This window comes from Helianthus annuus, chromosome 11 (assembly GCF_002127325.2).
Source record: "Helianthus annuus cultivar XRQ/B chromosome 11, HanXRQr2.0-SUNRISE, whole genome shotgun sequence".
Lineage (NCBI taxonomy): Eukaryota > Viridiplantae > Streptophyta > Magnoliopsida > Asterales > Asteraceae > Helianthus > Helianthus annuus.
Window position 1 is genome coordinate 166349769 of NC_035443.2, and position 72089 is coordinate 166421857.

Below are 72089 nucleotides of genomic sequence, written 5' to 3' on the forward strand. Positions count from 1 at the left end.
AAAGGGAACCCTCTGATTCCCACTCTAACTAGTTCAAATGTCGAGTCAAACGTGCTTAGAAAAAGTCAACAGAAATGTCATTTTGCGATTTCTTGCATAATCTGTAATGTAGATGATATGTAACCTGTTTGAACACTCATAAAACATGATAATAAGTATATAAACTAGTCTAAGCTTGTTTGAACCGACCATTTTCTGTTTAGACCCGGTTCGGAGCCGAAAGTCGCAAAAGTTTGACTTTTGCATTGACTTCAGTTCTGACCCGTTAAAGTTTGATTTAGATATGCCTTAGGACTCTCTTTGGACCAGGTTACATGATGGTAAAACCCTCTGTGACCGGTTCGTTGTTTGTCCAAGTCTTTTACACATTTCCGTTAATTGCTTAAAAGTTGACCGTAACGCCCTTTTTAATTTAAAACGAGAATTTCGGACATGTGAAAGGATCATAACCTTGGTTACTGATTTCTAAGCATGTCCCTAAAATTTCACGTCAATCCGAGGTCCAGAATAGGAGTTATGCTAAATAGCGCAAATTACGAAACTTTAGTAATTAAATAGCGCAATTAGCATAACGCCTATCTAAACCCGGATTTCGACACCAAACCTTTTGCTCACTGATGTAAAATAATATTTTGGGATTTTTAAAGATTTGTATTATTTTTTAACCTGCTCATAACCTGCGGTTATGGCAACGGTTCGGTAAATACCGAATATGCCCTTTTTGGCCATAACTTGAGTTCTACAAGGTCTTTTGACCCGATTCCAGTTGCTACTGATTTTAAATAATAAATAAAGTATTTTAGACTTTATAAACTGTTCGGGAAACTCAGATTTCCTGTAGAACTCATAAACCTCTTTTATAATCTTTAAAAAGACCGAAATACCCCTACGGGGCATAATATGAACTTAAACTCGTTACGGGCATTATGGAAGGTATCCTAATGATACCACTACCTCTTTAAAGCATATTGACTTAGGAAACCGTGTAGGACTCTTTCGGTTACCCGTTGCGCCTTTTGCGCGCACGGTTCGGCTTATGTAACTAGTTTACATAAATTAGCCGATACGGGTCAAACCATATTGTTTTGACCCCAAAATACAGAGTGTGATTATTATACCCCTATAAAACAAGACTTCAAACTTGTTGGGTCAAAATCACATTCCATTCCCGGTTTTCACCTTTCACGCGATTAAACCGTAACTATCCTTTGAAACCGACCGGTCTAAGCTACGACAAATATAAAGACCCGTTAGGATTCTAATAGGTTATTTTAAACCTTCGTTCCAGAATAGGAGACCAGTAAAAGCTATCTGTGATTTATTCAATTAAGGATTATACTTGCAAAGGTAAATACTTTTAACTTATTTTCCGTTATACGGGCTTGGGTTACGGTATTTAAAATACCGCTTGGTCGGGCAATTGACCCCAACTCATTAGTAGTTGGGTATTATCAATGTGACCCGTTTAAAAACTTGTTTTGTTGGCTTTACGCCTTTGGGGGCTTAATGACCATGTCCCGGATATCCTTGGCAGCATTTACGAATGGCCACGACCTCGACATCCGGGTGTAGGCGTACACCCGGCATTATGTCCATGACTATGAAAGTGTAGCCGTTGGTTACCCGCCACGGTTTTATGCTATGTGGTGTGTCTATTAAACTTTAACCCGACACGACCCGGGCGACCGAACGCATAGTAACATGTAATTCTTTACAAGATTTGATTATAAATTATCCCAAGTTATAAAGAGTTTGTGCCTTGAGCATTTAAACCAATTTTATTAAACATTTTACAAAAGTGTCGGTTGAATGTATTTACCAGTGTAAACTGACGTATTTTCCTAAAAAGACTAAATGCAGGTACTATGCGAAATTGGCTGGGATTTCTCCTTAGCATCACTAGAAGTCTCGCAAGCTTAAGATGCCTGAAGTCTGTTGAACAATACTTTTGTTATTTATTATTTGATCCCCTGTGGATTTTATTTCAACATTGGTGATACTTCGATATTACACTTAACGTTGAAATATATTATCTTTATGCTTCCGCTGTGCATTCATATAATTGTGTGGTTTGACTATATTGTTGCCAATTACGTCACGGTAATCCCCCACCGGGCCCACCGGTGAGACACGTGGAAATCGGGGTGTGACAGGTTGGTATTAGAGCCAACACTGAGTGAATTAAACACTAACCTTTGTGTTTAATCTCAGTTACACAATTGCACATACTTGAGTCTAGACAAGAACATAGGACAAATTCGAATTGTTATTCCAGTTTGTCTTTTTATTGTTATTGTTATTTAAAGTTTTGAAAGCAGGAAATATGCCACCTGCAATCAGACGAGGAAGAGGAGGAAGAGGCAAAGGAACGATCATTACTCACAATGATCACGAAGCTGGACCTTTGAACATGCGAGCTCCTTCTAGTACAAGAAGTGAGGAACCACAGAGACGAAGGAGAAACCTTTTTGAACATGCGAGGCATTCTACCTCGCATAGCTCAACACCCTCATACCGCCATTCATTTGGACCAGATTCGGAAAATAATCCCAATAACCCTCTACCATCCTTCATACCTCTACAGCGATCTGCTTCGCACCGTTCTTACGACGATCCTTCACCTTTCTTCGTAGGACAGTTTAATCCGGCGGATTACGTCCAAGAGCCTATAGGGTATAACCCTTTAGGACCAGAGGATCACTTGAAGACAATGCAGTGGATATGGACGAGGATACAGACCCCGTCGAGCCTGCAAGGGGTACTCCCAATCATCCAATCGAGATCTCGGACGGGTCATCCTTTCATGGAACACCCTATCAAGGTCCCGACAGCTACCAAGCGAGGTTTGACCAATGTAATTGGTACTTTACACCTTCGCATCATTACTCGCCTCATGATCAACAGCAACAACAGGATCCTTCTGAGGATTCGCGGTTTGTGGCAGTTACGCCACCACCACCGCCACCGGTCCAACCAGTAATTCCAGATCTGCCAAGGCGTAGAAGATCGGGCGCACGGATGTCCATTCGAGGAGGGGAATTCCATTTCAGCACCCCTCGCCACTCGAGTGCCAGTCACTTCCCGTCAGTGCCTGAAGAAGAACCACAACTAGGGGAACCTTCTGGTCACCCTGCAGAGGTGAACTCTGCACCAGTTGCACCACCTCCGCCACCTTTCGGATATGACAATCCGATACCAGCGTACGGCGCTTCCACGGCTTACAATCCGTTTGAGCAACCGACTCACACGCACTACAACTATAACTATGATGCCGATCCATATGTGGTAGCGGCTAATTATAATGCCCTCCATGGAACCTCTTGGAGAGCAGATTACTCAGCTCATGGGTATCCTATACCTCCTAGACCTCCGGTTCAGCAACCGTCGCAACAGCCACGTTTTTCTCCACTGGAGCAAGAAGAAATACTCCACCGCTTAAACCGTGTGGAACGAGACTTCGAACAAGAACGCAAGAGTAATCGTGGATTTCTCAAAGGCTTAGCAAACCTGCTGAAAGGAAGGAAGAAACGAGACCATTAGTCTCCTTATGTAATGATGTATTTGCAATTTAGTCCCTACGTGGACATTTATCGTATTTCAGTCCCTACGTGGACTTATCTTTTTAGTCCCTGTGTGGACACCTATCTATGTATTTGGTCCCTGTGTGGACTTGTTTTATTATAAACCTCTGCGTAGGTAGTTATTTATTTAAAAGTCCCGCTTAGGGCAGCGTGTAATCGTATTTGAAGTTTATGGAATGTTATGTTATGAATTTCATTTTTGTTATTATATACGAAATAAATCAAAATCATTCCTTTTAAATTTAAATCTGCCTAAATAAAGAATCTTAAGAGTGAAACCTAGCCAGGTGTCTTTTAGACCCGGCCAAGATGGTAAGACCTGATTAAAAGATTCAGAATTCCAGTTAACCTCTGTAATCATGTTAACGTTCATGGCAGATGTGATTCGTTAAAATCACACGCGTCATTCTTATATAAGAATCCATTTAAGGATTCCAAAGCCCAAATTAACGATTTATAAATCATGGGTTAAATCATCAATAAAGATGATCATTTATTAAACATCCATTAGTGATGTAGTGCCTACGGGCCAAACTTATAAAACATCCGTTAGTGATGTAGTGCCTACGGGCCAAATTATTGTCTTATGAAGACAAAAGGCAGTGGTGGTCTATGACTCCCTGTCAGAGAAGGCAAAAGGACTATGGTTCAAACCTTCATGCCTTGATTCTCAGTAATCCCGGCTAATATTATAAAAACGTCCTCGTGACTAGCCTTTTATGCCATTAACATTATTGTTTGTAATTAGGATAAGTATGTTCAAATCCTAAATAAAAGTGAGTAACAAATTAACCAGATATGGTCTCTGTTTACCATGGTTAATGAATTGCCATAAAAGACAATTCCATAATAAACTCCTAAATAAAATTTTTCGTTATCTTCTGTAGCAGATACAAGTTACCATGGCTGATCCTAGTGGGGAGAATAGTCATACGAATGAAGACGAATACGATAACGCCCAAGTACATTTGACGAGCGCTCAATTAAAAGCTCTTGTCGACAACGCTGTTAAGGCAGCCCTAGATCGACAATACGAGGAATATACTGAATCTCGGAGCAGAACCATATCCAAACCACTCTCAAAGCCGAAAACCCACTCAAAGTCCCTCAGCAAACCACTGTCCAAGCCTAAAAAGGATGATGATAATCACTCGTCTAATGAAAACAGTGTCCGTAAAGAAAAAGTTTATACTGATGCATCTCGCGCCAGGGGCTACACCTACAAGTATTTTGTGTCTTGTAAACCCCGAGATTTCACTGGGGAGAAAGGCGCAGTTGATTGCATGACGTGGCTTGACGAGATGGACACCGTGGTGGACATCAGTGGATGTGCAGAGAAGGATATGGTAAAGTTTGTTTCACAATCGTTTAAGGGCGAGGCCCTGGCTTGGTGGAGGGCTTTGGTTCAGGCCTCGGGAAAGGCTGTGCTATACAGCATGACATGGGAGGAATTCATTTCTCTCATCAAGGAGAATTACTGCCCTCAACATGAGGTTGAAAAGATAGATACTGACTTCCTGTCATTGGTGATGATGAATCTTGACTGCCAAGCTTACCTAACAAGCTTCAACACGATGTCCCGGTTGGTTCCATATCTGGTAACCCCGGAGCCAAAACGGATCGCTCGTTTTATCGGTGGGTTAGCCCCCGAAATAAAGGCAAGCGTGAAGGCCTCTCTGCCAGCGACCTTTCGGTCTGTAGCCGACATATCTTTGTCCCTTACTCTGGATGCGGTCCGACAAAGATCGCTAAGGAACAAAGAAGCTGAAAAGAGAAAGCGTGAAGATGATACTTGATGAAGGTCGGGCAAGAAGCACCGTGGAAACGGTGATAACAAGAAAGGGTCGGAGTCAAGGAAGGATGGGCAACAGTCTGGTGAGAAGCCCAAGTGCAAGAATTGCAAGAGACATCACTTTGGAAAGTGTAGGCTCGAATCGAACTCGCAGACTCAGTCGAAGTCGTATGCTTGCGGGTTGTGCAAGTCCAAGGACCACAAGACCGTGGACTGCAAGAAGATAAAAGATGCAACCTGCTATAACTGCAGCGAGAAAGGGCACATTAAAAGCAACTGCCCTAAATATGCCAAGAAGCCTGAAGAGGCCAAGAAGAACAATGCTAGAGTCTTCAGGATGGAGGCGAAAGAAGCAGTGCTGGATGATAACGTGATCACAGGTACTTTTCTCGTAAATGATATCTTTGCAAGAGTACTTTTTGATTCTGGCGCTGATAAGTCTTTCGTAGATCATAAGTTTTGTAAATTGCTTAATATGCATGTCAAAACCTTAAACGTGAACTACGAGGTAGAGCTAGCAGATGGAACCATAGAAACCGTCTCCACTGTGTTAGATGGATGTGTGATATCCATTAAGAACCACTCTTTTCCTCTATCTCTACTTCCCTTTAAATTGGCCGGTTTTGACCTAGTATTGGGTATGGACTGGTTATCTCACAACCAGGCCCAGATCGTCTGCAACAGAAAGCAAGTGGTGATAAAGACTCCGTCTGGTGAATCGCTTACCATTCGAGGAGATACCCAGCACGGATTGCCTGAGCAAGTAACTATGCTCAAGGCTTCAAAATGTCTAAAGAAGGGTTGTGTCATTTACATGGCACAGGTGATTTTTGAAGAGCCTAAACCGAAGATAGAAGACATTCCCGTCATTTCGGAATATCCTGAAGTATTCCCTGAAGATCTACCTGGTTTGCCACCAGATAGGCAAGTGGAATTCAGGATCGATATCCTTCCTGGAGCAGCTCCTATTGCTAGAGCTCCTTACAGGCTAGCGCCAACCGAAATGAAGGAGTTGAGGACCCAGCTGGATGAACTACTAGCAAAAGGTTTCATCAAACCTAGTTCGTCTCCCTGGGGAGCACCTGTCCTGTTTGTAAAGAAGAAGGACGGATCGATGCGTCTGTGCATCGATTACCGCGAGCTTAATAAAGTCACGATAAAGAATAGATATCCCTTGCCGAGGATCGACGATTTGTTCGATCAGTTACAAGGGGCAAGTTATTTCTCGAAGATTGACTTGAGGTCAGGCTACCATCAACTGAAAGTCAGAGATGAAGACGTATATAAAACCGCATTTAGGACTCGTTACGGTCACTACGAGTTCCTAGTGATGCCTTTTGGGCTCACTAATGCACCGGCTGCGTTCATGGATCTCATGAATCGCGTCTGCAAGCCGTACTTAGATAAATTCGTCATCATTTTCATCGACGACATTCTTATCTACTCGAAGAACCAAGCTGACCATGAGAAACACCTTCGTTGTATTCTCAAACTCCTGCATAATGAGAAACTCTATGCCAAATTCTCCAAGTGCGAATTTTGGCTACGAGAAGTCCAATTTCTTGGACATGTTGTTAGCAAGCGTGGTATCCAGGTGGATCCCGCTAAAGTAGAGGCTGTCATGAATTGGCAAGAGCCAAAGACGCCTACAGAGATTCGTAGTTTCCTGGGGTTAGCAGGATACTACAGGCGATTCATTGAAACTTTTCAAGGATTGCTGCGCCCTTAACTTCCCTGACCAAGAAGAAGATAAAATTTGTTTGGGGCCCTAAGCAGCAAGAGTCCTTTGATATTCTAAAGCAAAAGCTGAGCAACGCTCCTGTGCTGACATTACCTGAAGGTACCGAGGAGTTCGTAGTTTACTGCGACGCATCACACACTGGCATGGGATGTGTGCTCATGCAGAAAGGCAAGGTTATTGCCTATGCTTCAAGACAGTTAAAGGTGCACGAGAAGAATTACACCACCCATGACTTGGAGCTGGGTGCCGTTGTGTTCGCACTAAAGCTGTGGAGGAATTATCTTTATGGTATCAAGTTTGTGATCTATTCTGATCACAAGAGCCTTCAACATCTGTTTAATCAGAAGGAGTTAAATATGAGGCAACGCCGTTGGATGGAGACTTTAAATGATTATGATTGTGAAATCAGATATCATCCCGGCAAGGCGAATGTAGTCGCTGATGCCTTAAGTAGAAAGGAAAGGGTGAAACCTATCCGAATCAATGCCAAGAGCATTGAAGTGAAGAATAATTTAATTGAAAGGGTGTTAGCTGCACAGAGAGAAGTTGTGTTGGAAGCTAACTATCCTAAAGAGAAGCTGGGAGTAACTGAGGAGCAGTTAACTCTTAGCAAAGACGGAATTTTACGATTGAATGGGCGAATATGGGTTCCTATCTAGGGAGGACTACGGGATGTTATCCTCTAGGAAGCCCATAGTTCTAAATATTCTGTCCATCCTGGAGCAGATAAAATGTATCAGGATCTAAAGGCAAATTATTGGTGGATAGGCTTGAAAAAGTCTGTAGCCGCTTATGTAGCCAAATGCTTAACTTGTGCGCAAGTCAAGGCTGAGCATCAGAAGCCGTCTGGCTTGCTACAACAGCCTGAACTTCCGGATTGGAAGTGGGAATGTGTAACTATGGATTTTATTACCAAGTTACCCAAGACGAGGAAAGGAAATGACACAATATGGGTTATAGTCGATAGACTGACTAAGTCAGCTCATTTCTTACCCATCAAGGAGACTTATAGCTCCGACATGTTAGCCCAGTTATATGTTGATAAAATTGTAGCCCTACATGGCATACCTGTGTCTATTTTCCGACAGAGATACTAGATACACGTCGCATTTCTGGAAAAGCTTCCAGCAATCTTTGGGCACACGTTTAAATTTTAGTACGGCTTACCATCCTCAGACAGACGGTCAGAGTGAGCGTACTATTCAAACGTTGGAAGACATGCTGCGTGCATGTGCTATCGATTTGGGTGGTAGTTGGGATAAGAACCTACCACTAATCGAATTCTCCTACAACAATAGCTACCATACCAGCATTAAGGCTACGCCTTTCGAGGCATTATACGGTAGAAAGTGTAGATCGCCTGTTTGTTGGGCGGAAGTTGGAGATGTCCAATTATCAGGACCAGAGATAATCTTCGAAACGACGGACAAGATTGTCCAGATTCGAGACCGTCTCAAGGCTGCCCGAGATAGGCAGAAGAGTTACGCGGATCTGAAGCGTAAAGATTTTCACTTCGAAGTAGGTGAAAAGGTGTTACTTAAAGTGTCACCTTGGAAGGGGGTGATGCGTTTCGGTAAGAAAGGCAAACTAAGCCCGAGATACATAGGACCTTTCGAGGTTATCGAACGGGTCGGGTCAGTTGCCTATAAGCTAAACTTGCCAGAAGAGCTCAATGGAATTCACAATGTGTTCCACATCTGCAATCTAAAGAAGTGCTTCGCTGATGAATCATTGGTGATACCTCATACAGATGTGCATATAGATGAGAGCTTGAAATTTGTGGAGAAACCTTTGTCAATTGAAGATCGACAGGTAAAGAAGCTTCGAAGGAAGCATGTACCTATTGTTAAGGTCAAATGGGATGCCCGAAGAGGTCCCGAATTCACGTGGGAGGTTGAAGCCACGATGAAAGAAAAATACCCTTATTTGTTTGATTAAATCTCGGGTCGAGATTTATTTTAAGGGGGTGAGGATGTAACACCTCGAAATTTTGTGTCCAATAATGTGTTAACACGTGTCATGGGTTTACACGTGGCATTAAATATTAAATAAAGGACTAAAGTTGACAAACCATGAAAGTATGTAAATTCGAGGGTTATAAATGTCAACGAAGGGTAAATATACTGTATAGTAACCCTAAACGATGCTCGTACCTTCAAACGAATAAATCATGGATCGTACGGAGCGAAACGCGAAAGAAAGTGAGAGATTACAAGCTACAGGGGTTAACTGTGTCAACATGTTTAATTATACCTCTGAGTGACCCTTTGACGAACCCGAGGCTTTGTAACAATAAAATACACTCACTAGAATATACTATATAAATTTCGCGAAGTTCCGTTTTAAAACGAGAAAGTTATGATCAAATTCGTATGCGAGGGGTTGAAAGCGTCAACAATAAAAGTTAAGGCTTTTCGGATAGTAATTAAACTAACCGGGGGCTTAACAGTGCGGGTAAAAGTCACGAGGCTCTTAATTGTAATTAACCGAGGGCCAAATCGCAAAGTTACCCCTTCGAACCCGAAAGGTCAGGTTAATGATTACGAAAGATTCGGATAATCATTACAAAAGATTTGAAAATCTTTGAAAACAGACCTAATGCGGGCCGCGTTAAAGATATAAGCAAGTTAATGCGGGCCGCGAGCCATCTGTAGATACGTTTCCTGACATGAAGATCCAGGCGGCCCGCGTGCAAGTAGCCTGAATCTAATGCGGGCCGCGTACAAGTCCCAGATGCAGAAACTTTGGACAGATTCAATGATTTAGCTTGTGAACGAACTTGTGAGCATTAATTGAAGCATGGGCGCCCTCTACTTGCCCCCTAGCACCCAGGGCCACCTGCTGAACATCCATGCTCCATTGTAGGTTGATGTGTAATGATCTTAGGTCCATTCTTTCACTATAAAAGGCCATGCATTGTGCATAAGTGAAACACACCTCAAAACCTGCCTTCTGATCATTCTTGGAGCTCTCAAGCATTCCTCTATCATTCTAAGTCATGCACCAAGCTTCTGTAAGTTGCCTAACCCTTTGTGGTTTCGTTTTTCCACAGTTTTAGCCTAAAAGCCAATCCGTCGTAATTAACGATTGACTTTGCGATAAATCACGAATGGTCCAGTGGTTTGTCGAATCAAAGATAGTTGTATGTTGGTAATCATGGGGGCTTTAAACCCCTGAAAGGGCACCCTCTGATTCCCACTCTAACTAGTTCAAATGTCGAGTCAAACGTGCTTAGAAAAAGTCAACAGAAATGTCATTTTGCGATTTCTTGCATAATCTGTAATGTAGATGATATGTAACCTGTTTGAACACTCATAAAACATGATAATAAGTATATAAACTAGTCTAAGCTTGTTTGAACCGACCATTTTCTGTTTAGACCCGGTTCGGAGCCGAAAGTCGCAAAAGTTTGACTTTTGCATTGACTTCAGTTCTGACCCGTTAAAGTTTGATTTAGATATGCCTTAGGACTCTCTTTGGACCAGGTTACATGATGGTAAAACCCTCTGTGACCGGTTCGTTGTTTGTCCAAGTCTTTTACACATTTCCGTTAATTGCTTAAAAGTTGACCGTAACGCCCTTTTTAATTTAAAACGAGAATTTCGGACATGTGAAAGGATCATAACCTTGGTTATTGATTTCTAAGCATGTCCCTAAAATTTCACGTCAATCCGAGGTCCAGAATAGGAGTTATGCTAAATAGCGCAAATTACGAAACTTTAGTAATTAAATAGCGCAATTAGCATAACGCCTATCTAAACCCGGATTTCGACACCAAACCTTTTGCTCACTGATGTAAAATAATATTTTGTGATTTTTAAAGATTTTTATTATTTTTTAACTTGCTCATAACCTGCGGTTATGGCAACGGTTCGGTAAATACCGAATATGCCCTTTTTGGCCATAACTTGAGTTCTACAAGGTCTTTTGACCCGATTCCAGTTGCTACTGATTTTAAATAATAAATAAAGTATTTTAGACTTTATAAACTATTCGGGAAACTCAGATTTCCTGTAGAACTCATAAACCTCTTTTATAATCTTTAAAAAGACCGAAATACCCCTACGGGGCATAATATGAACTTAAACTCGTTACGGGCATTATGGAAGGTATCCTACTGATACCACAACCTCTTTAAAGCATATTGACTTAGGAAAACCGTGTAGGACTCTTTCGGTTACCCGTTGCGCCTTTTGCGCGCACGGTTCGGCTTATGTATCTAGTTTACATAAATTAGCCGATACGGGTCAAACCATATTGTTTTGACCCCAAAATACAGAGTGTGATTATTATACCCCTATAAAACAAGACTTCAAACTTGTTGGGTCAAAATCACATTCCATTCCCGGTTTTCGCCTTTCACGCGATTAAACCGTAACTATCCTTTGAAACCGACCGGTCTAAGCTACGACAAATATAAAGACCCGTTAGGATTCTAATAGGTTATTTTAAACCTTCGTTCCAGAATAGGAGACCAGTAAAAGCTATCTGTGATTTATTCAATTAAGGATTATACTTGCAAAGGTAAATACTTTTAACTTATTTTCCGTTATACGGGCTTGGGTTACGGTATTTAAAATACCGCTTGGTCGGGCAATTGACCACAACTCATTAGTAGTTGGGTATTATCAATGTGACCCGTTTAAAAACTTGTTTTGTTGGCTTTACGCCTTTGGGGGCTTAATGACCATGTCCCGGATATCCTTGGCAGCATTTACGAATGGCCACGACCTCGACATCCGGGTGTAGGCGTACACCCGGCATTATGTCCATGACTATGAAAGTGTAGCCGTTGGTTACCCGCCACGGTTTTATGCTATGTGGTGTGTCTATTAAACTTTAACCCGGCACGACCCGGGTGACCGAACGCATAGTAACATGTAATTCTTTACAAGATTTGATTTTAAATTATCCCAAGTTATAAAGAGTTTGTGCCTTGAGCATTTAAACCAATTTTATTAAACATTTTACAAAAGTGTCGGTTGAATGTATTTACCAGTGTAAACTGACGTATTTTCCCAAAAAGACTAAATGCAGGTACTATGCTAAATTGGCTGGGATTTCTCCTTAGCATCACTAGAAGTCTCGCAAGCTTAAGATGTCTGAAGTCTGTTGAACAATACTTTTGTTATTTATTATTTGATCCCCTGTGGATTTTATTTCAACATTGGTGATACTTCGATATTACACTTAACGTTGAAATATATTATCTTTATGCTTCCGCTGTGCATTCATATAATTGTGTGGTTTGACTATATTGTTGCCAACTACGTCACGGTAATCCCCCACCGGGCCCACCGGTGAGACACGTGGAAATCGGGGTGTGACAACCAAGTAATGCACTTTGATCATCAACATCAACACTCAGGAAGTCTGCTAGACCGAGTATATCATTTGCAAGCTCAACCAGCACGCTTAGTTGAACTACATCCAGATCTCATTGCCTCGCCTTTGTGATGCTGACCACGTAACGCACTACGGACATTCAGCATCAGTACTCAGGATGTCAGATTGACCAAGTACATCGTTTGCAAACTCAACGAATTGAGTAACACCCAGATCCCCGTAAAATCCCAAAGAGACATCAAACCCAAAACCAAATCCTGCAGATTCCCCATCAACTATAACTTCTGATAGAGTTGGGATCCACACTTATCAGCCTTGAACTATCAGCTCTCATAAAGATTCCCTAGGTTTTCAGTGAACAGCGTTTTGAAACTACTATTGACTTTAGATACCTGTATGTTTCCGTGCAAAACCCTTCACACTGGTTGGAGAATTAATTAAAATTCTCAAATATATGTTTGTGTAAAACTTTCAACGCAGAACCTTTGGTATCACAAGAAAATCACAAACTCTACCACCTGTGATTGCGTTTGGAAATTTACCGAAGAAATTCCAAAACATATGAAAAATTTTATCCCCCCATTTCTTTGGTGAAATCTCTAAACCTTAACAAATTCCCTCCACTGAGCAGAACTGTCGTCAACTTCACTAAACAAATTCTCTCCACTGAGCATAATCTTTCAAATGTTCCCGGTTTTAAAGAAAAAATCACGAAAGTGATTTTCTTCTTTGCATATTATAGTTGATAAAGAAAGTCCCCTAACCCCGTAGGATCCGACTTGTATCCCCCCAAAGTTCTGCTAACACCTAATCCAAAAACTTCCATCATAGGCATAACTCTTCGACTTTGTGAACTCGTTAGGACCGGTCATGGCTCTCCAGGTTCCTTCAATCGTTACCAAATGCGAGAATATGACAATAAACAAATTGCTTTCGAGCATTTATGAACACCGATAACAAAACAAATCTTCACGTGCGGAAATATACCGTTTTTGGCCCATAATTGTCACGTCACCAATTTTGACATTTGCACTGGTAACCGTGACTACCCAACATTCTAAAAAAATCATTTGTTTTCATCATCCTTAAGTGATCCCGCGTGCTCCCGAACCCCTACGAATTTAACGTTGAAAAATAGAAGCTCGGTTTAGATAAACTTTGCGAACACCCGACCCCACTTTGCTTAATTTCAAAAGCACCTCATCAGCCTACCAGCAATCCAACAGAATTTTGTTCGACACGTTGCATTGGCCACCAATGTATATCAAATTAAATTAGCAGCACACATATATTTTTAATTATGTCACCAGCCCACCATTGGTTGTATAAGAAAACTCTACACACTACAAGACAAAATGCCATATTAATCCATCTCATACCTGTTTATTTGGTGGACCGAACATTCTTGTAGTAACAACCTTTGAATTTGGCCGAAATAAAAGTTATCATCATGCAATCACGGCCCATTTCATTAGAAGGCATCTAATAAAGCCCAAAGGTCAAACAACCCTAAAATTCTTCACCAGCCGCTAACATCATCTGCCTGACATCCTCTTCTTTCTCTTCGATACACAAACATCCAACCATTCACTGCAACCACCACCGATCGGATCTCTTCTGTTGTAACATCCCGAAAATATAAACTCTTAAATTTGCAATTTAATTTGCAAATAAATTAGTAAAATAAACTAACTAGAAATGGCATTAATCTAGTTAGATAATGATTTATGTGTGGTTAAAAGACACAAAAATAAACTAAAAGAAACTAGAGGGACTAAAAGTGTTAAACTTGAAACTTGACTTATTAAAAACAAATTTAAAATACACCAAACACAAAAGAGTGTGTGTCTGGTCGTTCAAGCACAGGGGGCGACACAAGGGTTCCCACAAACCCTAGCTCATCCAAAAATTCACCAAATTGACCGCTTAAATTCGTTCTAAATCAAGTCTCAAACATAAATACGCGATCTCCATCAAAAGGGGATTCATAAGGTATGTGAATTTGATGAGGAATCTCTAGTTGAATTTCTAGGTAAATCTATGAATCTGAATTTTTGAACTTGCATGCTTGTTTCATGGATGAATTAGGAACAATATAGTGTCTAGGGACAAACCCTAGATAAATACAAGTTGAAATCATGTGAAATATTAGTGAAATCCATGAACACACTTGTAGGTGATAAGTGGGTTTTGTGAAACTTGATAAACACTAGGATTATAGTGGTTGTTCTAGTGTAATCTATTGATTTGTTAGTAATTTCAGAATTTTAGAGGCTAAACTTTATGTTAGAAAATTTATTTATGGAAACTTGGGCTATATGACAAGCTAAGAACTTGTCATATAAAAGGTGTGAAAATTTTGCCCATAAAGTGTTTGTGAAAATGCCTCAAAGAAGACTTAAAAACTGAAATTTGAAGTTGAAACGCATAATTATGATGTTTCGGTGTATTATGTGATATATGGTTTAAAAAGAGTTCTAAACATGTTATGATTGAACTCTATAGGAAAGGACGCCGGAGCGTCAAGTGGGCAAACAAGTGGCGATTTGCGTTTGAAGGGCTTACTTTGAAGGTATGTAACTTGACTTGTTACATTAATTGAATTGTTATTAAATTCTGCGTAGACGCAATGTAGAATAGATGTTGTGATGATTTTCTTGACCATGATCGCTACTTCAATTTATAGGGTTAGAATTAATAAGGAACCGTTTGGTAGTCATCATATTGGAGGTTTTCCACAAGATGAGCCAACGGGTCGGATAATTGTGTAAAACGTAGCATTAGTGTTTTATTTAGATAACACTAGCGATATCAACCACTAAAGCATTGAACCATGGAAATTGGTAAGGAAATGCGAGTGGTACTAAGCCCCGAATGATGGGCATAAGGCACCATAAACTTATTAGTAAAATGGTAGAAAAATGGGTAAAGTTAGAATGGGTTGAATAAATGATAGTATAGTGACTTTTAGCCGTATGATCGGTGAGTCAAATGTTGGTATGATAGTCGTAATGAACATGTCCGTAATGAATTTACAGACATATAGGGAAGAAATAGCCTAAACGACATGTGGATTTGGGCGAAATCAACAAAATAGTCAAATAGCAAAGTTACAGAGTCCACCGTAGGTTACGGTCTCCACCGTAACTTACGGTGGAAAACAAAAACGTTACGGTGGTTCACTACTGTATTACGGCAGATCAGAATCACACAATGTCTACCGTAACATACGGTAGACACCGTAAGTTACGGTAGAGCCCAGAAAACTTTGTATTTTATTTTTCACATTTCGTGTAAGGTCCGCTTTTCAATAATATTAGATTACTCACAAAAGGATGATTTTTCGGACAATTAAAATACCAACTTAACACATAATGAAAACTTTTACAAAAATTGGGCATGACCCGTTCGTAAAACGGACCTCACCCCTGTTTTTGACATAATAGACAACGTTCACATAAGACCCTTTTTACACTAAACCATCCCAAACAAAACAACAAGTTTTCAAATCTAAAACTTTTAACAAAGTTTAACAAGTAACAAAAACGTGGACCCAAAAACATGCATGTAAACTTGCGGAAGCGCTTGGTTTAATGAGGCTTGAACATGTGCTCGCTCCATATCTCCAAATCGCCTATAGAGGTGCTTTACCTACATAAACATTCAAATTTAAAAGAAGTTAGTTATTACCATAGTATATCATAACCTTTCGTTATAGCTTTATCCATACAAAACATTCTTACTTTTACGCATTCAACAACCCAATAGTTGGGTTAGGCATAAACACTCTCATAGAGAGTTAAGCATACACATTCAACCCGTTTAATTGGGTTTTGCATAAACACTCTCGTAGAGAGTTAAGCATACACCTTCAACCCGTTTAATTGGGTTTTTGCATAAACACTCTCGTAGAGAGTTAAGCATACGCATCCGACCCATTTAATTGGGTTTATTGGCTTTCAACATTACACTTTCTTCTATCCGTAAAACGGATTATAACTTTCATCTTTATTATAGCATTCAAGCTATCCGTTGGAACGGATGGCGTTCATCTTTTACTTGACACGATTGAATTTCAATCGATCAAAATGCATAGCTTAACACCACTTTCGTTAACATGCCCAAATCCACAAGGGATTTGTCGCTTACTTACTACTTGTCGCATATGTTACACAAGGATAGTTTTACATCAAATTTTATATAAATAGAGAATATAACAATGACTCGTATGCAACGAAACATACCTCGATCTTGCGCTCCTTCCGTTTTCTTGGTGCTTGTACCTTCTTCTTTTACGCCTACATTAGAACATTCATTCTTTCATTTAGTCCATTGATTCATTCTACCATTTTCATACACATTTATCTTTTAGGCATTTCATCGAACACTTGGTAGGCATCACAATTAAGATACAAGGTACAAGTCTATTAAGCATATACTTACTAATTCATCATAACACAAGAATCACCTTCCTTTGAATTTACATAGATTTTCATCCTAAATCAGTTTACCTAGCATTCAAACATCACCAACAATTTCATATATCATCTAACACATGATCACAATCATTATGAGCTTCCTATTAGTAACATAATCTTTACAAAGTGGGTTTTCACTATACTTTTCATACAACCTAAAATCAAGCATAATTATTGCTCTAGAAGGCAATTAATAACTCAGATTTCCCTATTTTGATTCAAGAAACCGAGATTGGGATTAATCCCCTCATTCTACAAATCAAGATTTTCAGAAATTGAACTTACCACTTAAGAGATTAGGGTTAGCAATTCACAATTTAGGGGCCATGCACCGAATTAGCTTATGAATTTGGATTGAATTGCTTGATTTTCTTGAACTAGGGTTTCCCCTTCTCCTTTTTGCCTTGTTCGATCGCAGAGAACTCCCACACACGTACTGTGTGTGGGTTTTTTCTTAATTGTTATTTTTATTAATCAAATTTTTAGATAGTTACAACTTTGATCCCTCTATTTTCATCATAATTAAATTTAGGCATCATTTCTTTAATATTAGATTTAACTTATGTTTATCAATTATTTTTGGAGTTTTACAAGTCTACCCCCCTTAAAAGAGGTTTCGTCCCCGAAACCTGAACACATAACTATTTAAACATTGACGTACCGAAAAGGTGAGGGTAGTGTCTACGCATTTCGTCTTCTGATTCCCACGTAAGCTCCGACCCTTTTCGGTGAAGCCATTGGACTAACACTTGCTTAACAGCTTTGTTGCGGAGTTTCTTCACCTTGACGTCTTTAATGGCTATGGGTTTTTCGACATAATTCAACCCTTCGTCTAACTCGATATCATCGAGTGGTACTAGTGCTGTCTCATCCGCAAGACACTTTCTTAATTGCGACACGTGGAAGGTATTGTGAATCCCGTCTAGAGCAGGCGGTAATTCTAGTCGATACGCAACCCTTCCAACCCGAGCTAAGATTTTAAACGGCCCGATGTAACGAGGACCTAACTTTCCCCGTTTGCGAAAACGGATTATACCCTTCCATGGGGACACTTTTAGCAAGACAAAATCTCCGACTTGGAATTCGATAGGACGCCTTCTCTTGTCTGCATAAGCTTTTTGCCGATCTTGAGCTGCTTTCAACCTTGTTCTAACCATTCCGATCTTTTCATTCGTTACTGCTATTAAATCACTTGGTGCAAGTTCTCTTTGTCCTACTTCACCCCAACATACGGGAGTCCTACATTTCCTCCCGTATAGTAGCTCGTAAGGTGCCATTTGAATACCACTATGGTAACTGTTATTATAAGAAAATTCGACCAGTGGCAATTGGTCGTCCCAATTTCCCCCAAAGTCTAAGGCACACGCTCTCAGCATATCAACGAGTGTTTGAATGGTTCTCTCTGACTGGCCATCAGTTTGAGGGTGGTAGGCGGTACTTATGTGCAATTTCGTACCCACACTCTCATAAAACTTTTGCCAATAACAAGAAGTAAATCTAGTGTCCCGATCCGAGACAATCGACACGGGCACTCCGTGTCGGGATATGATCTCGTTCATATAAATTTCAGCCATCTTCTCGGAAGAGTAAGCTTCTTTGATGGGTAGAAAGTGAGCGCTTTTTGTAAGTCGGTCTACGATTACCCATATAGTATCGTGCCCTTTCTTTGTTTTAGGAAGCTTGGTTATCAAATCCATCGTTAGTTCTTCCCACTTCCACACCGGTATCTCCAAGGGTTGTAATTTCCCGTACGGCTTTTGATGTTCTGCTTTCACTTGGGAGCATGTCAAGCATTTCGCGACGTATTTAACTATGTCACGCTTCATACCCGGCCACCAATAATTGGCTTTCAAGTCCCGATACATCTTTGTAGCCCCGGGATGGACCGAATATCGAGACTTATGTGCCTCGTCGAGCAAGGCAGCCTTGACTTCACAGAATCGTGGAATCCAAATTCGGCCGAACCGCGTCTTAAGCCCGGTCGAATTCTCTTCTAGATTATCGATCACACCTTTTAATCGTTCCCTCTTCAGGTCTTCCGCTCCGAGCGATTTTATTTGGGATTCGCGTATTGCCTCGAGTAATCATGGCGTAACTATCATCTTCATGGATTTCACTCTTATGGGAGATGGATACCCTTTACGGCTTAACGCATCGGCTACTACATTTGCCTTCCCCGGGTGGTAGAGGATATCACAATCGTAATCTTTGATAAGTTCCAACCACCTCCGCTGCCTCATATTTAGGTCTTTCTGTTCAAAGAAATATTTAAGGCTTTTGTGGTCCGAGTAAATGGTGCATTTTGCCCCATATAGATAATGCCTCCAAATCTTTAATGCGAACACTACCGCCGCTAATTCTAAGTCGTGGGTGGGGTAGTTCACCTCATGTGGCTTCAATTGTCGTGAAGCATAAGCGATAACTTTCCCTCTTTGCATTAGAACGCAACCCAATCCCTGGTGTGAAGAGTCTGAATAGACCACCAGGTCTTCGGTTCCGTCTGGTAATGTTAAGATCGGGGGACTTGATAGTTTCTCTTTTAACATTTGAAAAGCCTCCTCCTGTTCTTTTCCCCATACAAACCTCTCTTTCTTTCTTGTCAATTTTGTTAAGGGTAAGGCTATCTTGGAAAAATCCTGTATGAACCTTCTGTAGTATCCAGCAAGACCCAGAAAACTTCTTATCTCTGTTGGGTTTTTCGGAGAAACCCACTTCACTACAGCTGTGACAACTCGAGTTTCCAAGACTTCCTAATCGCATTTATTGCACATTGACTGTTTAACTGCTTGATTATTTGACTTGTAACAGTACACCAAATTATAAGATGAAACGTTTGTTGATATGTTATCGTGTTACTACATTAAAGCATTGTTAGATTATAACGATGTGTGTGTTGCCTTTTTTTTTATTTATACAAGAAAATATAAGTATTACTCTTTATGTTAAGGCGTAACAAACATCACGTATGATGACTTTCAATACCCGCACACGCACGACGAAACACGGTGAGTGTTTCGTCGCCATAATAGGCTTCGGCCCAAAGTGGGTTCGGCCCAACTCCTTCATATTGGAACCCCTTTAATCAGTTGCCCGTAGAACACAAAACCCTAATACTCTCACCCCCTTTGCTTGTTCGCAACGGCAGACCCCTTCCCCGGAGTCTTGTAATTCGGTCATGAGTTCATACGTGGTCGGGTAAGTAGATTCATAATAATTTCGTTTCCATCTGATTGTATATGATTGCTTAAAAATATTTTGTTAGTATGTATATACATACGAATTGCAACACTTGATGTACGTCATGATGACAACTTGTTGGTTTGGATCTGTTATGTGATATACTTGAAACTTAAGGCATGATACAACATCTGAAATTCTTACGTCAATATGAATGCTAGTGAACCGATGGGGTTGGGGATTCGTGGTTTGGGGTTATATGTTGAATGTGTGAATAGATCTGATTGGGTATGTGATAGTTGCAGTCAATCGGATAAGAACTTCTTTATGATGGTCGGTCACTATTCTCATATTTACATGTGATTCTACTTTGAATTTGGTCCAATGGTATTAAGGCTATGAGTAGGGTTGTCGGCCAATATATGTACACCATTCTTGACCATTTGATGGTATGTATGTGCATCAAATGATTAATATGTGCAGCCAAAAAGATAGAGATCATGTGATTGGCTAAATAGTTAGGTTGGTGCATTGATTGGTCCAATGAGGAGCTTAGATTGTGATTATTTGGTCCAATGGAAGCATGGAAACCATATGAACTTGTCGGCCAGACTTTGGCTTCATAAATAAATACATTATTCTCTATCCCACTGAAATTTGATATAATATTTAGATTGATCATGGCAGTAACCATGTGATATATTTAATATTAAGTTAGTTGATTTTCCGAATATTTTGATACAAGAAAGGTCCGATTTTTTTAAAAGAAATAAGGGAGTCCGAGTTTCATAACCATTCATGGCCCGAGTTTTAAACTATGCAGGTGGTCCGAACTTCTTTAAGGGTTGGGGGAAATCCGACTTTTGTGATGTGCCTAGGTCCGATCTTTTGTTTTCATAAGGACTCTAGGTCCGAGTTTGTTATTTAGACACCATGGCCGAGTTTTATGCATATCATATCATATAGTCCAATTTAGTAGTGTTATACATGATCTGATTATTGGCTAAAAATTATTAACCTTATTAACTCTATTAGTTAATAAGCTATGTTAGAGTGTAATCCAGTTTAACACGTTAATTCCGTTAAGATTGCAAGGATGATTATCACAGCTAGGCATATAACATTTCTATTATGCGAATCCTGTTAACTGCCTGCTCTTTCTATCAAGCATGAAATGTATGAAGATGATTAACTGGATGCAATGCCTGATTTTAACTGCAATGCCTGATTTTAACTATTACACACGCTATGTGATGAACTTTGTTTGCGAAACCATACAAACATGAACTGACTGTGAACACGTGCATACTCTAGGCTTTGATTGATTACTGGTGAGTGCATAACCTAGCATACCGAGCAAACCAAGGTGAGTTCACACTCTTACCAAGGCATGGGATTCCCGGGGTGTTGGGAATGGGATTGAAAGGTTGATTAGATACACTATTGATACTATGACTAGACTACCACATTACTATCCTCGGATGTGAAGGATACTTATACTGATCACTATCCTCGGATGTGAAGGATACTTATACTGATCACTATCCTCGGTTGTGAAGGATACCTATAGTTACGAGTAGTCTAGTGGTTATACAACGTGGAACACCACCACCAATAACGTGGAACACCACCACCAATAACGTGGAACACCACCACCAATAACGTGGAACACCACCACCAATAACGTGGAACACCACCACCAATAACGTGGAACACCACCACCAATAACGTGGAACACCACCACCAATAACGTGGAACACCACCACCAATAACGTGGAACACCACCACCAATAACGTGGAACACCACCACCAATAGAACATACAAACGGCCCAGTAGAGCCACCTGTTACAAACGAACTTACTATTACGCATTTACTTTCTGTGAACTCGCTCAACTAGTTGTTGATCCTCTGTTACATGCCTTGCAGGTTGTTAGGTATATGGAGCTTGCACATGGAGGAGCGGGTCGTTGTGGGCTTGGATCGTGATTATCTTATTAAACACTTATGACATTTCGTACTTACTTATGTGGGATTTTGATTATACGCTTCCGCTAAACAATGATAACTTACCTATGTTTTGGAAACACCTTTCATATGGATTTGGTTTGGATTATATTGCAATTACTTTTACTTTATACAATGTTCTATATGATTGGTGGCTTGATCCTGGTCAGTCACGCTCCCAAGCGGTGATACTCCGCAGGTGGATTTTGGGGGTGTGACAGATTGGTATCAGAGCCATTGGTTATAGAGAACTTGGTTTTAATATGGGAAAACGTTTTTATTAAAACCGGACTATAACCAGAACAGTGCCCTCAACGATCCACAACGACGCTTCGCTCCACGTGCAAGACTCAACATCCTAGGTAATAAGGTTTATGTTTATTGCCTACCTGATAGAATTGCATAGAACTTTGCTCGTAGTATGCTTACGTTACTTTGCTCACTACTTGTTATTGCTTAAGAACACCTATGTGCTTACACTTTTCTGTCATCGTATTACTCGCGAACCTTTCATACCTATGCTACCTTTACTGTTCGATCATGTCTGGACGTGTTGACATGACTCAAGCCCAGTCGACGGCTCTCATTAACGAACAAGTCGCTGCGGCGCTTGCAGCCGCACCAGCAGGAGGTATAACCTGCTATTCCAAACCTATCCTAGGACGTTAGATCCTACTCTCGTGACCCAACTCTCGCGCTTAATCTCGACCCATCTTTCTCGCGCAACGGGTCAGAACGCACATCAACCTCTCTGCACATTCCAGAACATCATGGACTGTCGTCCAAGCACATTCAGTGGCACATTCAAGAACTTCATGTGTGAACGCCCTGAGGCTCGCAGGGTCAAGTACGACACTGGTACTTTGGTAGGAATCGCGCTAACCAGGTGGAACGCGCAAGTACAGATACTAGGGTTGGCAGCTGCTAATGCCACCCCCTGGAACGAATTCAAAGAACACATTAAAAGGGAATACTACACGCGTGATGACATCCACAAGTTGGAAGTGGAGCCTTACCATTTGAAAATGACGGGGTCAGAAATTGAAGCTCATACGAAACGATAGAACGAACTGGCCATCTTGTGTCCAACCATGGTGGACCCTCCAAACAAGCGTATCGAATTGTACCTCAAGGGTCTAGCCTCAGAGATTCAGAGCCAAGCTACATCGGCTAACCTCGACAAAATCCAAGACATTCAGTGTCTTGCTCATCGCCTCACGGATCAGGCAGTGGAACAGAACAGGCTGCCTAGTTGTATCAGCGCTATTACTACCGCTACCACTTCTGCTACTCCCGCTACTCCTAGTGACAACAAGCGGAAATGGGATGGGTATTCCAGCAAGGGTTCAGCTACCGTTCGGTCTCAAGCACAACAGCAGCACAAGAATAGTGATCGCCAGAGCACAGCAGAAGCTAAGGATTCGGGAGCCCACGGCTTACACATCGGAATCGCCAGCAGCAACAGCAAGCAGAAATCCTATACAAAGAAAAGATTGTTCGCATTCCTCGTTCTGGTCAAGAACCTCTCGAAGCTCAAGGCGACAAGAGTGGTGCCGTGGTTAGCATCACCTCTTTCTTGAAGGCTCAGGAATATTTGCGGAAGGGCCACACCGCAACTTTGGCTCTCGTTACTGACTCATCAGCGAAAGAAAAGAAGTTGGAAGACCATTCAGTTGTACGCGACTTTCCTCAGGTGTCTCGCAAGGTTTTACCTGGTCTACCGCCGCATCATCAGGACGAATTTCAAATCGAGCTCGCTCCAGGAGCAGCACCAATAGCCCGCGCACCGTATCGTTTAGCTCCAACCGAACTGGAAGAACTGTCGAAGCAGCTACAAGAGCTCTTGGAAAAGGGCTTTATTCGTCCAAGCTCTTCGCCTTGGGGAGCTCCAGTGTTACTTGTAAAGAAGAAAGACGGTACGTTCAGGATGTGCATCGACTACCGCGAACTCAATAAGGTGACGGTGAAGAACCGTTATCCTCTTCCACGCATAGATGACCTATTCGACCAGTTGCAAGGGTCGTGTTATCACTCCAAGATAGATTTGAGGTCAGAGTATCATCAGCTGAGAGTCCGGGATGAGGACGTCTCCAAAACCGCTTTCAGAACTCGCTACGGTCATTACGAGTTTCTTGTCATGCCATTCGGGCTTACGAACGCGCCTGCAGTCTTCATGGATCTTATGAACAGGGTGTGCAAACCGTATCTTGATAAGTTTGTTATCGTCTTCATCGACGACATTTTGATTTACTCCAAGAGTCAGGAGGAGCACGAGCAGCACTTACGCCTTATCTTGGAACTTCTTCGAAAGGAGCAACTGTACGCAAAGTTTTCAAAATGCGACTTCTGGCTTCGTGAAGTCCACTTCTTAGGCCATGTGGTGAACAAGGATGGGATTCATGTTGATCCATCCAAGGTTGATTCGATCAGAAACTGGCCAGCACCGCGTACACCGACTGAAATACGCCAATTCTTGGGTTTGGCGGGTTACTACAGGCGATTTATTAAAGACTTCTCCAAGATCGCGCAACCACTTACTATGTTAACACAGAAAGGTGTCGTTTACAGATGGGGTAATACGCAAGAGACCGCTTTTCAGTACTTAAAGGATAGGCTTTGCAGCGCACCTATTCTCTCATTGCCAGAGGGCACGGATGACTTCGTGGTTTATTGTGACGCATCGATACAGGGGCTTGGTTGCGTATTGATGCAGCGGGATAAAGTTATTGCATACGCCTCTCGGCAACTCAAGGTTCATGAACGGAATTATACGACGCACGATTTAGAGCTGGGAGCTGTTGTTTTCGCGCTTAAGATATGGCGACACTACCTGTACGGTACCAGGTGCACGATTTACACCGATCACAGGAGTCTCGAGCATATTCTTAAGCAAAAGGATTTGGATATGCGTCAACGGAGATGGGTTGAACTTCTGAACGACTACGAATGCGCCATCAAGTATCATCCAGGCAAGGCCAATGTTGTGGCTGATGCCCTCAGTCGGAAAGACACTCTACCTAAGCGCGTGCGAGCGCTACAGCTTACTATTCAGTCCAGTCTTCCTGCACAGATACGAACCGCTCAGTTAGAAGCACTGAAACCCGAAAACGTTAAAGCTGAAGCCTTACGCGGCTCAAGGCAACGCATGGAACAAAAGGAAGACGGCGCCTACTATGTAACGGGGCGTATTTGGGTCCCACTTTATGGCGGTTTACGAGAACTTGTAATGGATGAAGCTCACAAGTCTCGCTATTCGGTACATCCAGGGGCGGATAAAATGTACCACGACATCAGCACTACTTATTGGTGGCCTAGTATGAAGGCTCACATCGCTACGTACGTTGGAAAATGCTTAACCTGTGCGAGAGTCAAGGTTGAATATCAGAAACCAGCTGGCCTACTTCAACAGCCAAAGATACCTCAATGGAAATGGGAAGAAATTTCCATGGATTTCGTTACAGGCCTACCTAGATCTCAGCGTGGGAACGATACAATATGGGTAATCGTGGATCGACTCACCAAGTCTGCACACTTCCTAGCGATAAAGGAAACGGATAATTTCTCCACTCTCGCAGACATTTATCTTAAAGAAGTTGTTTCGAGGCACGGGGTGCCCACCTCCATCATTTCGGATCGGGATGCACGATTCACGTCAGAGCTATGGCAAGCGATGCACAAAGCGTTTGGCTCTCGTTTAGACAGGAGCACAGCATATCATCCTCAGACGAATGGGCAGTCTGAGCGAACGATCCAGACTCTTGAAGACATGCTTCGGGCATGTGTTATCGATTTCGGCAACGGCTAGGAAAAGCATCTCCCGTTAGTGGAGTTTTCGTATAATAACAGTTATCACACCTGCATACAAGCCGCTCCATTCGAGGCATTGTACGGACGTAAATGCCGGTCACCTCTCTGTTGGGCAGAGGTGGGGGATAGTCAGATTACGGGTCCAGAGATTTTAGTGGACGCCACAGAAAAGATTGCACAGATGCGACAACGCATGGCGGCAGCACGCGACCGTCAGAAAGCCTACGCGGACAAGCGTAGCAAGCCTTTGGAATTTCAGGTCGGGGACCGGGTGTTATTAAAAATCTCACCCTGGAGGGGTGTGATTCGATTTGGTAAACGAGGCAAATTCAATCCACGGTATGTTGGACCGTTCGAAATCACTGAAAGAATAGGCCCAGTAGCCTACAGACTGAACCTACCAGCTGAACTCGGTGCAGTTCACAATGTATTTCACGTGTCGAATCTGAAGAAGTGCCCGTCAGATGAGACCCTCATAGTTCCTTTTTAGGAACTCACTATCGACGAGCGGTTGCAGTTCGTCGAGGAACCAGTTGAAATCACGGACCGGGATGTTAAGGTCCTTAAACACAAGAGAATCCCACTTGTTCGAGTTCGTTGGAACTCCCGACGTGACCCAGAGTACACCTGGGAACGCGAAGACCAGATGACAGAAAGGTACCCCCATTTATTCGGAACCAATGCAACTACTACTGAGACTAAAGCTACTACTGCTGAATTTCGGGACGAAATTCCAAATCAACGGGGGGATGATGTGACACCCCAGGAAAACCAGTGAACAATACAGCTTATCTAGCTTCCTCAGTGAGTGCGTACCAAATTTCGGGACGAAATTTCTTTTAAGTTGGAGATAATGTGACAACTCGAGTTTCCAAGACTTCCTAATCGCATTTATTGCACATTGACTGTTTAACTGCTTGATTATTTGACTTGTAACAGTACACCAAATTATAAGATGAAACGTTTGTTGATATGTTATCGTGTTACTACATTAAAGCATTGTTAGATTATAACGATGTGTGTGTTGCCTTTTTTTTTATTTATACAAGAAAATATAAGTATTACTCTTTATGTTAAGGCGTAACAAACATCACGTATGATGACTTTCAATACCCGCACACGCACGACGAAACACGGTGAGTGTTTCGTCGCCATAATAGGCTTCGGCCCAAAGTGGGTTCGGCCCAACTCCTTCATATTGGAACCCCTTTAATCAGTTGCCCGTAGAACACAAAACCCTAATACTCTCACCCCCTTTGCTTGTTCGCAACGGCAGACCCCTTCCCCGGAGTCTTGTAATTCGGTCATGAGTTCATACGTGGTCGGGTAAGTAGATTCATAATAATTTCGTTTCCATCTGATTGTATATGATTGCTTAAAAATATTTTGTTAGTATGTATATACATACGAATTGCAACACTTGATGTACGTCATGATGACAACTTGTTGGTTTGGATCTGTTATGTGATATACTTGAAACTTAAGGCATGATACAACATCTGAAATTCTTACGTCAATATGAATGCTAGTGAACCGATGGGGTTGGGGATTCGTGGTTTGGGGTTATATGTTGAATGTGTGAATAGATCTGATTGGGTATGTGATAGTTGCAGTCAATCGGATAAGAACTTCTTTATGATGGTCGGTCACTATTCTCATATTTACATGTGATTCTACTTTGAATTTGGTCCAATGGTATTAAGGCTATGAGTAGGGTTGTCGGCCAATATATGTACACCATTCTTGACCATTTGATGGTATGTATGTGCATCAAATGATTAATATGTGCAGCCAAAAAGATAGAGATCATGTGATTGGCTAAATAGTTAGGTTGGTGCATTGATTGGTCCAATGAGGAGCTTAGATTGTGATTATTTGGTCCAATGGAAGCATGGAAACCATATGAACTTGTCGGCCAGACTTTGGCTTCATAAATAAATACATTATTCTCTATCCCACTGAAATTTGATATAATATTTAGATTGATCATGGCAGTAACCATGTGATATATTTAATATTAAGTTAGTTGATTTTCCGAATATTTTGATACAAGAAAGGTCCGATTTTTTTAAAAGAAATAAGGGAGTCCGAGTTTCATAACCATTCATGGCCCGAGTTTTAAACTATGCAGGTGGTCCGAACTTCTTTAAGGGTTGGGGGAAATCCGACTTTTGTGATGTGCCTAGGTCCGATCTTTTGTTTTCATAAGGACTCTAGGTCCGAGTTTGTTATTTAGACACCATGGCCGAGTTTTATGCATATCATATCATATAGTCCAATTTAGTAGTGTTATACATGATCTGATTATTGGCTAAAAATTATTAACCTTATTAACTCTATTAGTTAATAAGCTATGTTAGAGTGTAATCCAGTTTAACACGTTAATTCCGTTAAGATTGCAAGGATGATTATCACAGCTAGGCATATAACATTTCTATTATGCGAATCCTGTTAACTGCCTGCTCTTTCTATCAAGCATGAAATGTATGAAGATGATTAACTGGATGCAATGCCTGATTTTAACTGCAATGCCTGATTTTAACTATTACACACGCTATGTGATGAACTTTGTTTGCGAAACCATACAAACATGAACTGACTGTGAACACGTGCATACTCTAGGCTTTGATTGATTACTGGTGAGTGCATAACCTAGCATACCGAGCAAACCAAGGTGAGTTCACACTCTTACCAAGGCATGGGATTCCCGGGGTGTTGGGAATGGGATTGAAAGGTTGATTAGATACACTATTGATACTATGACTAGACTACCACATTACTATCCTCGGATGTGAAGGATACTTATACTGATCACTATCCTCGGATGTGAAGGATACTTATACTGATCACTATCCTCGGTTGTGAAGGATACCTATAGTTACGAGTAGTCTAGTGGTTATACAACGTGGAACACCACCACCAATAACGTGGAACACCACCACCAATAACGTGGAACACCACCACCAATAACGTGGAACACCACCACCAATAACGTGGAACACCACCACCAATAACGTGGAACACCACCACCAATAACGTGGAACACCACCACCAATAACGTGGAACACCACCACCAATAACGTGGAACACCACCACCAATAACGTGGAACACCACCACCAATAACGTGGAACACCACCACCAATAACGTGGAACACCACCACCAATAGAACATACAAACGGCCCAGTAGAGCCACCTGTTACAAACGAACTTACTATTACGCATTTACTTTCTGTGAACTCGCTCAACTAGTTGTTGATCCTCTGTTACATGCCTTGCAGGTTGTTAGGTATATGGAGCTTGCACATGGAGGAGCGGGTCGTTGTGGGCTTGGATCGTGATTATCTTATTAAACACTTATGACATTTCGTACTTACTTATGTGGGATTTTGATTATACGCTTCCGCTAAACAATGATAACTTACCTATGTTTTGGAAACACCTTTCATATGGATTTGGTTTGGATTATATTGCAATTACTTTTACTTTATACAATGTTCTATATGATTGGTGGCTTGATCCTGGTCAGTCACGCTCCCAAGCGGTGATACTCCGCAGGTGGATTTTGGGGGTGTGACAACAGCATCGATCTTTGAAGGATCAACTAAAACACCCTCCGAATTTATCACGTGCCCCAAAAACTGCACTTCCCTGAGCCAAAAGGCGCATTTGGAAAATTTTGCGTAAAGCTTCTCCTTACGGAGAACTTCGAGTACTTCAAGCAAGTGTACTGCATGTTCATCTTTGCTTCGTGAATAAACCAGAATGTCATCAATGAATACGATCACAGACCTATCCAACATGGGTCGGCATACACGGTTCATAAGGTCCATGAATGCCGCCGGCGCATTTGTTAACCCGAAGGACATAACTAAAAACTCATAATGTCCATAACGGGTTCTAAATGCGGTTTTTGGAATGTCTTCTTCTCGTACCCTAACTTGATGGTACCTCGATCGCAAATCTATCTTGGAGAACCAACTCGCCCCTTGTAACTGATCAAAAAGGTCGTCGATTCTAGGTAAAGGGTAGCGGTTCTTTATGGTCAGCTTATTTAGCTCCCTATAGTCGATGCACATGCGCATCGACCCGTCTTTCATCTTAACAAATAAGACAGGCGCTCCCCAAGGCGACACACTTGGGCGTATAAAGCCCTTGTCTAGGAGGTCTTGCAATTGTGTCATTAACTCTCGCATTTCCGTGGGAGCTAGTCTATAGGGAGCCTTCGCAACCGGTTTCGCACCCGGATTCAATTCAATATTAAATTCTACTTCTCGTTCGGGAGGGAGTCCCGGCAATTCCTCCGGAAATACATCCGGAAATTCGTTCACAATTTCAACATCTTCGAGCTTCGGGGAGCCTTGTTGAGTATTAATCACGTAAGCTAAATATGCTCTACTCCCATTGAGCACATACTTGGTAGCTTGAACGAGGGTACATAACTTCGCTTCCATCTTTCTTTCGCCTTGTACACTTAATCGTCTTCCACTTGGAGCTTGGAGATGTATAGTTTTGGTTTCACAATTTATCTCCGCGTGGTTTTGGGACATCCAATCCATACCCACTATTACTTTAAATTCTCCCAAGATCATGGGTATAAGATCGATAGCAAACTCCTCATCCTCAATGGTTAATTTATAATTTTTACATATTTCGTGCAACAAATAATTTTTACTATCTGCTATCTCTACTTCTAAGGGCATCAACATCCGTTCAATCTTAAAGGAAGGATGTTGTACGATTTCACTAGAGATAAATGACATAGTGGCCCCGGTATCAAACAATACATAAACCGGCATTGAGTTTATTAAAAAGATACCTGAAACCACATTCGGCTGGGATTTGGCTTCTTCCGATGTGATTTGAAACATTCTCCCCTTCGCCTTAGAACTCTCTTGTTTCTTATCTTCTTTCTTTGATTCTTGCTGAAGCTTCGGGCATTCCGACTTGATATGCCCCCTTTCAAAACAGTTGAAACAAGTCTTTGGGTTATTCGGGCATTGATAAGACGAATGCCCCTCTTTCCCGCATTTGAAGCACCCCTTTTTGCCTAGCAAACATTCTCCGGTATGGAGCTTCCCACACGTCTTGCATGGTGTAATTCCACCTTTCGACTTGCCCTTCCTTCCTTGATCCTGAAACTTCCCCTTTTTAGATGGGCTAAAACTTGCACCCTTTTCACTCGGTCTCTTTTCACCTCGCTCTTCTTGTCTTTTAATCTCGATCTCCCTATCACGTGCTAAATCAATGAGCTCCTCGAGGGTTTCACATTTTGAGGGAGTGATGAACTCTCTAATTTCTGCCTTTAACACGCCATAGAAACGATTTATCTTCATCCTCTCGGTTGTTACCAATTCTCCACAGAACTTCATCTTATCCATAAAAGTGTTTGCTATTTCATTTACTGATTCGTTTTTCTGCCTGAGGCGTAAGAAATCCTCCTGAATCTTGTCGATAGCCGACTGAGGGCAATGATATCTCATGAAGGGCCCCTTGAACTCTTGCCAAGTCATAACTTGCAGCCTATCGTCGCCTATTTCCTTGCTGTGCGCATCCCACCAATCTTTCGCTTGATGGGTTAGTAAACCGGTAGCGAACATCACTTGGTCCTCCTTATCGCACCGGCTTCGTATAAACACCGCCTCTATATTCGAGACCCATCTTTGACATTCGACTGGGTCAATTTTACCGTCATACGTCATCGGATGGCATGCCATAAAATCCTTATAAGTGCACCTTCGTTCCTTACCTCTACCCTTGGATCCTTCGATTAATTCCTTCAACTCTTCGAACTTACTGGTCATCATAGCATCCACAACCCCCAGAACTCGGCTTTCTACTTCTTGAGCCAACCGTGGAAGATTGGCTTGTATAACCCCTTCCGCTACTTCTGTAACTCTGTTCTCGAATGCTTCTTGTCTAGCCACATCATTGTTATCATCATTATCATCGTTAATATTTCTTGCATCAGCCATCTACACAATGTTAATATTTTGTTTAATACAAATCACAGACTTTCAGCATATCATTACTCATTAATCATCATTCACTTAATCCATTTCATGTCATTTGCTTCGTTTCTTTTGATTCTTACGAATCCATTCTCATTGTGTTCGCTAATAGTGATTACATACACTTGTTAAACCTTATATGGACACAACGTAGCCATGAAATAAGCTTTCGGACAAACCGGTAACACAAAACATGAAAAACAAAACAATTCAGTGTTTTGGCATTAGGTAAGCCGTCGGCGACGACTATGTTGCCCGTCGGCGACGGGCTCGTGTGATGGCCGTCGGACAGGTTTCCCCGTCGGCAGTTAATTTGGGCGTCGGACCAGGGCAGGCCGTCGGCGACGGGGGCTAACCCGTCGGCGACGGGCCTTCGTTTAGCAGAAACGCTGCAGGTCTCCTAAAGCATTCTACTTCGATTATTTCCATTCCGTTTGGGATCTACAGCTCCGAAACTTCTCATTTAACTTTCCCACACGTCTTTTTAATCATTTTCACTAACCTCATAATAAACACTTGTAACTTTATTTATAATTTAAATGTTACCTCATGGGCGACCTTGGAGCGAGCACTTCTTCGAACGAGCCATCGGTTTGAGTTCAAGCATCGCGTTTAACGCTCGAATCCCTCAAACCTTGGCTCTGATACCAACTTGTAAGGTCCGCTTTTCAATAATATTAGATTACTCACAAAAGGATGATTTTTCGGACAATTAAAATACCAACTTAACACATAATGAAAACTTTTACAAAAATTGGGCATGACCCGTTCGTAAAACGGACCTCACCCCTGTTTTTGACATAATAGACAACGTTCACATAAGACCCTTTTTACACTAAACCATCCCAAACAAGACAACAAGTTTTCAAATCTAAAACTTTTAACAAAGTTTAACAAGTAACAAAAACGTGGACCCAAAAACATGCATGTAAACTTGCGGAAGCGCTTGGTTTAATGAGGCTTGAACATGTGCTCGCTCCATATCTCCAAATCGCCTATAGAGGTGCTTTACCTACATAAACATTAAAATTTAAAAGAAGTTAGTTATTACCATAGTATATCATAACCTTTCGTTATAGCTTTATCCATACAAAACATTCTTACTTTTACGCATTCAACAACCCAATAGTTGGGTTAGGCATAAACACTCTCGTAGAGAGTTAAGCATACACATTCAACCCGTTTAATTGGGTTTTGCATAAACACTCTCGTAGAGAGTTAAGCATACACCTTCAACCCGTTTAATTGGGTTTTTGCATAAACACTCTCGTAGAGAGTTAAGCATACGCATCCGACCCATTTAATTGGGTTTATTGGCTTTCAACATTACACTTTCTTCTATCCGTAAAACGGATTATAACTTTCATCTTTATTATAGCATTCAAGCTATCCGTTGGAACGGATGGCATTCGTCTTTTACTTGACACGATTGAATTTCAATCGATCAAAATGCATAGCTTAACACCACTTTCGTTAACATGCCCAAATCCACAAGGGATTTGTCGCTTACTTACTACTTGTCGCATATGTTACACAAGGATAGTTTTACATCAAATTTTATATAAATGGAGAATATAACAAGGACTCGTATGCAACGAAACATACCTCGATCTTGCGCTCCTTCCGTTTTCTTGGTGCTTGTACCTTCTTCTTTTACGCCTACATTAGAACATTCATTCTTTCATTTAGTCCATTGATTCATTCTACCATTTTCATACACATTTATCTTTTAGGCATTTCATCGAACACTTGGTAGGCATCACAATTAAGATACAAGGTACAAGTCTATTAAGCATAAACTTACTAATTCATCATAACAGAAGAATCACCTTCCTTTGAATTTACATAGATTTTCATCCTAAATCAGTTTATCTAGCATTCAAACATCACCAACAATTTCATATATCATCTAACACATGATCACAATCATTATGAGCTTCCTATTAGTAACATAATCTTTACAAAGTGGGTTTTCACTATACTTTTCATACAACCTAAAATCAAGCATAATTATTGCTCTAGAAGGCAATTAATAACTCAGATTTCCCTATTTTGATTCAAGAAACCGAGATTGGGATTAATCCCCTCATTCTACAAATCAAGATTTTCAAAAATTGAACTTACCACTTAAGAGATTAGGGTTAGCAATTCACAATTTAGGGGCCATGCACCGAATTAGCTTATGAATTTGGATTGAATTGCTTGATTTTCTTGAACTAGGGTTTCCCCTTCTCCTTTTTGCCTTGTTCGATCGCAGAGAACTCCCACACACGTACTATGTGTGGGTTTTTTCTTAATTGTTATTTTTATTAATCAAATTTTTAGATAGTTACAACTTTGATCCCTCTATTTTCATCATAATTAAATTTAGGCATCATTTCTTTAATATTAGATTTAACTTATGTTTATCAATTATTTTTGGAGTGTTACATTTCGATGTCGGAACTTGTTTTTATGTACTATATTAATGTCAAAACTAATGTTTTTAGTGGTTTTAACCCTAGGTGACGATGTGGATCTTACGGATGGCGGTCAAGCAAGTTTTGAAGAACCGAACACACTTTAGAAGCTTCCGTGATATCTAAATTTAATAGACAATGTTTTGAAATGTAATCAATTAGCTAAACAACTTATGAATGTTTGAAATGGTTGTTAGTTGACTAATGTTTCGCTACTTATGAACTATATCTATGGAACTTATGTTGTAATTGGACGTCTTTTATGTATAATTGCACGAATTATTATTAAATTCAAGTAGTAATTAGACGGGTGTTACATCTGTCAACCGCCCCCACCGCCTCCCGATCTCAACCTAAATTGGCGCATCCTGGAGGACCGATGAAGGCGAATAAAGTTGCTGCTTTAGCGAAGTTTCTAGAACGGAAGTTTTGCACAGACACATATATGAGGATTTTAATTAATTCTCCAGCCAGCGTGAAGAGTTTTGCACGGAAACATACGGGTATCTAAATTCGACAGTAGTTTCAAAGCCCTGTTCATTGAAGACCTGGGGGAATCTTTATGAAAGCTGATAGTTCAAGGCTGAAGACCTGCAGGATTCGGTTTTGGGTTTGGTGTTTCTTTAGGATTTTACAGGGATCTGGGGGTAACTCAATTCGTTGAGTTTGCAAACGATGTACTTGGTCAAGCTGACTTCCTGAGTACTGATGTTGAAGATCTGTAGTGCATTACGTGGTCAACTTCACAAAGGCGAGACAATGAGATCTGGATGAAGCTCAACTAAGCGTGCTGTTTGGTTGAGCTTGCAAGGGATCCACTTGGTCTAGCTGAATTTCCTGAGTGTTGATGTTGAAGATTAAAGTGCATTACTTGGTCGATTCCACAAAGACGGTTTACAGAAGACAGTTCACCAAAAATCTCTACCAATGTAGTATGCTTGAATGAAATAAAGTTCTTATGACATATCAAGACTTGATGCAGTTCCTAAAGATTGAAACCCTTATCAAATGTCGGTTGGAGTATTGAAAGATCAGCGGAAGATCGGTCAATTAAGGAAATTGCACAACACCCAACATGGATACGCGTACTTTAAGGGGGAAATATTATACAAGGAGCGTCAAGATACTACTTACCTGGATCATCGGTCAAGGGGGAATTTGTTAATACAGAGAAGATGAATACTTGACTGAAGATCGATTGCAGTTGCATTTTCAGCATTTGACAGCAACGGACAAGGGGGAATTTGTTGGTGCAGTTTTTGTGTCCGATGCTGTTCGAATAGTTTAGATTGTATTTTATGCTGATTATGTAATAGTTAGTGAAACGGTCAAACAAATGTGTATTGACCCACTCGTTTGAAGTGGTCAAACGAGAGGGTTATGGGTTTGACCGTGTGTGTGTGCAAGTGAAGTGTGTGTGACTATAAATACCACCCCTTGTCTTTCATTTGCACTAGAGAGAGTTAGAGAGTGTGGTGAGCTCATTTGAGAGTTCATAGTGAGTTCTATTGTGTGGGGGGAGAGATCACCACTTGGTCTCTCCCCGAATGTATACTCCTTTGGTATTAGTTCGGTTAGCTTGTAATTGGGCCGACTTGTAATGTTATACTACCGATTAATACAAAGAAGTTTTTTTTATCCATCTCTAATCTCTCCCGTCTTGAACTAATCTCACACTAATCATGGTTTCGGTCCCGAAACACGGTCCTACAATTGGTATCAGAGCTGTTTCAGGACCGAAACCGTGATTAGTGTGATATTAGTTCAAGACAGGAGAGATTAGAGATGGATAAACAAAACTTCTTTGTATTAATCGGTAGTATAACATTACAAGTCGGCCCGATTACAAGCTAACCGAACTAATATGAAAGGAGTATACATCCGAGGAAAGACCAAGTGGTGATCTCTCTCCCCCCCCCCCCCCCACACAATAGAACTCACTGTGAACTCTCAAATGAGCTCACCACACTCTCTAACTCTCTCTAGTGCAAATGAAAGACAAGGGGTGGTATTTATAGTCACACCCACTTCACTTGCACACACACACGGTCAAACCATAACTCTCTCGTTTGACCACTTCAAACGAGCGGGTCAATACACATTTGTTTGACCGTTTCACTAATTATTACATAATCAGCATAAAATACAAACTAAACTATTCGAACAGCATCGGACACAAAAACTGCACCAACAATGACTTTTCGTTTATAAGGGAAGGCAAATACAATAATTGAGAAAGCTAATAATTAATTGAGAATACAAATACAATAATGGATTGTTCGTTTATAAGGGAATGCAAATACATTTTCATAAGCCTAACTAATTGAGAATGGAAATACTAGTAGTCAAATAACTAAAATTCCACCAAATAGATGTAACCTGAGGACGCTGCAACTTTCATCAAAACAATATATATATAACTGATATTAAACAAAAACGAAAGAAGCTATGAAACAAAAACGAATCGATACCGGGTCGTCGTCGAAACAGTTATATCATTGCTATGAAACAAAAACGAAAGAAGCAATCGTACCCGACGAATCACGAATCTGATCATCAAAGGTTGAAGGTCAATGGTCGTTGGTTGAAGGTCGATCGTCGTTGCAGCTGTTCATGTCGTCTATGGTTTTGGAGGAATGAAACGTCGTAGGTTATTACGTAGGTTATAATATGTTTTTATTTTATGAATTACACCTAATATAAATAATATCCACATAAGCATTAAAAAGAAAATAAAAAATAAAAGAAAAACATGGTAACCTGATGACCTGGTAATTACACAGTATTAGAACACAAAATTAAAGTTTAGTGACTCTAGAGAGACAAAAAAGTTTGGATGACTTAATTGATACACTTGACAAACTTAGTTACATTTTAGGGAAAATGGTATAATTAAAAAAAAACTGTTGTATAAAAAGTTATTGCCGTTTAAGAAAAGCGATGAAAACTTGCATGTGAGTTTCTGAATTTAAAATATGTTGAATTTACCTTTATACGCTTAATCGAAAAATATCTATCAATCTAAATAAAACATATATTATAATTTTGACACTCATCTTGATCCCACTTATTTATTACTTTAATCTAATAGCTCACGTTAACACTTCTTACAATAAAAAAACACACTTTATAGGCTAAGCTCACCTTCCTCCAATATTTGAAGTTTGGAGAGTTGGGGAAATAGATGATTTAAGGGTGAGGTGGCTTTTGGAAGATCTACCAAAGTTTGATATATACCCTACATCCTTATAATGACCAATTTGTTAACTAATCCGTTTTTTTAATCATTGATTGACTTTGTTTTACTAAATGAAAGTGAGTATATATAAGATCAATGTAAGTGAACCCTTGGGATAAGTGATTGGCCCAAGACTTTTTCATAGATGATTCATTTGAGTAGGGCCGTAAACGAACCGAACGTTCAGCAAACAGTTCGTGACCGTTCGGCGGGAAGTTTGTTTATGTTTGTTTATTTAATAAACGAACGAACATGAACAAGAAATTTCGTTCGATTAGTTAAATGAACGAACATGAACAGAGGTCTCGTTCGTTCGATTGTGTTCGTGAACGTTCGGTAAGGTGTTTGTGAACGTGTTCGTGAACATTCGTTGATTTGCATTCGTTTATGTTCGTATGTTTGTGTTTTAATTGAAGATCTTTGTACTTTTTTATATTTTATTTGTACTTTTTATATTATTAAACTTTTATTTATTTTATTTCCCTAACAATTAAACTAGGTAACCCGCTTTCACCTTGTTTATGCATCATTTCCCTTTCATTTCTCATTATTTACATCCACGAATACGATCGACCTCCGTTCCACAATAAGAGATTCAAGTTCGTGAACCATTCACGAACACGCTCATTTCCTTAATGAACGAACACGAACATAAAATCTCGTTCGGTAAGTGTTCATAAACCGTTCGTGAACACATTTATTTCCTTAACGAACGAACACGAACAAGGCCTTGTTCGTGTTCGTTCGGTTCGTTTACAGCCCTACATTTGAGCGAGAAAAGTCAACTTAAAAATTTGTTACTTCACATACAAGTGCTTTCGTCTCAACTAATACATACATAGTGTGTAACACCTCGAAATTTTGTGTCCAATAATGTATTAACACGTGTCTTGAGTTTACACGTGGCACTTAATATTAAATAAAGGACTAAAGTTGACAAACCTTGAAAGTATGTAAATTCGAGGGTTAGAAATGTCAAACAAGGGTAAGTATACTGTATAGTAACCCTAAACGATGCTCGTACCTTTAAACGAATAAATCATGGATCGTACGGAAGCAAAACGCGGAAGAAAGTGAGAGATTACCAGCTACAGGAGTTAACTGTGTCAACATGTTTAATTATACCTCTGAGTGACCCTTTGACGTACCCGAGGCTTTGTAATAGTAAAATACGCTCACTAGAATGTACTATATAAATTCCGCGAAGTTCCGTTTTAAAACGAGAAAGTTATGATCAAATCCGTATGAGAGGGGTTAAAAGCGTCAACAATGAAAGTTAAGGCTTTCCAGATAATTAACAAACTAACAGGGGACTTAACAATGCAGGAAAACAACACGAGGCCCTTAGTTGTAAATAATCGAGGGCCAAATCGCAAAGTTACCCCTTCAAACCCGAAAGGTCAGGTTAATAATTACCAAAGTTTTCGTTATTAATTACAAAGATTTAGGCAATGATTATAAAAGATTTAGAAATCTTGAAAATTTAACCTAACGCGGGCCGCGTAAAAGATATGGTCAAGTTGATGCGGGCCGCGAGCCTTCTGCATATACGCGTTCTGTCTTATAAACCCAGGCGACCCGCGGACAAGTTACATGATCCTTTCATGCGGGCCGCGTGAACCGCCCAGATGCAGAAAGTTTGGACTAACTTGCTTTTGAGCTAGTGAACGACCAAAAATGCAATAAATGAGGCATGGGTGCCCTCTCCTTGCCTCCTAGCACTCAGGGCCACCTGCTGAACATCCATGATGCTTGGTAGTCTGAGTTGTGATGATCCCATGCCAAGTTTTGCACTATAAATAGGCCTATTGTGTGCATAAGTTCACCACACCTCAAAACACATTCTCTTGATCACCTCTGGAGCTTCCAAGCTTTATTCTATCATCCTAAATCGTGCTCAAGCTTCTGTAAGTTGTTTAAATCCTTTGTGGTTTAGTTTTACTTAGTTAAATAGCTAAAAATCAAACCGTCGTAACTACGGTTTGACTTCGAGATAAGTCCTTAATGGCTCAGTCATATCTCGAATCAAAAGCAGTTATAAGTTGGTATTTGTATGGGTAATAAACCCCTAAAAGGGTTCCCCCTGATCACCACTCTAACTAGTTCAAATGTCGAGTCAAACGTATACTTAAAAAGTCAACAGAAAGCCATTTTTGCGATTCTTGCATAATCTGTAATATAGATGATATGAAACCTATTTGAATACTTATAAAACATGATATTAAGTATATAAACTTGTCTAAACTCGTTTGATTCGGCCATTTGCTATATTGACCCGGTTCGGAGCCGAAAGTCGCAAAAGTTTGACTTTTGCTTTGACTTTAGTTCTGACCTGTTTTAGTGCAATGTAGATATGCCTTAGGACTCTCTTAGGACCAGGTCACGTGATGGTATCACCCTCTGTGACCGGTTCGTTGTTTGTCCGAGTCTTTTACGCATTTCCGTTAATTACTTAAAAGTTGACTGTAACGCCCTTTTCAAAATAAAACGAGTATTTCGGACACGTGAAGGGACCATAACCTTGCTTATTAAATTCTAAGCATGTCCCTAAAGTTTCACGCCAATCCGAGGTCTAGAATGGGAGTTATGCTAACTAGCGCAATTAAAGTAAACTTTTGTAATAAACGGCGCGATTAGCATAACGCCTACCTAAACCAAGATTTCGACACCAAACCTTTTACTCACTGTTGTAAAATAATATTTTGGGATTTTTAAAGATTTTTAATTAATTTTAACCTGCTCGTAACCTGCGGTTATGGCTACGGTTCGGTAAATACCGAATATGCCCTTTTCGGCCAAAACTTGAGTTCTATAAGGTCTTTTGACCCGATTCCAGTTGCTACAGATTTTAAATAATAAATAAAGTATTTTAGACTTTGTAAACTGATCGGGAAACTCAGATTTCCTGTAGAACTCTAAAACCTCCTTTAAAAGTCTTTAAAATGACCGGAAAACCCCTACGGGGCGTATAATAAACTTAAACTCATTACGGGCATCACGGAAGGTATCCTACTGATACCACAACCTCTTTAAGGCATATTGACTTAGGAAACAAGTGTAGGACTCTTACGGTTACCCGTTGCGCCTATTGCGCGCACGGTTCGGCTTATGTAACTAGTTTACATAAATTAGCCGATACGGGTCAAACCATATTAGTTTGACCCCAAAATCCAGAGTGTGAACATTTAACCCATATAAAACAAGTCTTCGAACTTTTTGGGTCAGAATCACATTCCATTCTCGGTTTTCGCCTTTCACACGATTAAACCGTATCTATCCCTTGAAACTGACCGGTCTAGGCTACGGCTAATATAAAGACCCGTTAGGATTCTAATAGGTTATTTTAAAACCTTCGTTCCAGAATAGGAGCCCCAGTAAAAGATATCTGTGATTTAATCAATTAAGGACAATACTGTAAGTCCTGTAAACCGGATCTTTCAATGATATCAAACAATCGCCAAGTTTGTGCGGAATCCAAACTTGGTGAGATTCAAGAAATAAAACGAAAACAACAAGAAAGATGAACAATGAAGAACAAACCGAAATCACTATCAAACTTGCACACGTTCTATTACTATGAATTAGCAAAACGTCTGGTACAAGATGACACACCAAGATCGCCTGTATCTCTCTCTGTAGGAATTCTGTAACTAGGAGGTTCCCAAAGGTTCAAACCCTAAAACAAGTTAGAAACTTGTTTATATACATAGACAAGCCCACTTCCCTACATGGGCTCCCCTTGGGCCTGCTTGGCCCACATGGCCTAAAGCTTGGCCCAAGTGACCTATAAAGGTCCACAAGCTAATATAAACTAACCCGGTAAGGCCCAGTTCGTAACCATAGCCCGTTGTATTAATTTGATGCGTCAGTCTCACACTTTAGGGCCTAACAATCTCCCCCTAGACTGATGCCATCAAATTGTCTTCATAACATGAATTCAGCAACGTCTTCAACGAAGTCTATGGTTGTCATAATGCTGCAGATGTTGTGGAAGCTCTTAACTTCTGAACACTCAGCACTGGGTCTCTTTCTTCAGCTCTTGTGGTTAGCTTCATATCAGGATCTCGATCAGCATTTGCTTGAAAATCTTGTCAAAAAGAATGTGAGAGGAGGATTCTCAACAGCTCTTTTCTTCTTCAGTTTTTTTTTTCAAGCAGGTTCACGGTACTTCTTCAAATGCACTTTCATTGTCAGACGGTGTTTCGTATCCAGTTCTTCTGACTCAGGTACATCTTGTTGTTGTGATGCTTTAGGCTTCTTCAGCAACTAACAGCATCTCAGTCTTCATCAACCCCTGTTCTTGATTGAAATCAAGTTCTGCACATGCTCACAAACTCATAAGCAAACATTTCTTATGCAATAGGGAGAGTACCATATGAACACTAGGTACATCCAAGTACTTGTACTCGGAATTCACAATTCAAACTCTTTCAACCTTTTATGATAAGTCAAATCTTCAAGAACGGTTATCATTTTTAATTTTAAGAAAAACAATTAAAAACTCTATTTTTGGATTTTTGGTTTTATAGAAAAACAAGACACTATTTTTGTATTTTTGAATTTTTGTATTTTTTATTATTTTTTTTAATTTTAAGAACTAAAACAAATAAAAACTCAAAATATAAACAACTACCATAATATACAATTAAAATTGCAATGGGATCAAAATTCGTTCTCAGTCAGACTAAGGAACACTTTTCAGTACGAGCCTAATCAAACTGGTCTATGCGATTGCCAATATGTTTGTGCACTTAAACTTTAACGCTCAACTTTCAATTTTTCAACTTCGTGATATGCTTAAGGTAATATCATACTATTATACCCGTGTGTCCCATTCCAAGGCATACCTCCGCGATCAAGGTAAGCACAACGATTCATCGTAGCAGGTGAGTATACTGATGTCATCCTTTAAGATATCCTGACTGTGTCTAGGTCTGCATATAATGTGTTTTATCATGTTTTGATTTCTTAACAATGAACACCCAAATAAATACTAATCAAATCCCGGAAATATAAACAGCACACTCTATCATGCAAGTATCTTCCCTACCACATATTTCACAAGTCCAATCCAGATTTCTGAAATCTTAACTGGGAATAGGTTGAGGAAAGAACAGAATAGATCTTTTACAGAGATGATATAATATACAGATCAAATGAGTTTTTCTCAATTTGATATAGGTTTCTTGGGGTTTCTTTTGGGCACTTGAGGGCCTCTTTCGGGTGTATTAGATCTATAGCGCGACAACGTACAGCTAGGTCAGCATGTATCTGGATGCAGCAGAAGCTGTCGTTGCCTAGCACCTCCAGGTCAGCATATATCTGGATGCAGCAGAGGAGGTACACGACTTTTTTCAGAGAAGATTTCAGAATCAGATCAAAATTGTGTGTATCGGGACATCATACAGACATTCAAATAGAAATGAGCTAATTCCAAGTGACTTTCTTTCCTGGGGTCATGTACAATTTTAGTTCTGAGCAGAAGGACAACCAAGATATCCCCGGATGATTCAACAGTATAAATACCCGAAACCTCAGATGTTGGCTATCTATCAACGCAAGATTTAAGACAATAAAATCATACGACGTTGGTATGTTACCCACATGGTACATAGTTCGTTATGTTTATATCACTTAGTATCTTTTATCATGTTGAGCGTCAAGCCTATCGACGTATCGCAGTAGATCCTAGTCTTTTCAGCTATGGCACCTTACATGTGTTAGTCAAAACCCTTTAACACGAACATTTATTTCACTTCCCATTTCGTGCAATTTATCTTTTTGGCTTTTTCATTTTTCTAATGTTTTTGTATTTTTCTCATTTTCTCCCCCTAAAACAATATATCTATCTATATGTCCCTCTACCCCCCTAAATTTCTGCATAAATCTTGTATTTTTGCGCAAATTTACTATTTACTAGAGAAAGGACACTTTATATACAAAATAATGAACTAAGAAAGAGAGAAAATATTTTTGCTTAACCGTTCTGTCATCAGATTGAAGACTAATCAAATTCAAATCAAAGTACTGAATTTAAACTGTACCTTTTGCTGATCTTATCTTACTTCTCTAATCTCCTCCAAAGGAAACATATCATCTGTAAAAAAAAAAATTTGAACTTTTTGCGACAGTGAGATGTTACCCATTTTTATCTCTGGAACAACCGCTATCAACATTCCAGAGATTGTCAACAGCTCCTCCTTAGTTGTTCCTGAAAGGTAAGGAGATTAGTAAGACATGGGTACCCAGGCCATCGTGGTCCTGGGATTTCCTGAAGCATCAAAATAAGACACTTCCTTTAAACATAAGTCCCCTTTAGTTTCAAGGATTGGAGACATTGCTGCTTTGGATTTGGGTTTCCAAATCTGTATCGGTTTAACAAACGTGTTTGTTGCCTTCGATTGAGCAACTTTAGCTGATTCAGGCTTGTTAGTTTTAGAAAAACGTTTTTGTTCTTGAACAACGTTGCGTTTGTTTTTAGCAGCGTTCCAATCCCCATCAGAAGGTTTAACCTTGGGATTCACATTCTTCATTGCCTTAGGTGAAGATACCTTCATTGGCTTAGAATGGTAGTTATCCTTAGGTGTAACCCTCTGATTTTGTATATAGTAGGGTACATGGGGACGCCGTGTGGAGTTTCTAGCAATATGACCCGCAATGCCACAGTTGTAGCAAGTTTGTCTTTTCATCGGAAAGACGTTTTGAGCATCTTGATTTGCTCTAGCAGGTCCTGAAGGACAAACTGATCCTTTTTGCACTGGATGCGCCTGCACATTTCTCTTAGACGAAGACGAATTTGGGTGCTTGTATTTGTTGTTTGCAGAAGTCTTGTTGCTCTGAGCACCATTCTTCATCTTTTCTCCCTTATTGGAGCTTTCAATCACCTTGTCACGAGCCTTATGAGATCGTGATTTTCCTTGATAAGCAGACTTCGTATACCCCCGATTTTGATCTGCTCGTTTTGGCTCCTTTTGCGTGTTGTGAACTGGCTCACAAACATCAGCACAAGAGTGAATATTCGCATTTTGTTGCACGTTTGGGCGATGAACACAATTTCTAGCAATGTGCCCAGGAATTCCACAGTTGAAACATGTCTGTCGCTTCAATGTATGGAGATTCGGAGAGCCAGCAGCAGTAGCTGATCGGATGGGTCTAGATGACCGAGCTTGCTTAGCATGCTTAGGTTGCTTTGCTTGTGTTCCATGTGCCTTTTCTGATTTCTTCTGTACCTGTTGATCAGAACTAGCACAAGCATGAGATTCAGACAGCTGATGTTTTTCATCTTTTATAATTTTATCAGGATCATTTTTAAAAGACGATTCAGTTTCTGTTTTAATTTCCTTTTCAGAAACATTTTCTTGTGACTTTTCATTTAATGTGACCACCTCTTCTTTTTCAAAATCTGGTTCAGTTTTAATTTCAGAAGATGTAGAAGTTTCATCGAAACGTGTTTCTGCATCACATGCATCAACGGTTTCCAATGGGGTCCCACTAGATTCAACATTAGGGACACCCACTGAGACCAATTCAGAAGAAGAATCAGGATATTCTTGATTTTCTTGAGAAGTAGTTTCAGTGGTTTCACTGAATGTATCCTGAGGGACCTCACCTGTACCACTATCATCAACTGAAGAGTTAGAAACATCACATTCACAATCATTAACTGAAGAAAATTCATCACCAGAATTAATGTTCACAGATTCAACACACCCATCATCAGTCTTGCCCAAAACAGCAGGCCCATTAGACGCTAACGAAAGAAACATACTAAAAATATTTTATCCCAAAACAAGATCAGGATTATTTTCATCAAAACAATTTTTAGGTAAATCAGAATTTAAAGCTTGTTCTCCCCCAAGAGTATCTTCACATTTCAAGTCTACCCTTTCTGCACATGCAAACGATTGGTTAGGATCAACATCTCCTTTAGAGACAAAGTTCATTAACGGGGCTGACTGTTTATTGCCAGCAGGACCATTGTTGACTGATGACTTATCAATTTTTGGTCCATAAGTCATCTTGCCCTCATTAATTAACTCCTCTTCCGTGAATGGCAAATAAGTATAGTTGTGATTGTATAGAGGAGGAGTTTTTGTGTATCCCAAACCAGCCCCTTTCTTTTCTTTGTACTCTAGTTGTATATCACAAATGTTCTTGACCAAATTACTGGAAGTGTCAAATTTTTTAATATTAATTTCATTTACCTGATATTTGACCTTTAGGTCTTCTAGTTCTTTGGTCAAGTCACTAATTGTTGCTAGAGCATCTAAAAAATTGCAATTCTTAGCGCTGAGATCTTCTTTCAACTGAATGATATCTTTCCTTTGGGATTCAATTTTTTCTTTATAAAGTTTTTCATTTTTAGCCAAAGTAAAGTTTTTATTTTTAATATCTTTGTAATCTTGAATCAACTCAGCGTTGTGTAACCGATATGCCTCAACTCTTTCTCTACACTCAGTAGTGCAAAAGACAGAAAGTATCTCTTCACGTAATGTCATAATTTCAATGGGTGGTTGATACTTTTGTTCTTCTCCTCAAAACACAAACCAAAACGGGCACCCGTGTACTCGCTAACTCAAACCCTTTGCACGCGAATGAACCCGCTTTCTGAACCGTGCCTCAAAAACCTGTCAGACCGATATCACAAACAAACAAACCTTTTTTTTATTTAACCCCTTTTTTTATAAAAGAAAACTTATTATTATGATTATTATTATTATTATTATTATTATTATTATTATTATTATTATTATAAAAAAAACAATGATTATGTAATGATTATAAGTATTATAATAAATAGAATTCTAAATGTCACTTCAGTTTTTTTAAAATCAAAAGACCCTGCAAACAAATGACAACCGATAATTATACGTGGTTATCCTGTTGTTGACAAACAAACTGTCGCAAAAATGTCACAAAACTTTCTCTTCTTTGTTTCCAAATAACCGTCACAAGAGAGATGGTCGGAGTCACGGTGAAGTTGGCGACAACGGTGTAGATGATGGTGATGACGTTGGCGGAGATGGTGGCCGGAGAAGATGAACAGTAATGATAATGAAGATGATGGAACGGAAATGGTGAACGTGTCGAAACTGAAGATGACTCGAGACCTTGTGAAAGGTGAGTCGAGACCTTCTGTGAGCAGTGAGTCGGAGCTGTTGTTGCGACTCGAGAAGAATGACTCGAGAACTAAGATGTTGAACTTGAAATCGGAAAGATTGGTTGCGACTCGGGATGCTTGATGAAGGTGAGACGGTTGCGACTCGGAACGACGTTTGCGAGTCGGAACGGCGCGAGTCGAGACCTTGAATGATGGTGATAACTCGAGACAGTGATGGTTGCGACAAGGAACCGTGAAATTGAAATTGAAGCCTTGAGTCGAGACAACAGTGACTCGAGACTTGTGAAAAGTGGATGGAGGTTGAGATTGTAATGAGTCGAGACCTCTGAGAAGGTTGTTGAGTCGAGACCGTGGAAGACGATGACTCGAGACTTGTGAAGGATGATGAGTCGAGACCGGCTGATGAAGGACTCGAGACAGTGGAAAGATCGGATACGAAACAAGGAAAGGAAATAGGGACTCAAATAAGAAGGAGTCAACTTTCCTAAAACCAAGGATTTTAAAATCCTTTTCAAAATTTAAAAATCCTGCTGAACTTTCCAGATTTTCGGAACTAAAATATTTTTAAAATTTATCAATATTTCAAAAAACTTTTAACACATTTTCAAACAGATCGCAAAGCAAAATATTATGATTTTTCAATAAAAACCGAAGAACACTTCGAAGAACACGAAGAACGCGAAGAACACCAACCCAAAAATAACGAAAATCTTGAATATTTGATATCAAATCGAGCCTAGAAATAGGTTCTGAAGGCTCTGATACCACTTGTAAGTCCCGTAAACCGGATCTTTCAATGATATCAAACAATCTCCAAGTTTGTGCGGAATCCAAACTTGGTGAGATTCAAGAAATAAAACGAAAACAACAAGAAAGATGAACAATGAAGAACAAACCGAAATCACTATCAAACTTGCACACGTTCTATTACTATGAATTAGCAAAACGTCTGGTACAAGATGACACACCAAGATCGCCTGTATCTCTCTCTGTAGGAATTCTGTAACTAGGAGGTTCCCAAAGGTTCAAACCCTAAAACAAGTTAGAAACTTGTTTATATACATAGACAAGCCCACTTCCCTACATGGGCTCCCCTAGGGCCTGCTTGGCCCACATGGCCTAAAGCTTGGCCCAAGTGACCTATAAAGGTCCACAACCTAATATAAACTAACCCGGTAAGGCCTAGTTCGTAACCATAGCCCGTTGTATTAATTTGATGCGTCAGTCTCACACTTTAGGGCCTAACAAATACTTGCAAAGGTAAATACTTGTAACTTATTTTCCGTTATACGGGCTTGGGTTACGGTATATTAATACGCTTGATTGAGCATCAAATCTTCCATCGTTTAGGTGGTTAATTGAATAATTTGATCGGCTCATTTAAACAGTCTTGTTACTTAAAAGCCTTTGGGGGGTTAATGACCATGTCCCGGATATCCTAGGCATCATTTTATGAAATGGCCACGACCTCGACACTCGGGTGTAGGCGTACACCCGGTATTATGTCTATATTATTAAAAGACGTAACTGTTGGTTTACCCACCGCGGTTTTACGCAATGTGGTGTGTCTATTGATCTTTAACCCGGACTAGATCCGGGCTACTGAACGCAAAGAAGGAACATGTAATTCGTTCACAAGATTATAATATTAAATAATTCTCCCAAGTTATAAAAGAGTTTGTGCCTTGTGCATTCAAATCAATTTTAATAAACATTTTCAAAAGTGTCGGTTGAATGTATTTACCAGTGTAAACTGACGTATTTTCCCAAAAAGATTAAGTGCAGGTACTACACGTAATCGGCTGGCAATAGCTCCTTAGCATCTTAAGAAGTCTCGCAAGCTCTGATGCCTTGTCTGTTGAACAATATTTTTATGATTATTTTGATCCCCTGTGGATACTATTCAACTATATGTGATACACTTGATATTACAATCAAAGGTTGAATTATATTTATCTTTATGCTTCCGCTGTGCATTCATATAATTGTGTGGTTTGACTATATTGTTGCCAACTACGTCACGGTAATCCCCCACCGGGCCCACCGGTGATACACGTGGAAATCGGGGTGTGACAGGTTGGTATCAGAGCCAACATTGAGTGAATTAAACACTACCCTAATGTGTTTAATCTCAGTGACACAATTGCACAAACTTGAGTCTAGACAAGAACATAGGACAAATTCGAATTGTTATTCCAAGTTTGTCTTTTTCTTTTATTATTGTGTTTAAAGTTTTAAAAAGCAGGAAATATGCCACTAGTGATTTTCCGAGGAAGAGGAAGGGGAAGAAGAGGCAGAGGAGAGGTCGTTACTCACCACGATCACGAAGCTGGACCTTCAAATACGCGAGCTCCTTCGACCTCAAGGAGTGAAGAACCGCAAAGGCGAAGAGACCTTTATGAACCTGCGAGGCATTCCACCTCGCATAGCTCGACGCCATCATACCGGCACTCATTCGGGCCAAATTCCGAAAATGATCCCAACAACCCGCAACCCTCCTTCATACCTCTACAGCGTTCGGTATCGCACCGAAATTTTGACGACCCTACTCCATACTTCAGAGGTCAGTTTAATCCAGCTGACTACATCCAGGAACCTTCAGGCTTTGTTCCGTTAGGACCACAAGATCACTTCTCCGAATATCATATGGACGAGGATACTGATCCGACAGAACCTGCTCGTGGTACGCCCACGCATCCAATAGAAATCTCTGATGGGTCATCCTTTCATGGTACACCCTATCAGGGACCAGATAGCTTCATGGCGTTGTTTAATCAACACGAGTGGTACCACACGCCACAGACATCACAACAGCCGCAACATCCGCGAGATCCCTCCGAGGATCCACGTTTCGTGGCAGTTACGCCACCACCTCCGCCACCGGTACAGCCAGTAATGCCTGATCCGCCAAGGCGTAGGAGGACAAATGCTCGTATGTCTACCCGAGGAGGGGAATTCCACTTCAGCACCCCTCGACACTCTAGTAGTAGCCACTACCCGCCACTACAAGAAGAAGGACCTTCAAGTCCTGTACAGGAGGCGAACTCCGCACCAGCTGCACCAACTTCGCCACCATTTGGGTATGACCACCCAATACCTGCATACATGGGTCCGTCGGCTTACAACCCGTTCGAACCGTCATCACAAGCACATTACAATTACAACTATGAGCGCGACCCATATGTGGTAGGGGCGAGGATACTGATCCGACAGAACCTGCTCGTGGTACGCCCACGCATCCAATAGAAATCTCTGATGGGTCATCCTTTCATGGTACACCCTATCAGGGACCAGATAGCTTCATGGCGTTGTTTAATCAACACGAGTGGTACCACACGCCACAGACATCACAACAGCCGCAACATCCGCGAGATCCCTCCGAGGATCCACGTTTCGTGGCAGTTACGCCACCACCTCCGCCACCGGTACAGCCAGTAATGCCTGATCCGCCAAGGCGTAGGAGGACAAATGCTCGTATGTCCACCCGAGGAGGGGAATTCCACTTCAGCACCCCTCGACACTCTAGTAGTAGCCACTACCCGCCACTACAAGAAGAAGGACCTTCAAGTCCTGTACAGGAGGCGAACTCCGCACCAGCTGCACCAACTTCGCCACCATTTGGGTATGACCACCCAATACCTGTATACATGGGTCCGTCGGCTTACAACCCGTTCAAACCGTCATCACAAGCACATTACAATTACAACTATGAGCGCGACCCATATGTGGTAGGGGCTAGGTATAATGCCCGCTATCCAGACGGAGCATATGGAAACATGGGAATACCGGACTACTCAGCTCATGGGTATCCAGCACCTCCTAGACCTCCAGTTCCGCAACCGGCGCCACAACCGCATTTTTCCCCACCTGAACAAGAAGAAATACTCCACCGTTTGAGCCGTGTGGAAAGAGACTTCGAGGAAGAACGTAAGAGCCACCGAGGATTCCTCAAGGGCTTAGCAAACCTACTGAAGGGCAAGAAGAAGAAACGTGACCATTAGTCCTTATGTATGTTCTAATGTAATGTTTATTTTAAATAAGTCCCTGCGTGGACGTTTTTCGTATTTCAGTCCCTACGTGGACTTATCTTTTAGTCCCTGCGTGGACACCCATCTTGTATTAGTCCCTGCGTGGACTTGTCTCTTATTTTAGCCTCTATGTAGGTATGTACTGTTTAAAAGACCCATTTAGGGCGGTGTGTAATCGTATTAAAATTTTGGAATGTTATATTATGAATTTCATGTTGTTATTACTATATATGAAATAAATCAAAACCATTCCTTTTAATTTGATCTGCCTAAATAAAGAATCTTCAGAGTGAAACCTAGCCAGGTGTCTTTTAAGATCCGGCCAAGATGGTAAGACCTAATTAAAAGATTCAGATTCCCTGTTAACCTCTGTAAGCATGTTAGCAATCATGGCAGATGTGATTCGTTAAAATCGCACACGTCATTCTTATACAAGAATCCTTTAAAGGATTCCAAAGCCCAAATTAATGATATAATAAATCATGGGTTAAATCACCAATAAAGGTGATCACTTGTTAAGCATCCATAAGTGATGTGGTGCCTACGGGCCATACATATTGTCATAATAAGGCAAAAGACAGTGGTGATTTAGGACTCTCTGTCAGAAGGAGTAAAAGGACTACGGTTCAAACCTTCATACCTTGATTCTCCATAATCTCGGCTAAATATTATAATAACGTCCTTGCGACTAGGCTTTTATGCCACTAGCAATATTAATTGTGATTAGGATAAGTATGTTCAAATCCTAAATAAAAAGTGAGTAACAGATTAACCGGATATGGTCTTCGTTACCATGGTTAATGAATTGTCATTAAAGACAATTCAATAATAAACTCCTAAATAGAATTTTCATTATCTTCTGCAGCAGATACAAGCTACTATGGCGAATCCTAATGGAGGAAATAGTCATACAAATGAAGATGATTATGATAATGCCCAAATAAATCTAACGGGCGCACAACTCAAGGCTCTTGTCGACAACGCTGTGCAAGCAGCTCTAGATCGACAATATACAGAATCTCGAAGCAGAACTGTTTCTAAACCACCATCAAAGCCGAAGACACACTCAAAATCCCTCAGCAAACCACCATCCAAACTCAAGAAGGATGACGATAACCACTCGTCCAAGCCCAAGAAGGACGACGACAATCACTCGTCAAACGAAAATAGTGTTCGTCGCGAAAGGGAGTATACTGATGCTTCCCGTGCCAGGGGCTGCACATACAAGTACTTTGTGTCTTGTAAACCCCGAGACTTTACGGGGGAGAAGGGTGCCGTCGAATGTATGACATGGCTGGATGAGATGGACACTGTGGTGGACATCAGTGGCTGCGCGGAAAGGGATGTAGTGAAGTTTGTGTCGCAGTCGTTTAAGGGCGAGGCCCTAGCTTGGTGGAGGGCGCTGGTTCAGGCCTCGGGAAAAGCTGTGCTTTACAGCATGACGTGGGAGGAATTCGTTTCTCTCATCAAAGAAAATTACTGCCCTCAGCATGAGGTGGAGAAGATAGAGTCCGATTTTGTGTCATTGGTGATGACAAACCTGGACTGCCAGGCTTATTTGACGAGCTTCAACACAATGTCTCGCTTGGTTCCTTATCTAGTAACCCCGGCACCAAGGAGAATCGCTCATTTTATCGGGGGGTTAGAACCCGCGATAAAGGCTAGTGTGAAGGCCTCTCGGCCAACGACCTTCAGGTCTGTGACTGACCTCTCTTTGTCCCTCACAATGGACGCGGTCCGGCTGAGATCGCAGAGGAACAAAGAGGCCGAAAAGAGGAAGCGTGAGGATGATACCTCGCGAAGGTCGGGAAAGAAGCACCGTGGGAACGGTGATGGCAAGAGAGGAACAGAGTCGAGAAAAGATGGGCAACAAACCGGAGAGAAGCCCAAGTGCAAAAACTGCCAAAAATTCCACTTTGGGAAATGCAGGTTTGGGCCGAACTCACTGTCCCAGTCAAAGACGCATACTTGTGGACTGTGCAAGTCCAAAGACCACAAGACTGTGGACTGTAAGAAGATTAAAGACGCGACCTGCTACAACTGTAGTGAGAAGGGGCACATCAAGAGCAACTGCCCCAAGATCGCCAAGAAGACTGAAGAAACCAAAAAGAATAACGCTAGAGTCTTCAAAATGGATGTGAAGGAAGCGTTGCAGGACGACAACGTAATCACAGGTACTTTTCTCGTGAATAATATCCAACGATAGTCCAGGTGCTGCTCAATTGAGCTTGTACTTTGATTATTCGTCGTGATTTCGACTTGAATATTTGAGTGCTGTTCGAATTCGGACTATGCTCTGTTATTCGTTGTGAATCCGATTGAATTATCGAGTATTGCACTGATTAATCGTTGTGAAGGTTTAATCTCGTGAATTGTCGTAATTGCTGTATTAGTTACAACCCCGTTTGTGTGAATTAGGCTAATCAGTAGACTAGACTCTGCCCAAATTGAATCAGCAATATATCAAGGATATCTGTAGACTAAACTTTGCCCGTAGAAATCTGCAATGTGAGTTCATTTCTCTTTTCTCACCGTTTGTGAGTCCATACTCTTTTATCACAGTTTTATCACTTTTTGTGAAACAATTATATTACAAAATGCTTTCTAAAATCCTAAATGGTTACCAGTTATACTTACAGTGATTAAGTTATTATATTTTATAAATAACTACTGGTATGGGAGGTATTATACATTATTTGATTCTCGTTACTATTACCCAGGAAGTTAGCATGACCACAATTATAACTAATATTATTCTTAACATTAAATTATTATGTATAAATTTAAATGATGCATACCATAATAAAATAGTCAAGTATAATACTTTTAGTCAGGTTACTATACCCTGATATTACAATTAGTGAATTAACATATTTTGATAAAGTTATAATAATTGATATGAAATGTCATTATTCTGGATTGCATGATTTTGTGCTATAGATAATATATATTGACAAAGTAATGTTATGAGACATCATTATGTCCAAAGTCACTATATGAGAGAATGATCAGCAGTGATATGTCCAAAGACACTAGTTGAAAGAATGATCAACAGTGTTATAATTAGAATCACTAGTTGAAAGAATGATCAACAGTGATAATGTCCAGGAACACTAGTTGAAAGAATGATCAACAGTGTTATGAACAGTGATATGACCCAGTCATAGGAATCGCCTAATGACAGATAAATTGAATAACAGTAAAGTATAGTTAATTGATTAATTCACTATTGGATGAAAGTAAACCAATGAGTGATATTATTGCTGGTATATTGGAATTGCCATTATGTGACAAAATACTGATTGAGTAACGTAAATGCAAATAAATATAAAACCTTAATACTGTAAGGTATAACAATATATTTTATAAAAATGGAATGATCTCACTCAGCATTTCCCGCTGACAAAACCTTTTTCAAACATGTTTCAGGTAATTATCATAAGGCTGGATACGGCACTGAAAGGCATCAAGAAATGGCTTATTAAAGAAATATTGTTTTATAAAATAAAACTTATCTTTTTAAAATGGGGATTTATCCTATCTATTTAAATCAAATCCGGTGTTTTCTAAACTCTGATATTTTTCCTAACTCACGGTCCTGATGAAAATTCCGCTGCAATGTTTTTCAAAAATAATCACCGGTACCACGGGACTGCTCACGGCACCCGATTCCGTCCAGGGTGGGTCGGGGGTCGTGACAGAAGGTGGTATCAGAGCTAAGCCACTACTTTGAGCCTATAAGTGTTGTGATAATAATATGTAAACTTAAATAAAAGAGTTAGGAGATTGCTATTAACTGGTAGCACATCTGATAATATTCAAAAGTTGAATAAGAAAGATGCCTTCGTATAAGTTAAGCCACTTGTTTAAGCTAATTAGGTGTTCTTTAATACCTAAAACAATAAAGTTAGAAAATTAATACAAATTAACTTATGTGTTATACATGAATATGTATATGTCAATATGCACATATAATATCCTGGAGGTATTATTTTGTGATATTAATAAGTGAAAATATTTGCAATCCAGATGTCGAATGAAGTATCACATAATCCAGAAGTTCATGCTAATAATGAAAATCCTTTGGATAAAAATGCTATAGAAAATCTAATAGCTCAAGGAATAGCTAATGCTTTACCTTTAATAATTAAAGCTGTTAAAAATCCCATAGAACCCACCAAAGCTATGAGCAGTAAGCATACCCGTTACGATAGTTTTAACCATAGTGTCAATAGTGATAATAATGATATTATCAAAACCCCATTTCCTAAGAAGAAAAAGGCGATGACTCTCGGGTGTACCTACAAAGAATTTCTAGCCTGTAAACCAACCGAGTTCGCGGGCAGTGAAAGTGCCACGGCTGCTCTGCGATGGTTGGAAAAGACAGAAGCTGTTCTTACAATCAGCAAATGTGCCGAAGAAGATAAGGTGATGTATGCATCTAACCTCTTTAAGGAAGAAGCCTTAGAATGGTGGAATACAATTCTTCAGGCAAAAGGAAGTGACATGGCTTATACCATGAACTGGGACAAATTCAAGGAAGTAGTAGAAAGAAAATTTTGTCCTCCTTATGAAAAGGAACGAATAACTAACAAGTTCCTAAATCATAAAATGATAGATGTAAATTATCGTGAATATACGACAACGTTCTTCGAATATGCAAGAATGGTACCAACACTGGCTTCGCCAGAACCCGTACTAATTTCTCGTTATATTTGGGGATTAGTTAGCGAAATCCGAGACATAGTCAAGGCCGTTAGACCCCAAACTATTGAGGAAGCAGTTGAACTAGCTAACATGCTGACAGATGGACTAATCCGCACAAGAGAAGAAAACAAGAAGAAAGAATTAGCCCAGAAAATTTTCCAAGAATTCAAGAAGAAAGAAACTGAACCGTCATTGGAGCAACCTATCTGCAGAAACAGTAACAAAACACATTCAGGACGATGTCGTTTTAGGAACACACCCTACTGTGACTTCTGCAAGATGACCGGGCACACAGAGGAAGAGTGCATAAGGAAAACTGACATCTGTTACAATTGCGGGGAAACCGGACACATCAAACCGTATTGCCCAAAACTAACCAAAGCGTCTGACAACAAGGCTAGAACAACAAACGGAGCTAAGAAGAACGCGCTAGCATACGCACTTACTACACAAGAAGTAGAGATGATTCCAGACGTAGTCACTGATATATATCTAAGTTAAGTTATTATTTGACCCTAGTACAAATAAAAGTTCATAAATAAATACATTCCGTCAAATATTTCCTCTATTTCAGATCCATACCAAACTTGTTTGGTTTTCACTTTCGTTGAATCATTTATTTGGTCACGATCACCTTGTGGTGACGTTTTCACAAATTTGAAGCTTGTGCTAATCTCGTTGCACCTCTTACATACGGGTTTAATGATTCATTCATGTTGAATCACTTTGATTTATTCTATCAAAACAATCTTAACACAATCGTGTGCTAAGATAATGATACACAAATTCATTTCATATTTCCGTGTATCTATCGAGCGCTTCGCAATCTTTATTGCTTTATCATCTTTGATCATTTCAATTTCAATCCAAAATCCTAATGTATTTATTTGAAACATTCGGATTTACTTCATTTGATTTACATCATGGTGAAACTCGTTTCATTCACCGCTACTATTTCAATCACTATGACACCTTGTGGCGTCATAATAAATTTGTAGCTTGAGCTATTTTCACTCCTAATATACGAATTTTAATTTTTGGTTCATATTCTTAACCAATCTTAATACAACTATGTGTTAAGATAAAAGTACACAAATTCGTATCATATTCCGGTGTACTTCTTAAACGTTTCTTTCATTATTTATCGAAAATTTTAGAGTAATTCAATTGGTCTTTTTCATTATAAATTGAAACTCCTATTCTTGAATATTCAAGTTTTCTTCATTTAAAACTTTCAGTTGATTATACGGTGAATTTGTTCGAGCACCGTAATTATTGAAATTATTCCAAGCATTACGACACCTTGCGAAGTCGTAGCTTATCATAAACATACGAATCATTCAAAACCCACGTATATCTTTCGTTTGACTCATCATTTGAAAATAGTCTTGATACAATTGTGTATTAAGACAATGATACACTAAACTTTATTGCAGTCCAGTATATTCTTGCAATGTCAACACACTGATTTTTCTCTTATGATTCGATAATTAACAATCATCTTCGTGCTATTATTTCATTCTGACCTTATTGATTCTGAGTCTTCCCCAGTTGCCAATCAAAGTAAGTTTTCTTTGGACCATGAATTTTATTCTAAAAAGTTATTCACTAACTGTAAACAGATATCTATTTGATCATATATCTGTTGACTTGAACCTAGTCCCATTCGAAACTATATCATTTCATCTCATTCAGTTGTCACCAATTTCTTGAACTATTTCAGTTGGATTTTTTTTTAAAACTCTACTGATACAACTAGTATTCACAAAATTTGACTCTGTGTCATTTACCTTAAAAGAATCCAGTTTCATTGACTAAATTATGACATAAATCTAACAGAAATATCATAACCCAAATCTCGAGGATGAGATTTTTATTAAGGTGGGGAGGATGTAACAACTGTCACTAAAATCCATAATTAGGATGGTAATTAGCTATTAAGGAAACCCTAATTGAGAAACCCAAGTAATTCTACACTAACCCTAAAATTTCCAGAACAATCAGAATCAGGATCAGGGCCCCTAAAACTCGGGGGGGGGGGGGGGGGGGGGCAAAACCCTAGTTACGATTATCTAAATAACTTGTTGGCCGTTTTGAATTTTACAATTTCATCAACTCAGCAAGCCTAGTTAGGGACGTGGCTACCTATAGAAACTAGGTTACCCCTCGCGTAGCGCGACGCCTATAGGGGTACCCCTCGCGCTACGCGACGGTGGTCAAATTTCGTATATAAATAGGGGTGTCTGGGACTTGAATTTGAGAGTTGAAACGACGTAAAACGTCAAAATACATGCTGAGTTATCAGCTATATACTACACAAACACACACAGATCTCGAATCGCTGCCGCAATCAGGGTAATAACTCGATCGCTATTACGATTCAAAGTCCGATCGATTATAAATATCCAACGATAGTCCAGATGCTGCTCAATTGAGCTTGTACTTTGATTATTCGTCGTGATTTCGACTTGAATATTTGAGTGCTGTTCGAATTCGGACTATGCTCTGTTATTCGTTGTGAATCCGATTGAATTATCGAGTATTGCACTGATTAATCGTTGTGAAGGTTTAATCTCGTGAATTGTCGTAATTGCTGTATTAGTTACAACCCCGTTTGTGTGAATTAGGCTAATCAGTAGACTAGACTCTGCCCAAATTGAATCAGCAATATATCAAGGATATCTGTAGACTAAACTTTGCCCGTAGAAATCTGCAATGTGAGTTCATTTCTCTTTTCTCACCGTTTGTGAGTCCATACTCTTTTATCACAGTTTTATCACTTTTTGTGAAACAATTATATTACAAAATGCTTTCTAAAATCCTAAATGGTTACCAGTTATACTTACAGTGATTAAGTTATTATATTTTATAAATAACTACTTGTATGGGAGGTATTATACATTATTTGATTCTCGTTACTATTACCCAGGAAGTTAGCATGACCACACTTATAACTAATATTATTCTTAACATTAAATTATTATGTATAAATTTAAATGATGCATACCATAATAAAATAGTCAAGTATAATACTTTTAGTCAGGTTACTATACCCTGATATTACAATTAGTGAATTAACATATTTTGATAAAGTTATAATAATTGATATGAAATGTCATTATTCTGGATTGCATGATTTTGTGCTATAGATAATATATATTGACAAAGTAATGTTATGAGACATCATTATGTCCAAAGTCACTATATGAGAGAATGATCAGCAGTGATATGTCCAAAGACACTAGTTGAAAGAATGATCAACAGTGTTATAATTAGAATCACTAGTTGAAAGAATGATCAACAGTGATAATGTCCAGGAACACTAGTTGAAAGAATGATCAACAGTGTTATGAACAGTGATATGACCCAGTCATAGGAATCGCCTAATGACAGATAAATTGAATAACAGTAAAGTATAGTTAATTGATTAATTCACTATTGGATGAAAGTAAACCAATGAGTGATATTATTGCTGGTATATTGGAATTGCCATTATGTGACAAAATACTGATTGAGTAAGGTAAATGCAAATAAATATAAAACCTTAATACTGTAAGGTATAACAATATATTTTATAAAAATGGAATGATCTCACTCAGCATTTCCCGCTGACAAAACCTTTTTCAAACATGTTTCAGGTAATTATCATAAGGCTGGATACGGCACTGAAAGGCATCAAGAAATGGCTTATTAAAGAAATATTGTTTTATAAAATAAAACTTATCTTTTTAAAATGGGGATTTATCCTATCTATTTAAATCAAATCCGGTGTTTTCTAAACTCTGATATTTTTCCTAACTCACGGTCCTGATGAAAATTCCGCTGCAATGTTTTTCAAAAATAATCACCGGTACCACGGGACTGCTCACGGCACCCGATTCCGTCCAGGGTGGGTCGGGGGTCGTGACACTAGTGATGCCTTTTGGGCTCACAAATGCACCGGCTGCGTTCATGGATCTCATGAATCGCGTCTGTAAGCCGTACTTGGACAAATTTGTCATCGTATTCATCGACGACATTCTTATCTATTCAAGGAATAAAGCCGACCATGAGAAACACCTACGATGTATTCTTGAATTGCTGCATCGCGAGAAACTCTATGCCAAATTCTCTAAATGCGAATTCTGGCTACGAGAAGTCCAATTTCTTGGACATGTCGTAAGCGAGCGTGGTATCCAGGTGGATCCCGCTAAGGTAGAGGCGGTCATGAATTGGCAAGAGCCAAAGACGCCCACAGAGATCCGTAGTTTTCTGGGATTGGCAGGATACTACAGAAGATTCATTGAGAATTTCTCAAGGATTGCTGTGCCCTTAACTTCTCTAACCAAGAAAAAGGAAAAGTTTGTTTGGGGCCCTAAGCAGCAAGAATCCTTTGACATTTTGAGACAAAGGCTGAGCAACGCTCCTGTGTTGACGCTACCAGAAGGTACCGAAGAGTTCGTAGTTTACTGCGACGCGTCACACACTGGCATGGGGTGTGTGCTCATGCAGAAAGGCAAAGTGATTGCCTATGCTTCAAGACAGTTAAAGGTGCACGAAAAGAATTACACCACCCATGACTTGGAGCTGGGTGCCGTGGTATTCGCACTAAAACTGTGGAGGCATTATCTATACGGAATCAAGTTTGTGATCTATTCAGATCACAAAAGCCTTCAACATCTGTTCAATCAGAAGGAGCTAAACATGAGGCAACGCCGTTGGATGGAAACCTTGAATGATTATGATTGTGAGATCAAATACCATCCCGACAAGGCGAATGTAGTCGCTGATGCCCTGAGCCGGAAAGAAAGGATGAAACCCACCCGAATCAATGCTAGGAGAATGGAAGTAAAGAATAACTTGATTGAAAGGATATTAGCTGCACAGCGAGAGGCTGTGTTGGAAGCTAATTATCCTAAGGAGAAGCTGGGAGTAACTGAGGAGCAGTTAACTCTTCACAATGATGGACTTTTGAGATTGAATGGGCGGATATGGGTTCCTATTTATGGAGGACTACGAGATGTTATCCTCCAGGAAAATGGTATAATTAAAAAAAACTGATGTATAAAAAGTTATTGCCGTTTAAGAAAACCGATGAAAACTTGTATGTGAGTTTCTGAATTTAAAATATGTTGAATTTACCTTTATACCCTTAATCGAAAAATATCTATCAATCTAAATAAAACATATATTATAATTTTGACACTCATCTTGATCCCACTTATTTATTACTTTAATCTAATAGCTCACGTTAACACTTCTTACAATAAAAAAACACACTTTATAGGCTAAGCTCACCTTCCTCCAATGTTTGAAGTTTGGAGAGTTGGGGAAATAGATGATTTAAGGGTGAGGTGGCTTTTGGAAGATCTACCAAAGTTTGATATATACCCTACATCCTTATAATGACCAATTTGTTAACTAATCCGTTTTTTTAATCATTGATTGACTTTGTTTTACTAAATGAAAGTGAGTATATATAAGATCAACGTAAGTGAACCCTTGGGATAAGTGATTGGCCCAAGACTTTTTCATAGATGATGCATTTGAGCGAGAAAAGTCAACTTAAAAATTTGTTACTTCACATACAAGTGCTTTCCAAGTTCAACTTGTTTTGTTTGTTAAAATTCATATAGCTTTCATAAGTGTTAACTGTCTTCACGTAAGTTGTGATTTGGTAATTCTTTAGGGCAGGTGACGACGTGTGTTTGGTTTGACTAAATATACAAATGACCGATGATATTAAAATTCCCAAAATAGATGACAAAAAAATAAAATTAATAGAAACCGAAAACCCTATTGGTTCTTGCCTCTTTGGTTTGGATTATTTTCATATAATGTAAGCTCAAATTATAGAGTAAACTGCAAAATGGTCCTGAGGTTTGGCTAGTTTTGCCACTTTAGTCTAAATCTGAAAACTTTTGCATTTGGGTCCCTGTGGTTTTATTTTTTGCCATTTTGATCCAAAATCATAACAGAGTTACATTTTTCTGTTAACACTAGGTTTTTTGTCTTTTTCCTCCTTTTAAATGAAGAGCAATATGGTAATTTAACATATAATTAATACCCGAAAACAATTATATATATATACACATACAGATAGCTCTCTCTCTCTCTCCCTACATATGCTATCACCATCATCATCGACATCCTGTAAACACACAAAAGGTTTGAAAACAATAATAATCCACTATCACAACTGTCTCAAAACAATAATAACAGTCTTACCGACGAGACACAAAGAACCCAGACTCCCCCATCCTGTAAACACACAACCATTGAATCGCAAACTTACTGCTTCTCAACAACCCTCTCACCACCCGGTCCACTGCAAACCCTAACCCCCAAATTTGACTTTGGGTCTGATTGAGAGAGATAGAATAGAGAGAACTTGTGTATGTTTGTTTAGAGAGAGAAACTGATTTAGATTACGACGAGAGCCTTTTCCGATTTGGTGCGGTTTTGGTTTGATATAACTTGTGTATTTTTGTGTATGTGAAGGTTAAGATGGGTGGCGTTGATGGTGAAGGTTTTGATTTCGTTGATGGGGAAGGTGGGTGGGTGAGAGAAAGAGAGAGTTAGAGTTGAGGTACCGTGATGGGGATGTCGGAGATGGAGGTGGAGGTAGTGACAGTGGTGGTGTATGCACAGAGAGAGAGAGAGAGAGATGGGTATTTGTGTGACTGTCTATATGTATATATTGATATAATATATATGTGTGTGTATTATGACAACATATTAATAAAATAAAAAATAAAAAATCACATAAAAGACGATTCTACCCTTCACTAAAATAAAGGAAAAAGACAAAAACTCTGGCAAAAGGTTTCAAATTGGACCAAAATGGCGAAAAAATGAAACTACAAGGACCTAGATGTAAAAGGGTTCAAATTTGGACTAAAGTAACAAAACTAACCAAAATTAGGGACCATTTTCACAGTTTAATCCAAATTATATAATATCAACTGTAAAAGTACGAACATACGGATACCTAACGTGACGAGGACAAGAAAATAATGAAAGTATTATATGATTTATAACTGAAAAGTCAGCTCATTCATATCATTTAAGCCATTTCATTATTCTTAACATGTTGTGGTCCAAATTTTCTGTAAATAATGTAGATATTTTGCTGCTGGTTGACTTTAGCTGTCTCATATCTAGATATCAAGAGGGAGAGGGGAGGAATTTTTTTCTTGTTTTTCTTATTAAAGATCGACAATTTGTTTAGGAAATTGAAAAAGGGTGTTACACAAAATCCCGATACGATAACGAGTAGAAAGATTTACAAATCGGTTCTCGTAAAATTGATACAATATTTGATCGATAAATATGTATAAAGTGAGTTGAATTTGGCTTTATATATCCTAATTTAAATATTGTAAATTATATTATTTAACAACACTAGATTAGATTAATGCATTCGTCATGTAGTTTTATAATGTTAGTTAATTATCTACACAATTCCAAAATATTACTAAAGATGGAGATAGCGATACAGGTTCGAAACGCTCTTGCATTGTTAGCTTCGTTGAGGGTTACACCAGAGCTTCATGGCTTGGTTCGAGTTTTTATAATGTTAGCAAATGCTAGCGACTGATCGCGAAAACGATGACGGTAAGAGAAGCATTGGAACTATTGTGAAAAGAGCTACAACTACGGTTCATGAGCTATTATTAGCCTGTACAGACAATAAATTTTGAATATTAATTCAATTAGTTAATTTTGGTTTGCACTTGTGTAGTTGTTTAGGAAAATCCTAATAGCTTTCATTTAGCTGGACCTGAACTTATAAGCTATTATGTATGTCTTACCTGATCATATGTTCTTGATAGGATATCTAATATAATTGGTTTGACCAACATGTTAATTTGTGGTAAAGTATGTTTTAGAAGATCCCATAAGCCAAAATGCTGACATCTTCATTGTATGCGGCAATTAGATTCCTTAAAAAAGTATCCACAACCTTTCGGCAATATCCATTGGCTACAAAAATTTAACCCTTTTCATTTGTCAACCATATATACAAATCTAAACACTTCTCAACATCATATCTACTTGCATTATTAGATTCTAACCATTGCCTATATTAACACATCCTAGTGACCTCTAAAACATATCACCAACGCAACCTAAACATTTAATTTCACATCCCATAGAAATTAAAGACAATGCCTGAGATAGAAGGTTCTCCCGGAACTTCAATGCATGGAGTCACCGGCCGAGAACCGGTATTAGCCTTCTCGGTCGCCTCCCCAATGGTGCACACCGATCGCACCGCGAAATTCGACCTACCCGTGGACTCTGAACACAAGGCAACCGTCTTTAAACTCTTCTCATTTGCAAACCCTCACATGAGAACTTTCCACCTCTCATGGATATCTTTCTTCGCCACCTTCGTCTCCACCTTTGCGGCCGCTCCGCTGGTCCCCATCATCCGCGACAACCTCGATCTTAAGAAAGCTGACATAGGGAACGCTGGAGTTGCTTCTGTTTCTGGTAGCATTTTCTCCAGGCTAGCCATGGGCGCGGTCTGTGACTTGTTGGGACCTCGCTATGGCTGCGCCTTCCTCATCATGTTGTCTGCACCCACGATCTTTTGCATGTCATTTGTTAGCGATGCTAGCGGCTACATAGCCGTTAGGTTCATGATCGGGTTCTCTTTAGCTACCTTTGTCTCATGCCAGTACTGGATGAGTACCATGTTTAACAGCAAGATTATCGGGCTCGTGAATGGAACTGCGGCCGGGTGGGGAAACATGGGAGGCGGTGCGACGCAACTCCTTATGCCGGTCTTGTTTGAGATCATCAAGAAGGCGGGTGCGACCTCGTTTACCGCGTGGAGGATCGCATTTTTCATACCCGGATGGTTTCATGTAATTATGGGCATATTGGTGTTGACTCTTGGTCAAGATTTGCCTGATGGTAACCTTGGTGCCCTTCAGAAGAAAGGTGATGTGGCTAAAGATAAATTCGGCAAGGTACACTAGCTAGCTAGCTAGCTTTTTCATACCTAATTAGGGTTCTCAATACATTAGTTTATTATGTCTAATTAGGGTTTTCAATTCAGCACTTTATTATGTCTAATTTGTCTTAACTTTTTACAGGTATTATGGTATGCTGTGACAAACTATAGGACATGGATCTTTGTTCTTCTCTATGGTTACTCAATGGGTGTTGAGTTAACAATTGATAATGTGATTGCTGAATACTTCTACGACAGGTATACTAGTTTGTTTTCTATTTCATTAGAATTTTATTACAAGAAAATTACCATTTAGTTATGCCTAAAGTAAATTTGTCAATTAAATTATACATACATAGAGAGAGAGAACTGTGAAATTGATACTTTCGTTATTAATATTAATAATGGATAATATATGTAAATTAGTTGACGTACAAATAAAAAATTGTATAGAATGTAAATTAGTTGACGTACAAATAAAAAATAACACGTGTTTTGTGTTGTTTATAATCATAGATTTGACTTAAAACTTCACCTTGCCGGAATCATTGCGGCCTGCTTTGGGATGGCAAACCTTCTAGCGCGTCCCTTTGGAGGGTTCACATCCGACTACATGGCAAAACGATTTGGAATGCGAGGTCGCCTTTGGAACCTATGGCTCCTTCAAACCGCGGGTGGTGTGTGCTGCGTCTGCCTCGGTCTAGTCGGCTCGTTGCCATTAGCCATCACATTTATGATGCTCTTTTCCATCGGAGCACAGGCCGCATGCGGAGCAACATTCGGCATCATTCCTTTCATTTCCCGCAGATCACTTGGTATCATATCCGGAATGGCTGGGGCGGGTGGCAACTTCGGATCAGGGCTAACACAATTGCTATTCTTTGCCAATGCATCTTTCTCAACGGAACACGGGTTGACATACATGGGTATCATGATCATTTGTTGTACAATTCCTGTGAGTTTTGTCCACTTCCCACAATGGGGGAGCATGTTCTTTCCTCCTAGTCAAGACATAGTCAAAGGTAGTGAAGAGAATTACTATGTTTCTGAGTGGACCGAGGAGGAAAAACAGAAAGGGATGCACCAAGCAAGTCTCAGGTTTGCCGAAAACAGCCGATCGGAGCGTGGAGGGAAGGTGGCGTCGGCTCCAACGCCACCGGAGAACACTCCCAACCGTGTTTGATTTCCAACATTTTTCAGATGTTCTTCATTTAAGCAATTGTATTGTTCTTTGAACTGTAAACAACATATGTAAAATAGGAGATTAAGAGTGTGACAGCAAGTGTAGATTTATATATTTTTGCTCAAGTGTTTGAATTAGACAATAAACATAATTATCCAATAGTTTATTTATTAATGTTATGTATTATGTTATGTTATAACGTATGTAATTCGAATAGGTGTGACTATAGTTGAAACAGTCTGATGAAACAATGGCACCGTTTCATAAAACAACGGTTATTCCCGCCGTCTCTCTACTACCATTATTCAACCGCCACCAACATATGTATATATATGTATTCACCGGCAAACTTCCACCGGTACCAAGACAATTTCAATATTATCCAGAATTGTCCATCAAGTTGTTTCTTTTGATCGTTTCATTCATACTCTGTTTTGCATTCAATCTTTATACATTATGCAAACCGATCCGAATGTCAATTCTACTTCCGCTGCAATGCACTTTGATTTCCAGCAGTTTGAAAAATAAAATCCATACTACAACATATAAGTTTTTTTAGTAGCACACAAATAGTTATCACCGATGGATTATTGACGCACTAAGTATCACCAACATGAAATATTGACGTCAATTCATTTTGATAGACTTATGAACAAATTTGTGATATGTACAAACCTTAACTACAAAGATATACGCATAATCAGCAAAGTTTTTATGGTGTTTTGGGTTGTTTTATAAATGTGTAACACCCCCCGGAAAAGTTAAGAGACAGAATCTGTAATTATTGCAAAGATACGACGAGTCTAGTAAGTAAAATATGTTATAAAACCAGATATACAAATCCCCCTAATAACCGTTTGGTAGTTAACGTCCCCTAATAACCATTTTGGCAGTTATCATCTATATGTCTATTTTGACAGTTATTATATATACGGATGAATACATTTGTATGAAGCGTGAAAATAATATTTAAGATTCAAGATTCAATATACAGTTCTATTGTTTTCTATCACGTTATCATCACCTTTGCCTCTGCACTAGTATTAACAAGCCACCTGCAACAAATCTCCACGGAATATTTACTGGAAATCTTCAACATCACGAGTTCATCAACATTGCTTTTGGATTTAGTACATCTTTGTTCCTCATATCCTTGGTACACACCATCAAAATCTTCATAATTAAGTATATGTCTATCCAAATGAAGAACATACATGTGAATTTGACAAAGTGGAATTAGAAAAGGTTTTTATTCCATATGCTTATGCGGTGGCATTATTTTATATACAAAGGATACACATAATAAATTGGAGTCTGAACTTCGTCTCTCTCCACCAACAATACCGACCCAACTGCCTTGTCCGAAGAAGACATGTACAGAATGAGTGGTTCTTTTTCAAACGGCGCGGTCAGGGTAGGGAGCTTGATCAAACACTCTTTCATTTGCTGGAAAGCAGCTTCTGCTTCTGGCGTCCATTTGAATTCATGCTTTTTTAAGCAATTGCGCAGAGTGCTAATGAAAGGATATGATTTTGCAGTGTGGTTTGATAGAAATCGGTTAAGCGCGGCTAGGCGGCCGGCCAATCATTGCATCTCCTTAATCATGCGCGGTGATGGCATCCGCTCTATGGCTTGAACTTTTTCTGGATTAACTTTGAAACCGCCATTTGTAACCACGAAGCCCAATAATTTGCCTTCCTCCATACCAAAGGAACATTTGGCTGGATTTAACTTCATATTCACGCTTCTCAGAGAGTTGAATGTCTTCTCTATATCCTTCAACATTTGGTCCTCGTCGGGACTCTTGATCAAAAGATCATCAATGTAAACCTCGATATGTTTCCCAATATCTTCAGCAAAGATTTTATCCATCAGACGCTGGTATGTTGCGCCAGCGTTTTTGAGGCTGAACGACATCTTTGTGTAACAGAGGATTCCGAGGTCAGTCCGAAAAGCTGTCTTGTCCTCATTTTCCAGCTTCATCTGGAATTTGTGATACCCCTTGTATCAGTCCAGAAAAAATTTCCACCTGTATGGCGCGAGAGAGTCTATCTTTTTGTCGATCTCCGGCAATGAATAACAATCTTTGGGGCACGCCTTGTTGAGATCGGTGTAATCGACACACATTTGCCATCCTCGATTTGACTTCTCGACCATGACAGGGTTTGGAACCCAGCTTTGATAGTGCATCTCCCTCAAGATTCCTGCTTTTAGCAGCTCACAAACTTGCTCATTCATCGCTTTCATCTTATCTGCCCCTAGGCTGCGCCTTCTTTGCACTTTTGGTTCAACGGAGGGATAAGTGTTCAGACAGTGTTCAGTAACGTCGCGCAGGACACCGATCATGTCAGCCGAGGTCCAAGCGAAAATGTCCATGTTTCTGAACAATAACTATTTGAGGTGAGTCCTGATGTTTGGCGAGATAGCGTGGCCTATCGTCACCGTTTATTCTGGGTACTTGCGATTAAATACCCACTTCTCTGGCTCGGTTGCCGAAATCTTTGGTGCTTTAACTGGGCGCGCGTCTTCTGCTGACATTACCTCCTTCTTTGCATATATAATCGCCACCACTGTCTCAGTTGGGAACCCGATGGTTGAGTGGGGTGTGGAGGTTACCATGTTTAGTTCACCTTGGGTTTCTCTCCCGATCAGAACATCATGCCTTGATTTGACCGGCTCAAGGCGCGCATTGTCTTCATCATCAAACTGATTGAAGCACTGTTCATAGATGATATCAGCTGTACTTCCCAAATCAATGAATATGTATTCTGTTTCGTAATGACCGATGATACCGGTAATGACGACAGGGCGCGTGGCGCGTGGTCCCCCGCGTACTACCGGGAATATGACCTGTTGCTCTTGCCATGCAGGTTCGAATGGGCGCTTGCCTTTATCTCTTGCGCTGTATCCTGGTCCGTTGACCATGTGTGTTTCCAGACGCCTGACTTTCTTTTGGTTCCCATCATCATTGCGCTGAATTTGGCGCGTCTCCTTGTGCACATTCTTTACCAGGTGGCTTAATTTCCCGCTCTTTAGCGCCTTTTCAATTTCTTGCCTTAAGCTGATACAGTCATCTGTCAGATGACCTGTATCCTTGTGGAAATCACAGTTCAAGTTTGGGTCTTGGCCTTTCTTGTTCGTCATAGGCTTTGGAGCCTTGAAGTCGTGGTTCTCCGTCATGAGCACCTCTTTTGGTGTCTAAATGAGCGGAGTCCAGTGCTTTTCTCGATTCTCATTCCTGACTGCCTTTCGATAACTAATGCGATCAATTGTGTCCCGCGCGCCCTTTCTGAAGCGAGGTCGTTCGTCATAACCGCTGGAGTGGCTGGCTTTCCATCCAGGGTTTTTACCTTTGTTGCGCCTGTTGTTATCGCGCGAGCTTCCTTTGGAAAATCGATCTTCAGTGTATGAGTTCTTGTTACCGGCTAATGACTCTTCAGTTTGCGCTACTATCTTCGCGGCTTCCATGAGTTTGTCCCATTCCTTGGGCATACCGTCTTTTCCTGTGATAGTCCTGATGAGGCTATCACATCGAATGGCTTTCTTAAAGTGTGCGCGCATTAATTGTTCACTTACACCGCCAATTTCTACACACTCTTTGTTGAAGCGAGTGATGAAATCTTCTAGCCCCTCGTTTTCTCTGTGCCAGATGTCTGTTACCTCAGCAGTGTCGCGCTGGTAACGTCTTTGTTGGCTGAAATATTTACGAATTGGGTTCTGAAGTCAACCCATGACGTGATCTTTCCTAGTGGAAGGCTGTCGCACCAGGCGCGAGCAGCCCCTGTGAAAGTTTGGATAAACAGATGGCACCACATAGGCATGTTCTGTCCTCCCATGCAACCAACGCTTATGAATACTCTGACATGATCATCAGGATCAGTTAAACCATTAAACATTCTTACTGTTGGAGGCAATTTTTCTTTTGATAGCGGGGCTAGAGCAATCTTTGGAATGAACTTTGAATGTTCTGCAGCTTCAGCTGGTCGATAGGCGAGACGGAAGTCTCATTCTGCTTCTTCGCTATATCCGATGTGCTGCCTCGGCTTGTAGTATTTATGGTTCTTCTGCAAGCGGTTGAAGACTGAGGACCCTTCGTCATCTTGCCAAGTTGGATCGTTTGGGTCTGTGTCATCCCACTCGTTGTTCATGTTGCGTGGCCCGAGCCGGCTATGAATTGGACCTCTTTGAACGTTTGACGGATGATCATAATAGCTACCTGTTTCCCCGTGTATGTCGCGCGTGTCGTGCACGCTTGGCCTTCTCATGGGGGGAGGTCTGTTAGTTCTTCCTTGGATATTCTGCTGTGGGGGTATCTGGCGCGCCCCCTGACTCGGACCCGGAGGTGTAACCGAAGATGGTTCTGCTTGCAAGACCGCTTGTTGTGCGCTCAAAGACTGATATGCAGCATTGATGGTAGCAATTTTTTTGGCATACCAAGAGGCTGGAGTTTCGCCTTCAGGTAGCCCTAATAGCGCCGAAATGTTCTGAGGTGGAGCTGGGTTTGAAGGACCAGCAACATGACTTACTGGGGTTACCGTTTGAGTGATACGAGTGATACTCGCGCGGGGTCCCTAGTGTTGGTTATTTCGATTTCGCCTACTTCTTCAGCAGGTTGGATTAGGACATTATGATTGTCCTCAACTGGTCCTGCACTAGAGTTCGTGCCAAAACTGAAATCAGGAACGATTCCTTGACCAGCCATGATAAAAAAAACCAAAAAAACTCAGAAAAACTTAGAAAAAGAAGATGAAAGTGATTGTAAAAATCGGTGGGCGCCAATGAAGAAACACGGAACTAATTTTAGAGTTAATTAGTTTGGTTTATGTTCCTTTCATTGTGGTTAATCTTCTTAAACTTCCTGAGCTCCTTAATGATCCGATTATCCTGCAAAACAGAACACCGTTAGCTTGTTAAGAGGCGAATATGGGGGTTTCCCTCTTAACCAGACTCCGGCGTGAGAATAAGTATCTGCGTTGAGGAAATAAGTCTGTGGTAAGAGTGAGAGTGAAGAGAACAAAATGAATCAACCTGTGCATGGAGGTCCCTATTTATAGCCAGAGAGGAGTAAGAGGAGATGGGCTGATGGGCCTTGGGCCGGAAGGCGACAACTTAGGGGATATGCTCTTTGTCTCACTGGTGTCGACCGTTAGTGGCTTCTAGAAGTTCTCCGGTGATGGCGCACCATGATTGGAGCCACGTGTCGCTGTTGTCGGCCTTGTTGTCCCTCTGCCATCAGCAGGTAAGTGGAGATCGTGGGGCAGGTGTCGCCGCCCCCTGATTGGTGCCACATAGGCGTCCATATGTACTATCTGTCTCCTGCACGTCAGACGATCGTGGAGCACGATTGAGCACAACCTGGAGGTCGCTGATTGGCTCTTTTCTTCTGCCACTTGTACCTTTTGTACCTTTTGAAGTGGCCTTTCGCTATAGATCCCACGCGACCCTTGCTGAGCACGTAACTAGCTCGCGCAAGATTATAGGTGCTGAAGGCTCTTATTCAGAATGCTAAGTGTTGAAGTTGATGTTCCTTCTTGCTTGGACCTCGAGCGAGGTCAGTCTTTGTTGAATTAACTCGCGCGAGTCAGAGATTGAATAGGTTGTTGAATAAGGAGTATGGTCCTGCGCGCGACCTGAAGGAAGGTTTGTGCGGCTTTTTGGGACCATACCCCTTCAAGACTACTATAGAAAATTTTGATGACGAGGTAATCAACAACTCAAATTCTCATTTTATATATATATATATATATATGTATATATATAAACAGGGATGGATCATGAGAAAACTAGTTTAAATGAGTAAACCAAAAAACTAACTAAAAAAGCCTAAAAAACATACCAAAATTATTTATTTTTTTTTTTACATTTTTTTATAAAAAATCGCTAGTTTTTATACATGGAAAAAACTTTTCAAAAAGAAAAAATAATTTTTTTTGTTGTATTACACATGTGCACTATTACGAATATAGTGCACATGTGTAGTACAAATATGATCACATATAATGCACATGTGCAGTACACCAAATTTTTTTTTTTTGAAGTTTTTTTTTCATATATAAAAAGTAGCGATTTTTTTTTTATAAAAAATTCTAAATGTTGGAACCTTAAGGTTTATTTATAGAGAAATATTATAGTATAGGGTTGATCTTGTAATGTTTTAACTATTATGTTTGGGTCGAATGTTAGTTATGAGTTTTGGTGAGATCTCGAGTGGGCTTAGGATGGTTTCGGTCCATCTTAAGTACTATATAAACAAACCCTTGTTATGTTTAAGGGGTTAATCGCTTAGTAGAAGGTTAGAACCCACTCGAGATCCTTGTGCGTCTTGTATCAGTCATTGGTGTTAAGGTGAATGCAAGATCGTATTTTGATTTGATTATTGTGTTTATTTTACTTTGTTGTTTTCTTGAATCCGCTTGTGTTTGGATTCCGCACTTACACAAGTTAACATTGATATCATTGAAAGATCCTATA

At 40.1% G+C, this 72089-nt stretch overlaps 3 protein-coding genes and 2 long non-coding RNA genes across 5 annotated transcripts; 1 reads left to right on the forward strand and 4 right to left on the reverse strand.

Annotated features, from left to right (window-relative positions):
- Window positions 1–15883: 15883 nt before the first annotated feature.
- LOC110887284 lies at window positions 15884–17503 on the reverse strand. Its single transcript, XR_002563205.2, has 3 exons — window positions 17224–17503; window positions 16705–16758; window positions 15884–16111 (listed from the first exon to the last, which is right to left on the reverse strand). It is a non-coding gene; the product is annotated as an uncharacterized LOC110887284 (long non-coding RNA).
- Window positions 17504–17579: 76 nt separating this feature from the next.
- LOC110888722 lies at window positions 17580–18215 on the reverse strand. Its single transcript, XM_022136233.1, has one exon. The coding sequence runs from the start codon at window positions 18213–18215 to the stop codon at window positions 17580–17582; it is 636 nt and encodes a 211-aa protein (XP_021991925.1).
- An 807-nt stretch (window positions 18216–19022) lies between these two features.
- On the reverse strand, window positions 19023–31902 carry LOC110888723. The gene is made up of 3 exons (XM_022136234.1): window positions 30066–31902; window positions 29509–29798; window positions 19023–19574 (listed from the first exon to the last, which is right to left on the reverse strand). The coding sequence occupies exons 1-3, from the start codon at window positions 31900–31902 to the stop codon at window positions 19023–19025; spliced, it is 2679 nt and encodes an 892-aa protein (XP_021991926.1).
- Window positions 31903–32748: 846 nt separating this feature from the next.
- On the reverse strand, window positions 32749–34204 carry LOC110887285. The gene is made up of 3 exons (XR_002563206.2): window positions 34063–34204; window positions 33544–33597; window positions 32749–32950 (listed from the first exon to the last, which is right to left on the reverse strand). It is a non-coding gene; the product is annotated as an uncharacterized LOC110887285 (long non-coding RNA).
- Window positions 34205–63582: 29378 nt separating this feature from the next.
- On the forward strand, window positions 63583–65797 carry LOC110890983 (high-affinity nitrate transporter 2.1). Its single transcript, XM_022138642.2, has 3 exons — window positions 63583–64451; window positions 64578–64693; window positions 64952–65797. The coding sequence occupies exons 1-3, from the start codon at window positions 63642–63644 to the stop codon at window positions 65616–65618; spliced, it is 1593 nt and encodes a 530-aa protein (XP_021994334.1). The 5' UTR covers window positions 63583–63641; the 3' UTR covers window positions 65619–65797.
- The last annotated feature ends 6292 nt before the right edge of the window (window positions 65798–72089 follow it).

What these genes read in the sequence shown, in the direction of transcription:
- LOC110890983 (XM_022138642.2), top strand. Translation starts at nt 63,642, where the DNA reads ATGCCTGAGATAGAAGGTTCTCCCGGAACTTCAATGCATGGAGTCACC. An exon ending in CTAAAGATAAATTCGGCAAG is followed by an intron (nt 64,452 to 64,577) that starts GTACACTAGCTA and finishes AACTTTTTACAG; the next exon opens with GTATTATGGTATGCTGTGAC. An exon ending in GCTGAATACTTCTACGACAG is followed by an intron (nt 64,694 to 64,951) that starts GTATACTAGTTT and finishes TTATAATCATAG; the next exon opens with ATTTGACTTAAAACTTCACC.
- LOC110888722 (XM_022136233.1), bottom strand. Translation starts at nt 18,215, where the DNA reads ATGGCACCTTACGAGCTACTATACGGGAGGAAATGTAGGACTCCCGTA.
- LOC110888723 (XM_022136234.1), bottom strand. Translation starts at nt 31,902, where the DNA reads ATGGCTGATGCAAGAAATATTAACGATGATAATGATGATAACAATGAT. An exon ending in CAAGGGCTTTATACGCCCAA is followed by an intron (nt 29,799 to 30,065) that starts GTGTGTCGCCTT and finishes ATGAGTTTTTAG; the next exon opens with TTATGTCCTTCGGGTTAACA. An exon ending in ATCCTTCAAAGATCGATGCT is followed by an intron (nt 19,575 to 29,508) that starts GTTGTCACACCC and finishes AGGTTCATACAG; the next exon opens with GATTTTTCCAAGATAGCCTT.